The 72,089-nt window shown below is 33.4% G+C and overlaps 2 protein-coding genes across 3 annotated transcripts; one reads left to right on the plus strand and one right to left on the minus strand.

Moving 5' to 3' along the window:
- The first annotated feature begins 12,040 nt into the window (after positions 1 to 12,040).
- Positions 12,041 to 13,292, plus strand: LOC143258059 (uncharacterized). The gene is made up of 2 exons (XM_076517082.1): positions 12,041 to 12,144; positions 12,378 to 13,292. Exons 1-2 carry the CDS (start codon positions 12,103 to 12,105, stop codon positions 13,080 to 13,082), a joined length of 747 nt encoding a protein of 248 aa, XP_076373197.1. The 5' UTR covers positions 12,041 to 12,102; the 3' UTR covers positions 13,083 to 13,292.
- Positions 13,293 to 26,420: 13,128 nt separating this feature from the next.
- LOC143256178 (uncharacterized) lies at positions 26,421 to 56,259 on the minus strand. Of its 2 annotated transcripts, none has more exons than XM_076513039.1 (17): positions 56,026 to 56,259; positions 53,549 to 53,788; positions 42,135 to 42,227; positions 41,415 to 41,546; positions 41,006 to 41,119; positions 40,653 to 40,735; positions 40,272 to 40,374; positions 39,484 to 39,541; positions 36,200 to 36,294; positions 35,678 to 35,830; positions 35,380 to 35,536; positions 34,181 to 35,045; positions 32,840 to 33,417; positions 32,364 to 32,477; positions 29,849 to 31,486; positions 29,440 to 29,519; positions 26,421 to 28,683 (listed from the first exon to the last, which is right to left on the minus strand). In XM_076513039.1, exons 2-17 carry the CDS (start codon positions 53,744 to 53,746, stop codon positions 27,691 to 27,693), a joined length of 5,454 nt encoding a protein of 1,817 aa, XP_076369154.1. In that variant the 5' UTR covers positions 53,747 to 53,788; positions 56,026 to 56,259; the 3' UTR covers positions 26,421 to 27,690. The 2 variants fall into 2 exon arrangements, with proteins under 2 accessions (XP_076369154.1, XP_076369153.1); XM_076513038.1 differs by lacking the exon at positions 56,026 to 56,259 and adding an exon at positions 53,989 to 54,273.
- Between the last annotated feature and the right edge of the window lie 15,830 nt (positions 56,260 to 72,089).

The raw sequence follows: 72,089 nt of genomic DNA on the forward strand, positions 1-72,089 counted from the left end.
TAGAATAATGTAATGAAATATCTTGTATCAGACAAGTTAGAATAATGTAATGAAATATCTTGTATCAGACAAGTTAGAATAATGTAATGAAATATCTTGTATCAGACAAGTTAGAATAATGTAATGAAATATCTTGTATCAGACAAGTTAGAATAATCTAATGAAATATCTTGTATCAGACAAGTTAGAATAATGTAATGAAATATCTTGTATCAGACAAGATAGAATAATGTAATGAAATATCTTGTATCAGACAAGTTACAGTAATGTAATGAAATATCTTGTATCAGATAAGTTAGAACAATGTAATGAAATATCTTGTATCAGATAAGTTAGAATAATGTAATGAAATATCTTGTATCAGACAAGTTAGAATAATGTAATGAAATATCTTGTATCAGACAAGTTAGAATAATGTAATGAAATATCTTGTATCAGACAAGATAGAATAATGTAATGAAATATCTTGTATCAGACAAGCTACAGTAATGTAATGAAACATCTTGTATTAGACAAGGTACAGAAATGTAATAAAATATCTTGTATGAGACAAGCTACAGTTACGTAATGAAACATCTTGTATTAGACAAGTTACAATAATGTAATGAAACATCTTGTATTAGACAAGCTACAGTAATGTAATGAAACATCTTGTATCAGACAAGTTACAATAATGTAATGAAACATCTTGTATTAGACAAGCTACAATAATGTAATGAAACATCTTGTATCAGACAAGTTACAATAATGTAATGAAACATCTTGTATTAGACAAGTTACAATAATGTAATGAAACATCTTGTATCAGACAAGATAGAATAATGTAATGAAATATCTTGTATCAGACAAGCTACAGTAATGTAATGAAACATCTTGTATCAGACAAGTTACAATAATGTAATGAAACATCTTGTATCAGACAAGATACAATAATGTAATGAAATATCTTGTATCAGACAAGCTACAGTAATGTAATGAAACATCTTGTATTAGACAAGGTACAGAAATGTAATAAAATATCTTGTATGAGACAAGCTACAATAATGTAATGAAATATCTTGTATCAGACAAGCTACAATAATGTAATGAAATATCTTGTATGAGACAAGCTACAATAATGTAATGAAATATCTTGTATCAGACAAGCTACAATAATGTAGTGAAACATCTTGTATCAGACAAGCTACAGTAATGTAATGAAACATCTTGTATCAGACAAGTTACAATAATGTAATGAAACATCTTGTATTAGACAAGCTACAGTAATGTAATGAAACATCTTGTATCAGACAAGTTACAATAATGTAATGAAACATCTTGTATTAGACAAGCTACAATAATGTAATGAAATATCTTGTATCAGACAAGCTACGGTAATGTAATAAAACTTCTTGTATCAGACAAGTTACAATAATGTAATGAAATATCTTGTATCAGACAAGCTACAGTAATGTAATGAAATATCTTGTATCAGACAAGCTACAGTAATGTAATGAAACATCTTGTATCAGACAAGTTACAATAATGTAATGAAATATCTTGTATCAGACAAGTTACAATAATGTAATGAAACATTTTATATCAGACAAGAGACAGTAATGTAGTGAAACATCTTGTATCAGACAAGTTACAGTAATGTAATGAAACATCTTGTATCAGAAAAGATACAATAATGTAATGAAATATCTTGCATTAGACAATTTACAGTAATGTAATGAAACATCTTGTATCAGACAAGCAACAGTAATGGAATGAAATATCTTGTATCAGACAAGAGACAGTAATGTAGTGAAACATCTTGTATCAGACAAGTTACAGTAATGTAATGAAACATCTTGTATCAGAGAAGATACAATAATGTAATGAAATATCTTGCATTAGACAATTTACAGTAATGTAATGAAACGTCTTGTATTAGACAAGCTACAGTAATGTAATGAAATATCTTGTATCAGACAAGCTACAGTAATGTAATGAAACATCTTGTATGAGACAAGTTACAATAATGTAATGACACATCTTGTATCAGACAAGTTACAATAATGTAATGAAACATCTTGCATTAGACAAGTTACAAAAATGTAATGAAACATCTTGTATCAGACAAGCTACAGTAATGTAATGAAACATCTTGTATTAGACAAGTTACAGTAATGTAATGAAATATATTGCATTAGACAAGTTACAATAATGTAACACATCTTGTATCAGACAAGCTACAATAATGTAAATAAAATATCTTGTATCAGACAAGCTACAGTAATGTAATGAAACATTTTGTATTAGACAAGCTACAGTAATGTAATAAAACATCTTGTATCAGATAAGCTACAGTAATGTAATGAAACATCTTGTATCAGATAAGCTACAGTAATGTGAAGAAACAGCTTGTATTAGACAAGTTACAGTAATGTAATGAAACATCTTGTATCAGACAAACTACAATAATGTAATAAAACTTCTTGTATGAGACAAGCTACAGTAATGTAATGAAATATCTTGTATCAGGCAAGAGACAGTAATGTAGTGAAACATCTTGTATCAGACAAATTACAATAACGTAATGAAACATCTTGTATCAGACAAGCAACAATAATGTAATGAAATATCTTGCATTAGACAATTTACAGTAATGTAATGAAACATCTTGTATTAGACAAGCTACAGTAATGTAATGAAACATCTTGTATCAGACAAGTTACAATAATGTAATTACACATCTTGTAGCAGACAAGTTACAATAATGTAATGAAACATCTTGTATCAGACAAGTTACAATAATGTAATGACACATCTTGTATCAGACAAGTTACAATAATGTAATGAAACATCTTGCATTAGACAAGTTACAAAAATGTAATGAAACATCTTGTATCAGACAAACTACAATAATGTAATAAAACTTCTTGTATTAGACAAGCTACAATAATGTAATGAAATATCTTGTATTAGACAAGTTACAGTAATGTAATGAAACATCTTGTATCAGACAAGCTACAATAATGTAATGAAATATCTTGTATTAGACAGTTTACAGTAATGTAATGAAACATCTTGTATCAGACAAGCTACAGTAATGTAATGAAACATCTTGTATCAGATAAGCTACAGTAATGTAATGAAACATCTTGTATCAGATAAGCTACAGTAATGTAATGAAACATCTTGTATCAGACAAGCTACAGTAATGTGATGAAACAGCTTGTATTAGACAAGTTACAATAATGTAATGAAACATCTGGTATGAGACAAGTTACAATAATGTAATATAATATCTTGTATCAGACAAGTTAGAATAATGTAATGAAATATCTTGTATCAGACAAGTTAGAATAATGTAATGAAATATCTTGTATCAGACAAGTTAGAATAATGTAATGAAATATCTTGTATCAGACAAGTTAGAATAATGTAATGAAATATCTTGTATCAGACAAGCTACAATAATGTAATAAAACTTCTTGTATTAGACAAGGTACAGAAATGTAATAAAATATCTTGTATGAGACAAGCTACAGTAACGTAATGAAACATTTTGTATTAGACAAGTTACAATAATGTAATGAAACATCTTGTATCAGACAAGTTACAATAATGTAATGAAATATCTTGTATCAGACAAGCTACAGTAATGTAATGAAATATCTTGTATCAGACAAGCTACAGTAATGTAATGAAACATCTTGTATCAGACAAGTTACAATAATGTAATGAAATATCTTGTATCAGAGAAGTTACAATAATGTAATGAAACATTTTATATCAGGCAAGAGACAGTAATGTAGTGAAACATCTTGTATCAGACAAGTTACAGTAATGTAATGAAACATCTTGTATCAGAAAAGATACAATAATGTAATGAAATATCTTGCATTAGACAATTTACAGTAATGTAATGAAACATCTTGTATCAGACAAGCAACAGTAATGTAATGAAATATCTTGTATCAGACAAGAGACAGTAATGTAGTGAAACATCTTGTATCAGACAAGTTACAGTAATGTAATGAAACATCTTGTATCAGAGAAGATACAATAATGTAATGAAATATCTTGCATTAGACAATTTACAGTAATGTAATGAAACGTCTTGTATTAGACAAGCTACAGTAATGTAATGAAATATCTTGTATCAGACAAGCTACAGTAATGTAATGAAACATCTTGTATGAGAGAAGTTACAATAATGTAATGACACATCTTGTATCAGACAAGTTACAATAATGTAATGAAACATCTTGCATTAGACAAGTTACAAAAATGTAATGAAACATCTTGTATCAGACAAGTTACAATAATGTAATGAAACATCTGGCATTAGACAAGTTACAAAAATGTAATGAAATATCTTGTATCAGACAAGCTACAGTAATGTAATGAAACATCTTGTATTAGACAAGTTACAGTAATGTAATGAAATATATTGCATTAGACAAGTTACAATAATGTAGTGACACATCTTGTATCAGACAAGCTACAATAATGTAAATAAAATATCTTGTATCAGACAAGCTACAGTAATGTAATGAAACATTTTGTATTAGACAAGCTACAGTAATGTAATAAAACATCTTGTATCAGATAAGCTACAGAAATGTAATGAAACATCTTGTATCAGATAAGCTACAGTAATGTGAAGAAACAGCTTGTATTAGACAAGTTACAGTAATGTAATGAAACATCTTGTATCAGACAAACTACAATAATGTAATAAAACTTCTTGTATGAGACAAGCTACAGTAATGTAATGAAATATCTTGTATCAGGCAAGAGACAGTAATGTAGTGAAACATCTTGTATCAGACAAATTACAATAATGTAATGAAACATCTTGTATCAGACAAGCAACAATAATGTAATGAAATATCTTGCATTAGACAATTTACAGTAATGTAATGAAACATCTTGTATTAGACAAGCTACAGTAATGTAATGAAACATCTTGTATCAGACAAGTTACAATAATGTAATGACACATCTTGTATCAGACAAGTTACAATAATGTAATGAAACATCTTGTATCAGACAAGTTACAATAATGTAATGACACATCTTGTATCAGACAAGTTACAATAATGTAATGAAACATCTTGTATCAGACAAACTACAATAATGTAATAAAACTTCTTGTATTAGACAAGCTACAATAATGTAATGAAACATCTGGTATGAGACAAGTTACAATAATGTAATATAATATCTTGTATTAGACAAGTTACAGTAATGTAATGAAATATCTTGCATTAGACAAGTTACAATAATGTAATGAAACATCTTGTATCAGACAAACTACAATAATGTAATAAAACGTCTTGTATTAGACAAGCTACAGTAATTTAATGAAATATCTTGTATCAGACAAGAGACAGTAATGTAGTGAAACATCTTGTATCAGACAAGTTACAGTAATGCAATGAAATTTCTTGTATCAGACAAGTTACAGTAATGTAATGAAACATCTTGTATGAGACAAGCTACAATAATGTAGATAAAATATCTTGTATTAGACAAGTTACAATAATTTAGTGAAACATCTTGTATCAGACAAGCTACAATAATGTAAATAAAATATCTTGTATCAGACAAGCTACAGTAATGTAATGAAACATCTTGTATCAGATAAGCTACAGTAATGTAATGAAACATCTTGTATGAGACAAGTTACAATAATGTAATGAAACATTTTGTATTAGACAAGCTATAGTAATGTAATGAAACATCTTGTATCAGACAAGCTACAGTAATGTAATGAAACAGCTTGTATTAGACAAGTTACAGTAATGTAATGAAATATCTTGTATCAGACAAGCTACAGTAATGTAATGAAACATCTTGTATCAGACAAGCTACAATAATGTAGTGAAACATCTTGTATTAGACAAGTTTCAGCAATAATCAGAGATGTCGAGAAAACCCACTCTTATGGAGAAATATATATGTAAAAATGGCTCGTATGGGTTGAGAAAATATTTTACTTAGAGGAGCGAACAACGGTCATCGTCAGGTTCTCAAATAAAGAAAGAGGTAACTGACCGGAAGCTCGCCACATGTTTGAAAGGGGTCGTGTAACTGAGTGTAGGAATGTAGAGGGCGTGTTTAGATGTTTGAATATACGATAATGTAATTAAACATATTGTATTAGACAAGCTACAGTAATGTAGTGAAACATCTTGTATGCATTGCAGTGTAATGGGGCATAAACTACAACATATTTATTGAAGAAGCGGAAATACTTAGCATGGTGTTAACTTGAAACATTTGTAATCATGGAAATAGAATCTTAACACAGTGTTAATTGGGACACATATATAATCAGAGCGATAGGTATTTAACACAGTGTTAATTGAGATGTATTTATATTCAGGGGATAGACACTTAACACCATATTAACTTGAGACATATTTTAAATCTTGGGTTAGGCACTTAACACGGTATTAGTTGAGACCTGTTTGAATTCTGGGGTTAGATACTTAACACCGTATTAATTTAGACATATTTGTAATCTGAGGTTAGATACTTAACACGGTATTAACTGAGATATTTGTTAGAAAGATTGGTTTCTAAATAAACATATTTATTCATTAAGTCTTATATCATTGTAAATTAACAATAAAGGTGAAATATTGTATATTTTAACCTACATGACTTGTCAGAAGATAAAGTGTCATCTAGTTTTGTCTAAATACCCAGGAATAACTTACTAAAAATGTTATCCTACTAACTGTTTTGACTTTTGATCCAAAGAAAATCGCAAATATGTCTATATATGTGTATTTGAGCTTTGAAGAATCGACCAATCATTCAGTGGAAGCTTTAAAGTAGTGAATTTCTAAAAAAATTGATATTTGACCCACGTAAAAAGAAAAAAAGACATTCGTCCCAGAGACGTCTTTCTGCTTCAGTCTATGGAAGTTGTTGTATGCAATGTATAAGTGGTGATACGAAGGGACTTCAGATAATATTATGCGTTCTTGCGGTATTGTGATCATATCATATTAAGTCCAGACAGGAATCTAATAAAAACGGTTTCTCAGCTTGGTTTGTGTTCTCTAAGTTTCAAGACGCTTGGTAATCGATGAGAAATAATTGTAATTAGCGTTACAACAGATGAGAGATATTAAATGACCACATATATCTCTCGTGATATGATGTATTATCGTTTTATATTTTAATTCTGTCATAAACAGTGACGTATAGTTTTCTTACTGTATCAAACAGGTCTTTATAACCACGATATAGTCACAGCTAAACATTCTTAAAATTTTCCAAGTGTAATTGAATAAAAGTTTGAGATAGAACATAATTAATAATATTATTTTAAAAAAAAATGTTTCAGGTTAACCATGAATAATTTATTTCACGTGGATTATAAGCGATAGATGACTGGACATTGTTCCAACCACTTACTATTTTTAATTGCTTGCTTAGTTATCTGTGGTAATGTAGCTGAATGGTATTCTGTAACACTGAAACATCCGGAACTGTCAAACATTCTTGTAGAGAATGTTCTTCACGATTCCAAGTTATTTCGCGTACACGTGTTGTTCTTTTTTTTTGTTGTTCATTAAAGTGTGTGTTGACCCCAAGCTAACTGATATCTGAAGACATTTCAATCTACGTTTCATGTTGGCTTACCGGATCCGGTTTAAAAAAATCAGACAATGATGTGTGTGGACCTGTTTAAAGTAGGCTTAACGTTCTCGCCAATAACCTATATCTTAAAGGAAAGGAGTTGTTTTGGACGACTTTGATAATATTGTTGTTTTTTTATATTCTTCCAAATTATTTGTTATCGAGATCATTAAACCCACGTCGTCATCATTCCATTGACGTTTCAAGAGAAAACAGAAAATAGCTCGTTTTATAGGTCACCTTTTTACTAAGGATATGTGTAATTTTAGAAAACCAAAAAGGCAGTCACGAGTTACACAGACGATCGCCCAATGAAAGTAATGGTGTTGACATTACTGGTTTCCTAGGGAGATATTACACTGCGAAGCTAAGCAGAAAATACATTAAAAACGCGACACTTCAATGCATGTTGGGCCTGGCATGGCCTAGCGCGTTAAGGCGTGAGCTTCGTAATCTGAGGGTCGCGGGTTCGCGCCCGAGTCGCGTCAAACATGCTCGCCCTCCCAGCCGTGGGGGCGTTATAATGTAACGGTCAATCCCACTATTCGTTGGTAAAAGAGTAGCCCAAGAGTTGGCGATGGGTGGTGATGACTAGCTGCCTTCCCTCTAGTCTTACACTGCTAAATTAGGGACGGCTAGCACAGATAGCCCTCGAGTAGCTTTGTGCGAAATTCCAAAACAAACAAACAAACAATCAATACATGTACTCCTTACGCATGCGCAAGGTACCACAAGCCTTACTGATTTTGAAACGAATTACAAACGCCACATTGTTTTGTCTTTCGCTCCTAAATCGTACGATTTTACTTAAACTCAGAAAACAAGACATTTTCTTTGTTTAATTCTTTTATCGCACACGCATTTCCTTCCAATTCATGGAGATGACAGAGTATTGGAACATTTGCACCAATAAACAAAAAATATCTTTATAATCTTTGTTTTTGAATTTCGACCAAAGCTACACGAGGGTTATCTGCGCTAGCTGTCCCTAATTTAGCAGGTAAGACTAGAGGGAAGGCAACTAGTCATCACCACCCACCGCCAACTCTTGGGCTACTCTTTTACCAACGTATAGTGGGATTGACCGTCCCATAATAACGCCCCAACGGCTGAAGGGAGAGCATGTTTGGTGTGATGGGGATTCGAACCCTCGACCCTCGAATTACGAGTCGAGTGTCTTAACCACCTCACCGTGCCGGGAAATTTTTATAATAATAACGATAAAAATGCACGAGCAACTACAGCTCTTTACATGAATTAAAATGGTGTCAGTGAGATTCCTTAGACAGTATTGTATATCTTCTTAGTAGTAAATTGTAACGTTTATTAAACACAAAGTATCATGTGTGACTCAACGGAGAGTATTTCTACATACACAGAAACATTACTACAGTGACTTTGAACGTCATTTCCTATGAATAACAAATGACCAAATAGGTGACTGTCTCTACTTTACAATAATTTTGTTGACTACACCACACATTTTCTGGAAAAATGATATAAAACAAAAGCATGGCCCGATTCCTTAGCCTAACACTCACCTACAATGACAGAAATCAGGTCACGACGAAATTCATAAAATATTCAATCCATTACAGGCATGACTTAAAATCTTTAAAATTGTCATAGTAAAATAAGTTGGCTATGTTGGACTTACCTTTAACACTGTCAGTAGTAAAATAAGTTGGTTATGTTGTACTTATCTTTAACACTGTGAATACTAAAATACGTTGGTTATGTTGTACTTATCTTTAACACTGTACTTATCAGCATAATAATGTTAAGCTATTCTTAACCTTGGAACTGTAATTACTACGACCAAAACCTTAAAAGATAACAAGGTTATTTCCTGTCTTAACTTTAAATTTGTATTACTAAAATAATAAGGTTATACATTTTGTAATAATAAGGTTATACATTTTGTTCACGTGCAAACGAAATTGCTAGAATAACAATGTTGTGTTGAGCAGACAAACTAAGTTAACAATGTTTTTTTCCAAACATACTGTTGATGTGAACGTGTTTTATAGTCACTGTGCGTTTCTGATTAGAAGTCGAATTCTCTGAAACTAGTATAACCCAATAACACGTGTTGATCAAAGCCTTGACTGAATTGGACCTCATTAAAGTTGGACTTCAAAATGAAAGTATTTTCGGAATACTAAATGTATTCATTAAGTGTCAAGAACATTGGGAAACAAGATTATTTGTTTTAACCACAGTTCTGTATTTCCAACTTAGGTGATACACTTTGTGGTCGAGACTGTCTGATCTGTTAGTAACATAATTCATTTTTGATATGCTTGTGTTTAATTTTTCTTCTAGACGTAGAAATCAGGTTTAATTGTGAAAAATCTGTTTATATGCTAAAATATAACGAACATATAAATCTGCATCAGAAATGTTACATTAAGAATGTTGTTTGTTTTGTAGAAACGTTTAGAAGGTACAATAAAGAAACAACCTTTCTTGTCATCACAGATAGTTAAGTGATTTAGTGTTTTATGGCACAAAGCAGCGAGGCTATCTGCGCCACAGATAGTTAAGAACACATTTTATTAGGTATAACAGTTTCTGAAACTTTTCTAAACCACTAATTCATTAACGTGTTAAGGTGCTATAATACAGATGACTAACTGTATCAATGAAACTAAACATTGCTTAACACTTCTTTCGATTAATATAAACTCTGCAACAATTACCTAAGTATAGTGTACACACTGAGTTAATATAAACTATGTGACAATTACCTAAGTATAGTCTACACACTGAGTTAATATAAACTATGTGACAATTACCTAAGTATAGTCTACACACTGAGTTAATATAAACTATGTGGCAATTATCTCAGTATAGTCTACACACTGAGTTAATATAAACTATGTGGCAATTATCACAGTATAGTGTACACTTTGAGTTAATATAAACTATGTGACAATTATCTCAGTATAGTCTACACACTGAGTTAATATAAACTATGTGGAAATTATCTCAGTATAGTGTACACTTTGGGTTAATATAAACTATGTGACAATTATCTCAGTATAGTCTACACACTGAGTTAATATAAAATCTGCCAGAATTCTCTAAGTATAGCCAACACATTGGATAAATATAAACTCTTTCACAGTTCTCTAAGTATAGTTTATACATTGAATTGATGTCAGCTCTAACTCATCTCTTCATGTGCAATCCGATATAGAACAATACTTCAACACTAAGTTTTGTAATCCCTAAATAAGTGAAAATCTCGAGGTATCAAAGGACGTCATTAACTTAACTGACTCCAGTAGCAACATCCCTCTCATGAAATGAAAGTGTTGTCACTTCCTTGTTTACATAAAAAGTATAAAGAAATATTTATATGACGTATTTATACATCTCAGCAATATTCAAAAATATTTATGTTTCGTGTTTACTACCAGTAACAGTGTTAGAAATATTTGTTACATGTTTACTACCATTAACAGTGTTATAAATATTTATGTTACGTGTTTACTACCATTAACAGTGTTATGAATATTTATGTTACGTGTTTACTACCATTAACAGTGTTAGACATATTTATGTTACGTGTTTGCTACCATTAACAGTGTTAGACATATTTATGTTACGTGTTTACTACCATTAACAGTGTTAGACATATTTATGTTACGTGTTTACTACCATTAACAGTGTTAGACATATTTATGTTACGTGTTTACTACCATTAACAATGTTAGAAATATTTGTTACATGTTTACTACCATTAACAGTGTTAGAAATATTTATGTTACGTGTTTACTACCATTAACAGTGTTAGAAATATTTGTTACATGTTTACTACCATTAACAGTGTTCGAGATATTTATGTTACGTGTTTACTACCATTAACAGTGTTAGACATATTTATGTTACGTGTTTACTACCATTAACAGTGTTAGACATATTTATGTTACGTGTTTACTACCATTAACAGTGTTAGACATATTTATGTTACGTGTTTACTACCATTAACAGTGTTAGACATATTTATGTTACGTGTTTACTACCATTAACAGTGTTAGACATATTTATGTTACGTGTTTACTACCTTTAACAGTGTTAGACATATTTCACGTCTCAAGACCAAAGCTGTCTTTAGTGTTATTTCCTTTCAACGTGAGTAAATAAGGGCGTGTGTGAAATAATAAAAATAATCCCGTTAGCTTCTCGTGAAGTGTTTTTAAAGAGACCAATAAACTTCCATAAACCCACGGAGAGGTAAAAACCAGTTTCATGTTTTTTCTGTGGATAATTATCTCACATCGTTGGTGAGATGTGACATTTTGTAGAAAGTAGACCAATGCCAAAGCATAAATCATGTCACGTGACCACGTCTGAACAAACTATAAAATCTTCTGGTCTATACCAACCAAGACAGTCTGGAAGAAAATACTTCTCGTACAAACAACCTTCCATCTGCAGTTAAAAGAAGTCTAAAGGGCTTGTATGAACATTTCATTCATTATGAAATCGATTAGTTGTAAACCGGTAAGTGTCTATCTTTTTCGGTGTTAACCGTTTTGCGTCTTTCTTTGTTTCTCAATTGTATCGCTATTGTCCCAATGATAACTAATATTTCCATGAACTTTCATGCCAAACAATAACACCGTATTACTTACTTAATGTTACAGTATTTGTATATCTCTCCAGCATCAACTTGCTTTATATCTATATGTTCTATTCTGACGTGATCTCTAATTTCATCTTTGATTTACTCCCAGAAAAAACTGTGGTACCTGACACTGCTTTTAGTTGCCTGTACCATAGTCAATGGTGAAGATTCAGATGAGAACACAGCCACCTCTGACGAGAAAGAAAACCTAGAAACAGCAGAGACTGGCTATGGATACGGCGGAAGTATAATTCACAGCGGTGGAGGATATGGTGGATACGGTGGTGGAGGATATGGTGGATACGGTGGTGGAGGATATGGTGGATACGGTGGTGGAGGATATGGTGGATACGGTGGTGGAGGATATGGTGGTCACGGTGGTGGAGGATATGGTGGTCACGGTGGTGGAGGATATGGTGGTTATGGTAGTAGAGGATATGGCAGCTATGGTGGTTACGGTGGTGGAGGATATGGTGGTTATGGTAGTAGAGGATATGGCAGCTATGGTGGTTACGGTGGTGGAGGATATGGTGGTTATGGTAGTAGAGGATATGGTGGTTATGGTAGTAGAGGATATGGCGGCTATGGTGGCTACGGTGGTGGAGGATATGGTGGCTACGGTGGTCACGGTGGTGGAGGATATGGTGGCGGAAGGTATGGTGGCTACGGTGGTGGAGGATATGGTGGTGGAAGGTATGGTGGCTACGGTGGTGGAGGATATGGTGGCTACGGTGGTGGAGGATATGGTGGCTACGGTGGTAGAGGATATGGTGGCTATGGTGGTGGAAGATATGGTGGTTATAGCAGGTGGTGATAAACTCTGTTACACCAGAAATAGGTGTTTATTGCTCTTTGGTTTTCCTAAACGTTTAAAAACCGATTTAAACAAATGTATTTCATGTATATATATCTATGATTGTGTGTGTACCAATTTGTGATATCAGTTCACGGTGTAAAAGATATTTCTCTCACATTGAGAATCAAATTAACCCATTTCAAAATGTAACAAAAGAAAATAAATAGATTCAGCAAACAACTATTGTAGCAAGTGTTTCTGTAAACGAACGATATTACACAGAACCTTTGTAGAAAGTTCATGTAATGATGAACAGTGAATGTAATCCTAACTCTTTCAGTCCCAATTAATGTAAGATCTTCAGAAACACTGGTGGGCAGAATCGGGGTAATGTATAAAATAATGTTCTGTTTTAACTAAACTTTACTTCTTTAGAGTAAAGTACAACATAAGCTTTCGTAGAGTTACACATTAACTAAGCTTTACCTGTTAAGAGCGAAAACATAAGAACCACATAAGTTTTTGTAGAGTTACACTTTACCTGCTTAGAATGTTTTTCTTACATACGATGACTGAATTATCAACTATAATAAAAACAGAACGTTTCTTTAATTTACGATGGCTGAATTATCAATTATAATTAAAACGGAATATTTCTGTTACTTACGATGACTGAATTATTAACTATAATTCAAACAGAACGTTTCTTTACTTACGATGACTGAATTATCAATTATAATTCAAACAGAACGTTTCTTTACTTACGATGGCTGAATTATTAACTATAGTGACAACATATTTTATCACTTGTTGTGAAAGGATAATTTGATAATAACCTCAGCTCTTCCGTGTGTCTGTTTCTGAATAAAAGATGTTACATAAATCAGAAAGGATATAACAGAAAGAACTGAAAATAGGAGAGAGTATAGAAAATGTTTGGCTTATTTTGAGTTTCGCGTAAAGTTACTTAGAGCTTTCTGTGTAAGACAAGAGGGAATAAGTTGTGATTTCCATAATAAATCAAGTATCTGATTGTTTTTAGACCACAATAATTCAATTATTAGCATTATGTTATTGTATTTATTAATGACAGTTTTAAGTCTGTTTCTATTACCCAAGAAACAATTATTAATCAGATAACTGATTAATTTTATACATATTTTAAATATCTCATTATTTAATAAAGTATTGTTGGCATATAAGGATTCCCAACCTAGAACTTTGATCGTGATGTCATCAATATCTTTACATATATAAATTGTCCACTTTAGTTTGTTTTTTATCTGAAAAAGTTTCTTCTTTCTATCAACACTAATGAAGATAGAAGAACAAATATTTCACTTTGAGTGTTATGTGTATGTAAAAATAAACAAAATTCTGGAAACTAGAAATACAAACCTGTAGAAAACGTTACGCACCAGACAGTATGTCCCAAGCACCATGTTTTACAAAAGGTGATTAAATATGACCTATCTTTAATACGATACTAGTTTATAGTATGAAACTGGATTCTATCAGTGTATCATGTTAAAATACTATACAACTGATTTTCATGTTTATATCCAACTAGACAACTTACTTATAGTATGAAACTGGATTCTATCAGTGTATCATGTTAAAATACTATACAACTGATTTTCATGTTTATATCCAACTAGACAACTTACTTATAGTATGAAACTGGATTCTATCAGTGTATCATGTTAAAATACTATACAATTGATTTTCTTGTTTATATCCAACTAGACAACTTACTTATAGTATGAAACTGGATTCTATCAGTGTATCATGTTAAAATACTATACAACTGGTTTTCATGTTTATATCCAACTAGACAACTTACTTATAGTATGAAACTGGATTCTATCAGTGTATCATGTTAAAATACTATACAACTGATTTTCATGTTTATATCCAACTAGACAACTTACTTATAGTATGAAACTGGATTCTATCAGTGTATCATGTTAAAATACTATACAACTGGTTTTCATGTTTATATCCAACTAGACAACTTACCTATAGTATGAAACTGGATTCTATCAGTGTATCATGTTAAAATACTATACAACTGATTTTCATGTTTATATCCAACTAGACAACTTACTTATAGCATGAAACTGGATTCTATCAGTGTATCATGTTAAAATACTATACAACTGATTTTCATGTTTATATCCAACTAGACAACTTACTTATAGTATGAAACTGGATTCTATCAGTGTATCATGTTAAAATACTACACAATTGATTTTCTTGTTTATATCCAACTAGACAACTTACTTATAGTATGAAACTGGATTCTATCAGTGTATAATGTTAAAATACTATACAACTGATTTTCATGTTTATATCCAACTAACTTACATACAAATGTTTTATTTCTAATTCGTTGTTTCCCTGGTGTGAAGATTACACATAATAATGTTGAAGAATCAACTACAATTACATCGTCAGACTATTTGTACTGTAATAGCCGTTTTAACAGATTCTGTATTTTGTTCGTATTAAATATGAATCTCTACCACTTATGGATAAAAAATAGCTCTTAAAGCCAGGTGAGAAATATAGAAAAGCACACAAAATATCTAAGTTGTTGGAACTTTTTTATTTGCTATTATTGTATGAATAGAGTTATAAGTAACGTATAAGTAACATTCAGAACATCAGATTTTTACAAACAGTTTGTTGTATTGTTACTCTAAATAAAATAGTTCCGGTAATATATTGTTAACATGTGAAAGTTATCTATATACATCCAATATATGTTATATCTAAACCATTAAGATTAGAACATAGTACAACTAACTGTAATTGTCGTTTAGCACCACCAGCCACAACCACCACGATTTCCATAACCGTTCCAATATCCTTTATTACCGTATCCTCCACGCCAGCCACTGTGTCCACCACCACCGTATCCTACAGGCCAGCCACCGTATCCACCACCACCATATCCACCAAGCCAACCACCGTGTCCACCACCGCCATATCCTATAGGCCAGCCACCGTATCCACCACCACCATATCCACCAAGCCAACCACCGTATCCACCTCCACCATATCCTCCAAGCCCACCACGACCATACCTTCCATGCCAGCCACCGTATCCACCTCCACCATATCCTCCAAGCCCACCACCGTGTCCACCACCGCCATATCCTCCAAGCCAACCACCGTATCCACCACCACCATATCCTCCAAGCCCACCACCGTATCCACCACCACCATATCCTCCATGCCAACCACCGTATCCGGACTCCGCTGTCTTCAGTTCGTTTTGGTCATCAGGAGTGGCTGTATCTTTCTCTGGATTCCCAGTTCTCATTGCAGAACAGACAGCCAAGAGGAAAAGGAAGTAATACAGCTTCCACTAGATATATAAACCAATCATGAGACTAACAGTCAACTGTAGTTACCACAGTAACAAGTAAGACTAAATGATATTCATTAACACTAAGAGACTGAGTGTATTAAAATATACCAAAATAAAAAAATCACACTTTGTTGTACTATGTAAGATTACAAACGTTTCAAAATATTAGTTAAATTAGAACGATACAGTGATATGTACATACCATGCCTTGTCTTAGAGATTTCATGTTGGAGAAACTGTCTGAAGAATCTAAATAACTTTCTGTTGTCTCTATTGATTTTACTTGAGAAAGTTAGAAGCTTATATAGTTGATATTGACATGGTCACGTGGTTTTATGACAGGTAAGACATCACACTGTCCAATTATTTTTAGCTATTAGTAGGCGCTGTAAACCACATTCTCCAAAGGTGGAAATAACCTCTAATTATTTTGTGAAAATAAAGACAGGGAACAAAAGCTATGGTTGTTAAAAACTTACATAATTTTAGTTACTAGCTTTCTTTATTTGTAACCATGATCATCGTACGCGGTCTCCAGTTTTTATTGGAACTTCCAATACCAGCAACTTCAAGACGTAGAAATTCCATTATTAACTATTGTTCATATATAAAAATAAAACATTCCATTTATTTGTAAAAAGTGAAGTAATGAGTCAAAATGTTAAAAATGTGTATTAAAAACTCCAGTACCAGGCGAATACCCTAATAATATCTTCCATCAAAACAATACCCCAAAACGGGTTTAAATGACTATTCCTGTAACGGGTGGGTACTAATGTTCTTTTAAAACAATGAGCTTACAATGATACAGCTATGTATCTCACAGAATGGTAAGTTTTATTTGAGTTTTTCATATATGGCGCTATAAATATCTATATTTTCATTAATATGTTATCAGTAAAAGACGTGCCACTCAGTGGTCCATCGCGGCATGTGTGAAAACTGACGAAGCTAGAATCCACGTTTCGCTACCCGTAGTGGGCAGAGCAAAGAGAGCTATTATTTGACTCTGACTTAAGATTTCATAAAGTTAATATATTTCAAAGTGGTTTAGTTGTTCTACTGCAGAGAAATGTTCCATAAGTGGTTATTTCAATTCTGTTAGGGTATTTCTTTGGAAGTAATTTAGTTTTAAAAGAGAAAACGAAACTTTGTTTGAGGAAAAGCAGTTTGCGTAGTTTCTAAGACTGGGAATGTAAAGCGAGGACGGATTACAGTGTGTTATTAATAATGTGTGTGACGTCAGTGAGGGTTGAAAGTATGGAATGTATAGGAAATATTCGATACAAAAAGTATGGTGTTAACAGTGGTACAGTAAGTGTTGGACGTAATAGTAAACAGATACTGTAGGTGTGAAAATGTGACTCACAAATGTGGCATAAATACAGTGAAATATATGATATTTTCTAGAAAGTGTTTGTTATAGGAAAATCTGAGATATAGACAGTAGAGGTACATGAACAGTGAGATACACATTAATAGGAAACAGAAAGTAAGAATACATAAGACAGGTTTTACACATTGTGTTTATCATAAAAAATGTGGGACATAATATTCAAAAGTGAGGAATATAAAGACGTGTAATAACGGATATATGAGACAATAAACACATATGTAGTAAAGGATATATGAGACAATAAACACATATGTAATAAAGGATATATGAGACGATAAACACATATGTAATAAAGAATATATGAGACGATAAACACGTATGTAATAAAGGATATATGACACGATAAACACATATGTAATAAAGGATATATGAGATAATAAACACATATGTAATAAAGGATATAAGAGAGAATAAACACATGTATAATAAAGGATATATGACACGATAAACACATATGTAATAAAGGATATATGAGATAATAAACACATATGTAATAAAGGATATAAGAGAGAATAAACACATGTATAATAAAGGATATAGGAGACGATAAACACATGTATAATAAAAGATATATGAGACGATAAACACGTATGTAATAAAGGATATATGAGACAATACACACATATGTAATAAATAAAGGACATAGGAGACAATAAACACATATGTAATAAAGGATATATGAGACAATAAACACATATGTAATAAAGGATATATGAGACAATAAACACATATGTAATAAAGGATATATGAGACGATAAACACATATGTAATAAAGAATATATGAGACGATAAACACGTATGTAATAAAGGATATATGAGACAATAAACACATGTATAATAAAGGATATATGAGAGGATAAACACATGTAATACAGGATATATGAGACAATAAACACATATGTAGTAAAGGATATATGAGACAATAAACACATGTATAATAAAGGATATATGAGAGGATAAACACATGTAATACAGGATATATGAGACAATAAACACATATGTAATAAAGGATATATGAGACAATAAACACATATGTAATAAAGGATATATGACACGATAAACACATATGTAATAAAGGATATATGAGATAATAAACACATATGTAATAAAGGATATAAGAGAGAATAAACACATGTATAATAAAGGATATAGGAGACGATAAACACATGTATAATAAAAGATATATGAGACGATAAACACGTATGTAATAAAGGATATATGAGACAATACACACATATGTAATAAATAAAGGACATAGGAGACAATAAACACATATGTAATAAAGGATATATGAGACAATAAACACATATGTAATAAAGGATATATGAGACAATAAACACATATATAATAAAGGATATATGAGACAATAAACACATATGTAATAAAGGATATATGAGACGATAAACACATATGTAATAAAGGATATATAAGACGATAAACACGTATGTAATAAAGGATATATTAGACAATAAACACATATGTAATAAAGGATATAAGAGACGATAAACACTCATGTAATAAAGGATATATGACACGATAAACACATATGTAATAAAGGATATATGACACGATAAACACATGTATAATAAAAGATATATGAGACGATAAACACGTATGTAATAAAGGATATATGAGACAATACACACATATGTAATAAATAAAGGACATAGGAGACAATAAACACATATGTAATAAAGGATATATGAGACGATAAACAGATATGTAATAAAGGATATATGAGACAATAAACACATGTATAATAAAGGATATATGAGAGGATAAACACATGTAATACAGGATATGTGAGACAATAAACACATGTAATACAGGATATATGAGACAATAAACACATATGTAATAAAGGATATATGAGACAATAAACACATATGTAATAAAGGATATATGAGACAATAAACACATAAGTAATAAAGGATATATGAGACAATAAACACATATGTAATAAAGGATATATGAGACGATAAACACATATGTAATAAAGGATATATGAGACAATAAACACATATGTAATAAAGGATATATGAGAAGATAAACCCATATGTAATAAAGGATATATGAGACGATAAACACATATGTAATAAAGGATATATGAGACAATACACACATATGTAATAAATAAAGGACATAGGAGACAATAAACACATATGTAATAAAGGATATATGAGACGATAAACAGATATGTAATAAAGGATATATGAGACAATAAACACATGTATAATAAAGGATATATGAGAGGATAAACACATGTAATACAGGATATGTGAGACAATAAACACATGTAATACAGGATATATGAGACAATAAACACATATGTAATAAAGGATATATGAGACAATAAACACATATGTAATAAATGATATATGAGACAATAAACACATATGTAAGAAAGTATATATGAGACAATAAACACATGTATAATAAAGGATATATAAGACAATTGATGCATATGTATTATAAATAATATATGAAACGATAAACACATGCGATATAAAAGATATATCAAACGATAAACATTTGTATTATAAAATATACATGAGACAGTAATCATGTTTGTTATAATAGATATATTGAAGAATAAACACGTGTGTTATAAGGGATATATGAAAGAAAAACACGTGTGTTATAAAGGATCTATAAAACAATAAGCACGTGCATTTTAAAGGATATATGAGCGATAAAGACGTGTTATAAAGAATACATGAGACAGTAAACACGTGTCTTACTTAAAATATGTGAGATAAAGTCATGTCACATAGAGAGTGATAGACAAAATGTGGAATTAAAAAAACTTCTAGCAACAAATAAAGTGTTTAACACGAATACACTCAATATATGTGGCCTTGATTATAACATAGAGGTATAATTGGTAGTAGTTAACCAGTGGAATAAAGTAAAACATGGTGTTGTATCTGCTAATAGATAACGTGTAGAATAGATTAGAATATGGTGTTATAGTTGACAGTAGCTAATGTGTGGGATATTGTAGGATATAGTGTTGTGCTTTGTAGTAATTAACGTGTAGAATAGATTAGAATATGGTGTTATAGTTGACAGTAGCTAATGTGTGGGATATTGTAGGATATAGTGTTGTGCTTTGTAGTAATTAACGTGTAGAATAGATTAGAATATAATAAGTATTATAGTAATATAATAAAATAATATAATAAATATCAACTTATTTCACTTTTAAGTTTAAACATTAAAGGTATTAACTTTAAAAAATACAATTTTTTACTAGAATTGTGAAAGTCTTGTCATTACGGCATAAACGTGCATTTATATGGTGTTAAACCTATATTTGTGTGGTATTAAACCTGTGTTTGTGTGGTATGAAACAGGTGTTTGTACGGGTTTAAACTTGTACTTTTATAATGTTAAACCTATAATTTTGTGTTATGAAACATGTATTTATATGGTATGAAACGTGTATGGTGTTAAACAAGTGTGTCACGTCGGTATATATATTTTTGCAACTGTCTTAGATACATTTCTAGACACAAATAAGTGTGTCACATTGTTGTCAAAGTATTTTAAACTGTTTTAGATATATTTCTAGACACAAATAAGTGTGTCACATTGTTGTCAAAGTATTTTAAACTGTTTTAGATATATTTTTAGACACAAATAAGTGTGTTACATTGTTGTCAAAGTATTTTAACTGTTTTAGATATATTTCTAGGTACAAATGAGTGTGAGACTATCTAGTTAAATATTTCTAGGTTCAAAGAAGTATGTCACATTGTTGTTAAATATTTTTAACTGTTTTAGATATATTCCTAGGTAAAAAAAAATGTGCCTTATTGTTCTTAAAATATTTTAACTGTCTTAGATACATTCCTAGGTACAAATAACTGTGTCACATTGTTGTTAACGTCTTTTTAACTTTCTTAGATATATTTCTAGGTACAAATAACTGTGTCACATTGTTGTTAACGTCTTTTTAACTGTCTTAGATACATTCCTAGGTACAAATAACTGTGTCACATTGTTGTTAACGTCTTTTTAACTTTCTTAGATATATTTCTAGGTACAATAATATTCAACAAATCCACTCTTGAGATTAACTTCACAGACGACCAAATCGGGGTAAAATACAATGTGTCATTGAAAGAACGTTTCGTCTGTGATAACGTATTTTAATAATACAGAAACATTTGATTTTGTTCATCATTTTAAAGCTACTTTGGCTTTTCGAGAGAAATGTTTAAATTATTCCAAATAACGATTCATTATTTACAAAATTACCAACGGTAATATTTGAGTATTTTACAACAAGTTGGAGATTATGAGGGACGCGTGAATTTCATTTTCTTTTGTTGAACGAGTATCAGTAGATATGTTGACACCGTCACCACCAACCTACGTGCCAACATTCTACCAGAGTAATGGCATCCAATCACATGATTTCTTTTCTTTTGTATAAAAACTTTGAGATAATAAAGTTTAGAGTTCAAGGACCCACTTTTTACCTAAAGTATCTACTAGAAGATAAGGCCTAGCCCTCTACTTGATAACCATATGGAAACTGTAAAGAACAGATATTTGTCAGGGCAAATGTAAACGTCATTAATTAAAGGGACAGAAGACACCAAGATCTACGTAGTTTTTCACGTTGAACACTTAACTGTACAACCAGTGTTTAGGTTACACTGTTTATTTATTACATGCATGTAAATCATCTGTTGAAACTATCACTGTAAAAAATATATAAAAGTGTGTACTCTAACACTGAGTACAGATTATATATAGAAGGGATCCTGTACTGAAGATGATTTCTTTACGGATACGGTCCTTTATTAAAGATTTGTTTCTTTATAGACATAGTCCTCTAGTGAGATTGTTTCTTTATGGACAAGGTCCTATAGTGAGATTGTTTCTTTATGGACAAGGTCCTTTAGTGAGATTGTTTCTTTATAGACAAGGTCCTCTAGTAAGAATGTTTCTCTATGGACAAGGTCCTCTAGTGAGAATGTTTCTCTATGGACAAGGTCCTCTAGTGAAATTGTTTCTTTATGGACAAAATCCTCTAGTGAAATTGTTTCTTTATGGACAAGGTCCTTTAGTGAGATTGTTTCTTTATGGACAAGGTCCTCTAGTGAGATTGTTTCTTCATGGACAAGGTCCTATAGTGAGATTGTTTCTTTATGGACAAGGTCCTCTAGTGAGAATGTTTCTTTATGGACAAGGTCCTCTAGTGAAATTGTTTCTTTATGGACAAGGTCCTATAGTGAGATTGTTTCTTTATGGACAAGGTCCTATAGTGAGATTGTTTCTTTATAGACACGGTCCTCTAGTGAAAATGTTTCTTATGGACAAGGTCCTCTAGTGAGATTGTTTCTTTATGGACACGGTCCTCTAGTGAGATTGTTTCTTTATGGACAAGATCCTATAGTGAGATTGTTTCTTTATGGACAAGGTCCTCTAGTGAGAATGTTTCTTTATGGACAAGGTCCTATAGTGAAATTGTTTCTTTATGGACAAGGTCCTCTAGTGAGATTGTTTCTTTATGGACAAGGTCCTCTAGTGAGAATGTTTCTTTATGGACAAGGTCCTATAGTGAAATTGTTTCTTTATGGACAAGGTCCTCTAGTGAGATTGTTTCTTTATGGACAAGGTCCTATAGTTAAATTGTTTCTTTATGGACAAGGTCCTCTAGTGAGATTGTTTCTTTATGGACAAGGTCCTCTAGTGAGAATGTTTCTTTATGGACACGGTCCTCTAGTGAGATTGTTTCTTTATGGACACGGTCCTCTAGTGAGATTGTTTCTTTATAGACACGGTCCTCTAGTGAGAATGTTTCTTTACGGACAAGGTCCTCTAGTGATATTGTTTCTTTATGGACACGGTCCTCCAGTGAGATTGTTTCTTTATGGACAAGGTCCTATAGTGATATTGTTTCTTTATAGACACGGTCCTCTAGTGAGAATGTTTCTTTATGTACAAGGTCCTCTAGTGAGATTTTCTTTATGGACACGGTCCTCTAGTGAGAATGTTTCTTTATGGACACAGTCCTCTAGTGAGATTGTTTCTTTATGGACAAGGTCCTCTAGTGACATTGTTTTTTTATGGATAAGGTCCTCTAGTGAGAATGTTTCTTTATGGACAAGTTCCTCTAGTGAGATTGTTTCTTTATGGACAAGGTCCTATAATGAGAATGTTTCTTTATGGACACGGTCCTCTAGTGAGATTGTTTCTTTATGGACACGGTCCTCTAGTGAGATTGTTTCTTTATGGATAAGGTCCTCTAGTGAGAATGTTTCTTTATTGACACGGTCCTCTAGTGAGAATGTTTCTTTATGGACAAGGTCCTCTAGTGAGATCGTTTCTTTATGGACACGGTCCTCTAGTGAGAATGTTTCTTTATGGACACGGTCCTCTAGTGAGATTGTTTCTTTATGGACAAGGTCCTCTAGTGAGAATGTTTCTTTATGGACACGGTCCTCTAGTGAGATTGTTTCTTTATGGACAAGGTCCTCTAGTGAGATTGTTTCTCCATAGACACTATAGTAGTATAGAAGTTCCAATCCATCTGAATTTCATACAGTATCACTGTCTTATAAACTACATAAAACACCCAGACCATCATAGAATCAGTGTATAATATTTAATATAATGTATAATATTTGATGTAATGTATAATATTTTATGTCTAAGAGTTATTTACGATTTTATTACTTGTAGAAGTGATTGTTCATGAAAGGTACTATCCGCTTCTATTTTCGCACCTGTGAACAAAATTATAAATAGTTTACTGTGAGCAAATAGACGAGTTTCATAAAGTGTGGTTATAGTTTTGAGCACACTTTAACACCTTATGCTAAAGCCTATAATTGAACCATGAATTTCATTATATGATTTAGGCAATGATATTATTGGTAATTAATTGGTTTATTCGTTATTAAACACGACATTAAAAACTTGACTATCTGTCCTCTAGATAATCTCCACATATATCAAGATCTGATTCTAGGGTTAATAAGGTTTCAGGCTTGCGTTGTAACATGTGGGCGGATTTATTTATAATCATATAAAAATATTTATGGGTTTAAACAAAATGGAATTTAATAACTTTAAAATCCTGGCAAAATACAAACGTTTGAGGATCATGTTATTTAATAGAAACATCAAGTTCGTAACGACAACAGACACACGGGTAACATAGCACTAAAACAAAGATGTCATTGAACTTGGAGGAAGGTTTTTCGTCCGCTTATGTCAGTGACGACTGTACCTTACACGATTTTACTGCCTTGACCAATGTTGTACCAGGCTTTAAAAAAAATATAGTTCAAAGTCTGAAGGGTGAAAAAGTAAAAATTGATTTATTGCACGCGGTGATGTTCCTTCAAGACAGAAGAAATGTTAAATAGAATCAGGATGTTAAAACAACAGCAGGTAAAACACCTTGTGTTCTGTAGTTAATATTAGTATGTAATTTAAAACAACAGTAGGTAAAGCACTTTGTGTTCCATAGTTAATATTAGTATGTAATTTAAAACAACAGTAGGTAAAGCACCTTGTGTTCCGTAGTTAATGTTATTATGTAATTTAAAACAACAGTAGGTAAAGCACCCTGCATTCTGTAGTTAATATTAGTAAGTTAAAACAACAGTAGGTAAACAGCATCCCAGAACAAATCTATTTGTTAACATTGGATAAAAAAAAGTTCACATAACACATACAAGGCTTTTGTGTTTATTCAACGATTTTCTAGATATAAAGCTGTACATGCAACTTGACAATATTTACCCTTATGTTTCTCAATATATATTCTTAATTCAATAATATTTACATGTTACAAACTAAAATAATCTGAATACACATCAGGACGGATTGTGATCGGGCTTTTGGTCGACAAAACCAAATATATTTAACAAAGTAAAAACAAGTAAACTTTACAGTAGTACTACAAAAGAAAAACATTTGGCACTGACTTACAGAACATGTAAAACATATATACAGAAGTGGAATGTTGTGTATGGAATATAGAGACTTAACAGGTCTCTCTTTTTATTTAAAAAACAAACATAACACTAGACAAAAATAAAGTCTAAATGCATACTATAGAATACACACTTTCAAAAATGATACATGGTACACTTACAGGTAAAATGAAAACAACTTTAAATACACTTGATGAGCAAGAGTGAATGGTAACTCGACTACACATTCCCACTAATGACGTGGTTTAAATCGCGACATATAAAACGAGCAATCTGAACAATACACATCAGGAGACCAAATAGTTTTCTGGTAGCATAAGTCACAGAGACTGGTGACAACAGAACCAGATGAACTGTTTGGTTGGACATGTAAAGAGTTTATGTTCGTGGACTCTTCCTGTAGATGTTGTTGGTAAACTCGTTCCAACAAAGGGTTAGGAGTAAACTCTTTATCTTGACCACATGCCACTAGGACCACTTGTTCTGAGAATGTTACACTTTTCTTTTTCTTAGGAGTTTTTGGGTCTAGTGAAGAAACCAACTTAAAATATGCATCATACTGTTGGTCACTTGATGACAAAGATGGGATGTTCTGTGTAGTGTGTATATTGAATGTGTTATACTGTTGGTCACTTGGTGATAAAGATGGGATGTTCTGTGTAGTGTGTATACTGAATGTGTTATACTGTTGGTCACTTGGTGACAAAGATGGGATGTTCTGTGTAGTGTGTGTATTGAATGTGTTATACTGTTGGTCACTTGGTGATAAAGATGGGATATTCTGTGTAGTGTGTATACTGAATGTGTTATACTGTTGGTCGCTGGGTAACAAAGACGGGATGTTCTGTGTAGTGTGTGTATTGAATGTGTTATACTGTTGGTCACTTGGTGATAAAGATGGGATGTTCTGTGTAGTGTGTATACTGAATGTGTTATACTGTTGGTCGCTGGGTAACAAAGACGGGATGTTCTGTGTAGTGTGTGTATTGAATGTGTTATACTGTTGGTCACTTGGTGATAAAGATGGGATGTTCTGTGTAGTGTGTGTATTGAATGTGTTATACTGTTGGTCACTTGGTGATAAAGACGGGATGTTCTGTGTAGTGTGTGTATTGAATGTGTTATACTGTTGGTCACTTGGTGATAAAGATGGGATATTCTGTGTAGTGTGTGTATTGAATGTGTTGTACTGTTGGTCGCTGGGTAACAAAGACGGGATGTTCTGTGTAGTGTGTGTATTGAATGTGTTATACTGTTGGTCACTTGGTGATAAAGATGGGATGTTCTGTGTAGTGTGTGTATTGAATGTGTTATACTGTTGGTCACTTGGTGATAAAGATGGGATATTCTGTGTAGTGTGTGTATTGAATGTGTTATACTGTTGGTCACTTGGTGATAAAGATGGGATATTCTGTGTAGTGTGTGTATTGAATGTGTTATACTGTTGGTCACTTGGTGATAAAGATGGGATATTCTTTGTAGTGTGTATACTGAATGTGTTGTACTGTTGGTCGCTGGGTAACAAAGACGGGATGTTCTGTGTAGTGTGTGTATTGAATGTGTTATACTGTTGGTCACTTGGTGATAAAGATGGGATGTTCTGTGTAGTGTGTATACTGAATGTGTTATAATGTTGGTCACTTGGTGACAAAGGTGGGATGTTCTGTGTAGTGTGTGTATTGAATGTGTTATACTGTTGGTCACTTGGTGATAAAGATGGGATGTTCTTTGTAGTGTGTGTATTGAATGTGTTATAATGTTGGTCACTTGGTGACAAAGGTGGGATGTTCTGTGTAGTGTGTGTATTGAATGTGTTATAATGTTCGTTACTTGGTGACAAAGGTGGGATGTTCTGAGTAGTGTGTGTATTGAATGTGTTATACTGTTGGTCACTTAGTGATAAAGATGGGATATTCTGTGTAGTGTGTATACTGAATGTGTTATACTGTTGGTCGCTGGGTAACAAAGACGGGATGTTCTGTGTAGTGTGTGTATTGAATGTGTTATACTGTTGGTCACTTGGTGATAAAGATGGGATGTTCTGTGTAGTGTGTGTATTGAATGTGTTATACTGTTGGTCACTTGGTGATAAAGACGGGATGTTCTGTGTAGTGTGTGTATTGAATGTGTTATACTGTTGGTCACTTGGTGATAAAGATGGGATGTTCTGTGTAGTGTTATACTGTTGGTCGTGGGTAACAAAGACGAGATGTTCTGTGTAGTGTGTATACTGAATGTGTTATACTGTTGGTCACTGGGTGACAAAGATGGGATGTTCTGTGTAGAGCAATCTTTCAATATTTTGATTCTTTGTATAGCAGTGTGGTAATCAGGGGGACATTCTGGATGTTTCAGTTCGAAAGACTGATGGCAGTTTGTTTGTGGATTATCCCCTATAGTGTGGTAAGAAGTACCATGGTTGACAAGAGAGTGGCTTCTTTCACTGGACACCAACTGAATGTTACATGGAGTAGATGCTGTAAACAGGTGGGTGTCGTTTAAAGAATGGGCTTCGACGATAATCTTATTTATGCCGTGAATATTGTTATTGTTATATCTACTGGAATACCTTTGCCCACTAGTTTGATCAGCTGAATTTCTTTCAATTAGACTGGATTTACTCCTAATATTTACTGAGTTCTGGTTTTTCTGAGACTCAAATGTACTTTGAGTTAAAACGTTGTTTGATGTGAAACTGGTGGGACTTTCTTGAGAACTTAAAACAGTTTCAAACCTGGAAGTAAGATCTCTCACTGAACACAATGTTTTTTCAACACTTGCATAACGCTTTCCTTTGTCTTCATCTATTGTATTTCTGCATGTAATCATCAGAGGTGATGCATTCACTGCAGATGTTGTCTGAGGGAGTTTGGAAGCTGGAAGAATCTGGAAGTTAAACATCAAAAAATAATCAGTAAACAAGTACTAATAAAAATAAAAGTACAGATTTTATCCTTTTGTAAGGAGCAACAGACAGTCCATTGAAAACACATTTCAAGTATCCACAATCATGTTCATGACTTCTGGAGCAATTTCTTTCTCTAAAGAAAGAAAAAGTTATATAGAAAAAGTGACAGAAATCATGTTGTTGTGATATCATGTTATATATGTCTCATTCAGATAAAATTTGTATCTTAATTTGGGTTTAAAGAAAATTAACATTAGGAATATATTTAAACTCCAAAAGTAGTTATTGTTGTACATCATACAGTTTCATTGTTCATAGTTACATACTATCATAAACATTGTTGTTTATGGTTGTACATCATTATAAGCCTGGTTGTTCAAAGTTGTACATCATAATAAACCTTGGTTGTTCACAGTTGTACATCATAATAAACATTGCTCCAGTAATTTTCTACTTAACGTGTAATCTTCTATTTATTTTATAGTTTACTTACATTGTTCTGGACATTTTCTAGTTAACCTGTAATCTTGTATTTATTTTATAATTTATTTACATTGTTTTGGTTATTTTCTAGTTAACCTATAACCTCCTGTTTATTTTATAGTTGACTTAAACTGTTCTGGTCATTTTCTAGTTAACCTATAATATTGTATTTATTTTATAATTTATTTACATTGTTTTGGTTATTTTCTAGTCAACCTATAATCTTCTATTTACTTTTATAGTTTACGTACATTGTTCTGGTTACTTCCGAGCTGACCTTCATTTCTCTGTTTATTTACCACCTCGGCTTGTTTCTGGACGAGAGACTGTTCTGTTTAAGAAAACAACAATACTATGATGTAGCCAATTTCTCTTTCTGATAATCATAGTTTGAAAATCAATGAAGGTAGAAACAGTAGTATTGCAAATGTTGAATATTTACTGGAGTTTTAATTTATAATTCGTATACAACCACACTTATCTAATCATGTTTTATTTTATTTGATAAAACAAAACAAAATATCAAATCAGATTCAGGTAGTAAACAGTAACTTTATCTCAAAACTGAAGACTTTTTAAAAATTCTGAAACTAATAACATTAAGAATATGAATTATTTCTTATACAAGATATTTTCCTCTATAAAATTTCGTATGTCTACCTGAGTTTCTGGTCTCAGTTTCCGTTAAGGGTGTTTTGTCATGAAAATTGTCACTCTTTCGCTGTACTTGAAAATGTTTGGTCTTTAGTTCCTGCAGCCAGCTATTTTCTCTTCTAATTTGGTTAGATGTATGTAGATTTGTAAATCCATCAAAAATTGTTACTGATTTGTGATTTTGAGATCCATCAGTTCTTCTCTTTGAAGTATCTTCAGCGTTGTTTTCTCTTTCTTGTAATAATTCTTCCTGTTGGACTAGAATTCCTGCATTGTCTTCAAAAGTATGTGATGATGCAGTAATAAATTCCTTCTCTGACAGTTCTGGTTGAGGATGAACTGGAATCTCTACGTTTTTTAAAAGGTCTTGATGTGGAAATGTGCTATAACTTCGTTCTTCTGTTGGAAATGATACCGAAAGACAGGTTTGATCAGAATGAGTAGGGGACGGAGAATCTCTAACCTGGTTTTCCCAGTTGTAACCAAGGAGAGTTAGAACATCAGGAGAGTGAACAAGAAGCGTGTGGTCAGGTGGAGAAGGAGGGAAGTCATAGTTATATTTAACAAAAGTACCGCTCTTCTCCTTGGAAGGCTCTGACATTAACATTTCAACATGCGGTGGAGTCACTTCTACGAGTGATTGTTGCTGCTCACCGTTTCTTTTAACAAATGCTAGACGGGGCTGATGAAATCCCTTGCTGACACGGGAGATTTCGAAATCGGATGGACTGTTAACATTTTTTGTCAGTTTATAATCAAGAGAATTTGAAGAGAGTGGTGTCTGTAAAACCAAAGAATCATCGGAATAATGTGATACAGACTCACTCTGGTCTTGTCCTTGTCTCAAGTCTGGTAAACTACGATTCTTCCTGTGCGTCAATACTCCCAAAAGTTTTTTTCGAGTTTTATGTTGGTTTTTGTTAGATTGCTTTCTAAACTGTATTAAAATGTCATCTGGTTTTCCTAAAGTTTCTACTTTGGGAAGAGGATGGTTTGAACAGTTCTGTTCACAATAAACTTTTTCTGTCAAGTTCAAATCTTTGGTGCAATAATTTTCATCAGATCTTGTGCTGTTTCCAGATTGGTCCTTCAGCTCAGAACACTTTTCTAAATGGAAAATTTTGTTTCTTTCACAAACTAATTTTTTCGAATATTCCTTACTTCTAATGCGATCTTTCAGTCCTGTCATGGCTTCTTCCTGGTCTGGACCTTGACAACATGTTTCACTTGTACATAACTTTTCCTCTTCATGAGCTTCAGAGGAAGCAGCCAGATGGTTATTTTGATCTCTTTGTTTACTAACTGTTTTAGCTAGTGTAGTATATAGCTCCAATGTCTTTTCATCAACGTCAGGCATAAACTGCTTTCCATTAGGACCGTTTTTGTTACTTTCTCGACTATGAGAACCTGAAGAACAGTCTTTGCAATTACAACGCCCATATGTACTGTCTTGACTACACTGTTGACTAAGACGACCGTCTATATGGGTAAACTCTTTCTGTCTCTTAAGTCCTTCCATTTCTGCCTCCTTCAAACACTTGTGAAGACTGGATGATCTCATTACACAGAAGCTGTGCCTAATCTTGGCCGAGACGAGGGATTGTGGATTATTGTATGGGGAATCCATGGCAGCTCTTGCTTTGGCTAGATAAAGAGTCAATGGATTTGTTAGTATTAAAGATAAGAACGGAACTGTTTGACAATAGTGATAAACAAGTAACGTAGATGAAGTGTAATAGCAGCCAAATACAACAATAAAAAGACGTGATGACGAGAAAACCCACTTGTAGAAAAATATACATATATATATATAAACGGCTGGTATGGGTAGAGAAAGCACTATGTAGAGGAGCGAACAACATTTCGACCTTCTTCAGTCATCGTCAGGTTCACAAAGAAATAAAGAGGTAACTCACCAATAGCTGACCACATGTTTCAAAAGGGTTATGGAATTGACTGTAGGAATGTAGAGGGCGTGATTAGATGCTTGATTATATATTTATTAATATATGTATAAAGGTGTTCCTTTGTATTGGTTTACTTTAGGCTTGGACTTGTTGTATAACTAAAGCTTCTTTAATTTTGTTGTTTATGTTTGTTTCATTGTTTAACATTTGGGCGTTTTTTATGGTTATGTTGTGTTTATTTGATTTGCAGTGTTCAAGAACCGAAGAAGGTCGAAACGTTGTTCGCTCCTCTACGTAAAAAATGTTCTCAACCCAAACCAGCCGTTTTTACATATATAATAAAAAGACGGATTAAACTATGTAATGTCCATAAACAGGCAGATTAAACAATGTAAATAATTAATTGATGTATAGGCGCAAAAGAACGAAGATATCGGTAAAGGCCATTAGGTGGAAAGAACGAAGACCAACCTTTCACACAAACAGCGGGTTTCACCTGTATGTTAGTTTATGAACTTCAAACAAAACCTTCCATTGCACAGTTCAGATGATACAGAAAGGATTTAGTGGCTAATCCATGCGATACTGCGTTGCCATGGTAACAGTCTACTTACCTGCAGCTGATTCAGCCAGTGCAGTAGCCACAAACAGATCCCCTTCATTCTCTTTCTCATGAGACTTCACCAGAAAAAAATCGGCCTCGGCACACAGCTTATCACAGTCTTCGCCTTAAATGTAAAGTTTTTTTACATTTCTATAAGTAAATTCTCACATACTTTTAGGTTACAAAAATAAATATTAAAAATGAAACTGGTATCTAACCAGAAAAAAACACCAACTTATATTATAAAGTAAGAAACTCTAGAATGAGAAAAGCTTTAAAATATAGAGAATATGAATTATTTTAAATATTTTTAAATCTATTAACTGGAACTATTTATTATAACGTAAGAACATTAAATATCGACTAAAGTAAAAACAAATCATTACCATACACGTTTTCTGTTTATATATATTGTTTAGTTTCAGTTTTTAAGACATATGTACATTCACTTGAATATTGTTCTCTACTCCAGTTTAAATGTTTTACCTTTTGTTTTGGAGTTATTATTTTCAATCAAGTTTGAACTTCCTGGAGTGTGTGGTTTCAAGGTACCAGTTTGTTGGGAGACTGTCTCCAAATCTTCTGGTATCTGTGTTAAGCGAGGTTCAATCTTGGCAGATGAACCTATAACAGATGAACAGCTGTCCTGCAACTGTTCCAGTGTCTTTACCAAGTGAGGTTCAATCTTGGCAGGTGAACCTATAATAGATGAATAGCTGTCCTGTAACTGTTCCACTGTCTTTACCAAATGAGGTTCAATCTTGGCAGGTGAAAGTATAACAGATGGACAGCTGTCTTGCAACTGTTCTGGTGTCTTTATGAAGTGAGGTTCAATCTTGGCAGATGAACCTATAACAGATGGATAGCTGTCTTGCAACTGTTCAGGTGTCTTTGCCAAGTGAGGTTCAATCTTGGCAGGTGAACCTATGACAGGTGGATAGCTGTCTGTGCTAGACAAAGACAAAGAGTCATAGCCTCCGTCAGCACCCATATTTATATACTCCTGCTGCCCTGACCTCATCTCACACTCGATATTCCTGAGACTGCCAAAACTTATCTCTGGCCTGTGTGCATTCGAAGAAAACGAGAATGGAATTATAATTCAACAGTAAATCTTTGATGTCAAATAACTGTTACCTTGCTCAAATTATTCATATTTAAGCTTCGATTTGCATCGTTCATTGAGGCTGCTAAACATATGTATTTTACATGGCTTTCCATCAAACTCAATGAATGATAATTATTTATTGGTTTTCTTGGCATAATCACAAGAGATTAGAATGAAATTATTAAATATCTCCATTTTAGTAAACTTGTACTTTTTATTTTAGAAGAATGTTACAAGAATACATCAGTAAACATATTACAATTGTTAATGTAATTTAGTTAAGACATCAAGCACTGTGACATGACAACGGTTTCAACCTAGAACTTAAGAGTTGTACCAAGTGAGCAGTTATAATATACGTAGACAACTCCTGTTTTCTTATTACATAATACCTAAAACTCAAGTAAGGTTTGACCTGAGGCTAGAACACGACCCCAGCACACCACACCATCTGCAAGTTGCTAACCCATAAATTACCTGACCAGTTAGTCACAAATTAAGCCAAACAACAACACAGATTTATTTTATCTACTCACGTGAGTCCAATGGGAGTCAATTCATCGTTCCTAGGACATTAGAAAATCTGCCCTAACTGTTGGTCCATCCTGACACCAGTGTTACAGAAGTGAAACTTTAAAACTGAGCTACCAGTACTCAAGTTATGAGCAGATAACTAAAATTTTTGCTTTAAGAGTAAACAATGCTATGTTAATACTCACTTTTTATTTCCAACAACGTAGAAGAAAGCACTGTCTAAAGATGTGCTACTGGATGAACTTGAACTGTTACGGTCACCGCTCCAGTTCCCAGAGTCTCTTCGTCGAGGAGTAATAGCTGCCTTGCTGACTTCTGTTCTCAGACCAGGTGCATTATTCAACGTCTTATCTATGTTGTCAAAGGATTCCAAACTGATACTGCTGCTGTGGTTTCTTATACTAGGACAGTAACTCCCATTTAATGACCTCTGTCTCTGAAGTTTCTGAGCTGTAAGCACACTCTGTACTGCTTTGCGGCTAATGTAGGTGCCGTGGTCTTCTGAACCTTCAGGATTAGTTTTATGCTGATTGACAGAGTCAGAGTCTAATGAAAACTGTTTTGAGTCCGGTACAATCAGTGATTCATCAAAGAAACTCCGATGGAAACGTTGAGAATGTAAGTTTGGGTTATGACCACAGGATTTATCAATGTGATTAATTGATGGTTGTTTACCAGTATTAAATGATGGCAATGGATGAGCTGTATCCTCCTTAACATAAACAGATGGTGCAACATTAATGTCCAACTGACCACCATACTGCTGACCAAGATTGATGAAACACTGTGCATTAGAATCAAACTTTGGAAGAGAAGTGGAACATTCAAGTAACTGGTGATGTACAATTTCAAATGAACGGTGACCAGACGTCATACAGTTTGAGTTGTAAACTAGGTTTCTCAAAGAATCACACTCGTTAAGGATACGTGATTTTTGTGAACAGTTTATTTTATACACCTGTGGTATTGTTGTTCTTTGGTGATTGTCATCCTCAAAACAAATCATTCCACTGTCCTCAGTATTACCAGCTGAGTTGATGCTACCAGAAGCTGTGACAAACAACAGAACAGACCTCATTGCAAATAAAGGCTTCTAGAAATTTGTTACTTCCTCAAATTACTATCAATAGACACTGCTTTATCACAGCTTTCACAGCGAAAATAAATATAAAATTATACCAGGAAAAAAGCTGTCAAATACAGTTTTTAGAATGACGTATAGCTGTACACTTTATTAAACAACTGAAAATAGGTTTAACCAATCTGGCATACTAGACACATATCTTGTCTACTAACATACGAAAACCTAACGATTTCCGAGCAAACTACCGGTAACTACTTGAGTTTCATTTAACAGAAATAACAGTTTTAATCCGAAACGTACCTGCCACAGGTACTTTATTTGCATCAACCACAGTAATAGATGTAGGAGCTGTCGAACTGGAAATTGGGGAACAATTTGGATTGGCATATAGAAGCAATAATGGCTGAAAATGTCCTCTTCTGCACTTTTCAATCACTTGTTCCCATCTGGGACCGACCTGGAAAATTCCAAAATTTAAGAGAAGACTCTTTGCTGTGTTGTAATAATCTGAATAAGAAGTACACAATAACAGTAATTAACAGTAATTAAAATAGTTCCACTAATGATGGTGTTCAGTTTAAATAAACGTAAATCATACCTCACGAACGGATGCATCATCGAAATATATCCATATTCTGAGTTTTGTATGAAAAAAGAATGTTGAGTAATGTTTTCCATAGTATGTAACAATTCCCACCAAATGGTGCTTCGTAGATGAAGCCCAATGGTAATCTACAACAGAATGAAACATCTGCAAAATAATAAACGTTTATGACACATAAGTAATCATACAGATAAAACAGATGTGATAGGACGTAGATATAGTAGTAAACATACAGATAAAACAGATGTGATAGAACTTAGATATAGTAGTAAACATACAGATAAAACAGGTGTGATAGAACTTAGGTATAGTAGTAAACATACAGATAAAACAGATGTGATAGAACTTAGGTATAGTAGTAAACATACAGATAACACAGATGTGATAGGATTTAGATATAATAGTAAACATATAGATAAAATAGATGTGATAGGACTTAGAAATAATATGAAGTTTAAACTTATATCTTATAGTTTTCCTGATGTGATAAGTAAATTAACGCCAATTTAAACTTACGTCTTGTAGTTTCAGCTCCATTCCAATAGAGTGGAAAACTTCCTTGATTTGATCTGATGTCGGCTTTTCAGAGTCCCAAACAAGCCCAACACTGACTATAAATATGAAGTGTTAAATTAACACCAAAACGTATTTTATAACATATTAAACATGTATACTAAGTTGTTCTCAATTTATCTCCAAAACGTTTTTGAAATTTAATCTTCAGAAATAAAATTAAAATTAGTCCACAATGTCAAGTAACTATAAGATATAATATATAGTTAGTTGTAGTTGAAGTCAATAGATGGCAGCGTAAACTGTATACAAACAGTCGCATATATTCATACATAAATACATTCAATATGACTGTAGTTTTACACTTGCGGATATGATCAAAACACGGGAATATCAGGTTATTCTCTTATTTTTCTAATTTATTGGTTTATTTGACCGCTTTCGTAACTTCAAACGTCACTCTACTGAATATAATTTTGAGATTCTAAAAGAAAATTTGGAAAATACATGTATTTAATAAGATTCTTTCTATTGAGCTTAAAAATGATATTTAAATATTTTTGTTTCAGGTTCTTAGTAAAATTATATTCTGAAGAGTAACATTTGAAGTCCTAAAATTATATATAACATCTACAAATAACAATATATGTTACTGATCCCTCAATTAAACGTACAACGTGTAAATTATATACGTATATACATAAATATACAGTTACAATGTTAGGACAAGAAAATATTTTGTAATTTTTTAGAAATTTTCCATGTCATTGTAGAATACAAATTTCAACACCATGGTAACACTTCATTGATATCTGTTGACAACTGAATAGGTCAGGACGAGAATATTTACCATTCTGTAAAATCCACATATATTGGTAACAAGGGTATGTTATAAGGTTTCTGTTTGAATTAACATACTAATCAAATTTAGAGTTTGAAATAACTGTCCTGGTATTCTATGCAGTGACTTAGCTATATAAAAAGGATCTATCATATGGTACTGGTATATGCTAGAATAAGTCAATTTATCAGCACTATACAAATACACCTTGATAAAAAGAGATTTTAATACTATATATATTAAGTTTTGTTGTCATTTAATGGCCTAAAAGAGTTTATAGAACTATCAGTAGAGTAGATAGTTCACATAAAAGCTTTATGCTGCTATAGAACTATCAGTAGAGTAGATAGTTTAAATAAAAGCTTTATGCTGTTATAGAACTATCAGTAGAGTAGATAGGTCACATAAAAGCTTTATGCTGTTATAGAACTATCAATAGAGTAGATAGGTCACATAAAAGCTTCATGCTGTTATAGAACTATCAGTAGAGTAGATAGTTTACATAAAAGCTTTATGCTGTTATAGAACTATCAGTAAAGTAGATAGTTTACATAAAAGCTGTTATAGAACTATCAGTAGAGTAGATAGGTCACATAAAAGCTTTATGCTGTTATAGAACTATCAATAGAGTAGATAGTTTACATAAAAGCTGTTATAGAACTATCAGTAGAGTAGATAGGTCACATAAAAGCTTTATGCTGTTATAGAACTATCAATAGAGTAGATAGGTCACATAAAAGCTTTATGCTGTTATAGAACTATCAATAGAGTAGATAGTTTACATAAAAGCTGTTATAGAACTATCAGTAGAGTAGATAGTTGACATAAAAGCTTTATGCTGTTATAGAACTATCAATAGAGTAGATAAGTCACATAAAAGCTGTTATAGAACTATCAGTAGAGTAGATAGTTGACATAAAAGCTTTATGCTGTTATAGAACTATCAATAGAGTAGATAGGTCACATAAAAGCTGTTATAGAACTATCAGTAGAGTAGATAGGTCACATAAAAGCTTTATCCTGTTATAGACCTATCAGTAGAGTAGATAGTTCACATAAAAGCTTTATGTTGTTATAGAACTATCAGTAGAGTAGAGTTTACATAAAAGCTTTATGCTGTTATAGAACTATCAGTAGAGTAGATAGTTTACATAAAAGCTTTATGCTGTTATAGAACTATCAGTAGAGTAGATAGTTCACATAAAAGCTTTATTGCTGTTATAGAACTATCAGTAGAGTAGAGAGTTTACATAAAAGCTTTATGCTGTTATAGAACTATCAGTAGAGTAGATAGTTTACATAAAAGCTTTATGTGATGCTGGTTGGACTCTGTGACAAATTGATTTGAAATGTTCCCCAAACACTGTCGAGTGCAAACTTGATCGTGAAACTGAGACAGATAAATTTAAAAATAATAACAGAAGAGACAGAACACCTAAACCTAGTGATACTGGTGTTAAGTATCTGTGTTTATTCAGCCTTCAGGACAGTAGGAAGACTGTCACTGATCTCAGGTATGTATCAAGTGACAGAAAACCGTTCAGATCTACGGTACCAAGAAGATTCAATAAGAATATTTAATAACAGTTAAAAATCTTTACTTTGATTTATAAATACTGTTACCAAAAAAACATAAAACTGGACTGCTGATGATTTGAAAAGGGTGTTATGGGTGGATGATGATGGTTCTGATCTGTCATGGTATACCCAGCAGTTTGTGTATTAATGGTAAAAAATTCTATTACCAAGAAGATAATGACCACAAACACTTATACAACCTAATATATATTACTTAGCTAAGAAGGAATCTGTTGGAGTCATTCTAATGATCTAATGGCCCTCACAGGGTCTCAATTTAAATCCAATTGAGCAGATCTGGGATTTGATAGATCAAAAACTTGACAAATCAAAAGTTACTTTCAAAGAAACTTTACAGGGATTTATTAGAGACATTTGGAGCAAACTTCCGAAGAACACATTGATTAAATATTGTTCGAATAAATCCTAAAAGATTGTCTGTAGTTATGAAAACAAAAGGAGACACAAAATGTTAATTGTTTGTTCAGCTTGAGCACTTCTGCTGAGTTTCTGTTGTACCTGTTCCATTGTTCTTTGAAATTAGCTTGAAATCTAATTTTTTACTTTGTCCTAACACTTTGTCACAGTACTGTATATACATTTGTGTGTGGGTAGAGTATACAAAGGAAGCCCTGCAGACGTCATAAAAACTGCACACAGATATATATATATATTATATATACATTTTAACAGGTTCATCACTACCTGTATCAACACAAAGACTTCTATCATTTCCTACTAGAAGCTCCTAGTGTTACTACAAATAAAGTCCTGAATATATGTAGCAGCCAAAATACAGTTTAATAATTCACACTAAAACAATAGGTAATCACATTACATTATTAAAGTAAAGACCCAGATAACCCACCAACTTCTGGGTGATTCATGAGGGTTTGACAAATCTCAGTTCTGGCACCACATGCACTCTGAAACGTAAAAAAAAAACATAAGATGTAATAACATTGTATATTGTGACCTTCAATACTAATACACTATGAAACAGCAGAAAAACATAAGATGTAATAATGATGTAGAAACTGGCACTTTCAGTATTAATACGCTCTGAAACATACGACACACAAATACGACCTTTAATACTAATACAAAAAAAAAACATTTACTAACATTATAAATGTATACTATTGTTTACAGTAAACACTGATTAAATGTGGTACATAATTGTGAAGGATATGATAATTCTTTGTTGATGGTAAAACCTGATGAATCACAAATCAAGGTCGTTTTCAACTAGAGATACTACATGTTTCCAAAGACATTTTAATACTTGGCATATAGGGACAAGCAACGTTTCTTTTGATAGTTTAAAATGTTTCCACATTTGGAATAGTGGTAGAATCCAGCTTCCAAATACAGAATGAAAGTGTCACTACTTACTGGTACAGAATGGAATGTTTACTACTTACTGGTACAGAATGGAATGGTCACTACTTACTGGTACAGAATGGAATGGTCACTAGTTACTGGTACAGAATGGAATGGTCACTACTTACTGGTACAGAATGGATTGTTTACTACTTACTGGTACAGAATGGAAGGGTCACTACTTACTGGTACAGAATGGAATGTTTACTACTTACTGGTACAGAATAGAAGGGTAACTACTTACTGGTACAAAATGGAAGGGTCACTACTTACTGGACACACTCTGGTATCTCCCATTGCACCAGCTCTCTTCAGTAACTGTCCAAACACGTCTGCTGGATCTCTGTGTTGGTTTCTGACCAGTGTTGCTTGCGAACTAAAAAAACGTTAATTATAATAACTCTTAAACACTATTTTCCATTATATCTAGAAACTTCACCTTTCAGACTCTTCAGAAACTTTATTATAAAGGTATTACAACAAAATACAGTTCAAGTATACATTAGAACATTATTATATAATAGAATATGACTGTAGTAATAAACTCCAATCAAAAACTACATATACCACATATTAATCTGATGACCATACGTACGGTGTTAGAAATCTACAACATAAGAACGTATATATTATAGCCTGAAATTAGAAACATACCGAAGGGCAGAAGTTGTTACATAATGAACCATCTGGGTGAATGACAACGATTCACAGGTGGCGCCACAAGATTGGCAGACGTTCTGATGGAAAAATAAAACATGTTTAAAATATCTGCTAGTATCTTCATTATATTAAAAAAAAGCATTAAAGAAGTCCATATTACACCTTAAACAAATACTGTACTGTAAAACAAGCTGTGAAGTTCATGGTTCATATTAAATATTGTACTGTAAAACATGATGTGAAGGTCATGGTTCTGGTCCTTTTGTGGGAGTTTATGAACAAAGAAAAACAATTACTACATTTTTTTCTTATTTTAACCAAGCTAGTTTCCGGAATTAACTGCTCACCTGTTCTACAAGAGTCATGGCAAACTTTTGATGTGGTATACAGTGAGACAAACTACACATGTCTTCAGACTCCTGATTGGCGATGTGAAAATGAATTTGTTGCAAGATGTTTTCCTACACAAAAGAGAGAAAAAATTAGATAGCTTGTAGTTTATTTTGTTATGACTTAAATCACTATTGTTGTGACATAAATCACTGTTCTAGAATAATATTTAACAAAAAATTACAAACACATTTTGAATATCACATACGACTAGCATATCAGGTTTGTCATATAATTTAATTAAATACAACTTTTATTTTCTAATCACAAGTAGAAAAAAACTCGAGTTCTCAATAGATCATTTTGGGTTTCAGTTAAATCATATACAGGTTTCAACAACATTTGTTTCAATAAACCTCTACTTACGAAACATTCCGCTGCGTCATCCATGACTCCGAGTTTAAATCGCCTCTGTTGAAACGTTTCTGCCAAAGCCCGTCTCAAGGCGTCTGGTGGTAATGCTGACTTGTAGCTATACTGAAGTTGTCCGAACAGTTCCTAATAAAAAGAGATGATACGTTACGTTATAAACGATACACTCCTAATCTTAAAAGTGACTTGTAGTGAAAACTGATCGAACATTAATCAGTTATATAAAGATTATTACAGTTTATTCACCTGCGAAGCTCAAATCAAGATGGTCATACGATATAATTTTTTTTTGTCGAGTATATAGTTATTATTGTTTGTATACTAAACTTGGAAAAAATAATATAAAACGCTGAACCCCAAAACAATTAACAAACATGAACGAACCAGTAAGCTAACGTACCAATTAAACCTACAGTTACCACGATGTAACCAGTAAATTAACGTATCAACAAACCTATAATTACCATGACAGAACCAGTAAACTAACGTATCAACTAACCCTACAATTACCACGATATAACCAGTAAATTAACGTATCAACTAAACCTACAGTGACCATGATCGAGTCAGTAAACTATTAAGCCTAAAAGACAACTTGCCCAGGTAGCGCAGAGTGAACGATATTACTTTGTAACGTTTCAAAACCTAAGTTAATGAAACAGCTCGGGATGACGGACATTTTTCTGTTAGCAAAAAACAAAAGTTTAAACTTACCTTGAGGGCACAAAATATGCACGAATCGGCTGTACAAAAATGACCATTCAAATCTCGGAAATTACGACGAAATGTGTCTAAATGCCAAAGAACCTGGTGAAGGAACATGTAAACATTTATTTAAGAAAGAACATATAAATATTCGTTTAATAAACACTAATAACCTTAATGTATTTGTAGATGTAGGAGAGTTATATATAATTTTAATGTCATTCGTAGATAGCAGAAAGTAGAACACAAAATCATTAATATACATCGAGTGGTATTTAGGATTACTACCAGTTTCCAAAATATTTCACAATATTTAACCCCACTAATCGTATTTCACAAGTTACTACCATAGTAATCGTATTTCACAAGTTACTACCACAGTAATCGTATTTCACAAGTTATTACCCCAGTAATTGTATTTCACAAGTTACTACCCCAGTAACCGTATTTCACAAGTTACTACCCCAGTAATCGTATTTCACAAGTTACTACCCCACTAATCGTATTTCTCAAGTTACTATTCCAGTAACCGTATTTCACAAGTTACTCTCCAAGTAATCATATTTCACAAGTTACTACCATAGTAATCGTATTTCACAAGTTACTACCACAGTAATCGTATTTCACAAGTTATTACCCCACTAATCGTATTTCTCAAGTTACTACCCCAGTAATTGTATTTCACAAGTTACTACCAAGTAATCGTATTTCACAAGTTATTTCACAAGTTACTACCCCACTAATTGTATTTCACAAGTTACTACCCCACTAATCGTATTTCTCAAGTTACTACCCCAGTAATTGTATTTCACAAGTTACTCTCCAAGTAATCGTATTTCACGAGTTACTACCCCACTAATTGTATTTCACAAGTTACTACCCCACTAATTGTATTTCACAAGTTACTCTCCAAGTAATCATATTTCACGAGTTACTACCATAGTAATCGTATTTCACAAGTTACTACCTCAGTAATCGTATTTTTCAAGTTACTACCATGGTAATCGTATTTTTCAAGTTACTACCATGGTAATCGTATTTTACAAGTTACTGTCCCAGTAATCATATTTCAAAAGTTACTAATCATTGTATTCATACCATGATAGTCTGATAATTCTGTCCTTATCAAAGTATTATACAGTTTGAGATGTTATACATGTGAAGTCATTCACTCGTTATTCTTCTGTGATTGCAATGTTCACTTGCATTAGTTTATTATAACTACAGAAATATATAAAAGATGGCGCCACGTAGATTTCACAATGTATTACCGAAAATAAAAACAAAGTTACGTTATTTGTGATTAAAAATCAAATTTTATTTAAGATATAAGTTTAACAATCATAGATACTGCGAAGCTTCTTTTATATTTAAGTGACTTACTTTAGTAAAACTGATTCTTTCACACATTTGGACTCCATTAGTTGACAGCTATGTTTTAGAGTGTGTTGTAACAAAAATGAAATACTGGTACGTAGATGTCCTTCTGAGCACGTGCAAAACCTCTGTTCAGATGCACCGCGGCATGAGTGATTACTGGTGCCATTCTAAAACCTGCTCCGCCAGAGGGCATTCGTTAGCAGTTAGAAATCCCGCGAAATATAAGATAATTAGTATCCAAATTTGCCATTTTCTGACCCATTCTCTAAATGTAACTTCAAAAGTGTTCAGTAACACAAGAAGCAATATTTTCTTAAAAGTCTTTAGGCTATCTCAAATCATGGAGAAGACCAGTAGGACCTTAAACAAGAACTATCAAGCTGTAAAAAGCTCTGACGGAATTAAAAAAAACAACAACTCAGAACTTCGATCACAAGACATATTTGCGATAGCCCTAAAGTTAGTTTAAAGACGACTTAGAAACAACCTTTAAATAGCCCAGAAACAACCCAGAAGCAGCCCTGCAAACCCGCAGAGTTAGATTAGACAGTCCAAAAAGAGCTCTTATACAGCCCAAGGCAGTCCAGCGATAGTGGCAGTACTGAAACACAAACGTGATAAAAAATTCTGCCTGAACAGAATCAAAATAAGATTATTTTTATATATATTTTAATTCGTGACGAAATGTACAGATTTTGACAAATTGTTCGTCATTAAATTATATAGATACAGACTGTGTTCGAATTTGTTAGTGTATATCAGTACATCAAAAAGTTTCTTCTGTCATCGTCAACCTATTCTGTACATACATAGCAGGTAGTTAGGGCGCTTGAGTTGTAATCTGAGGGTCAGGTGTTCGAATCCCTGTTACACCAAGCGTGCTCGGTCTTTCAGCCGTGGAGGCATTATAATGTAACGGTCAATCCCACTATTCATTGATAATAGAGTAGTCCAAGAGTTGGCAGTGGGTGGTGATGACTAGCTGCCTTCCCTCTAGTCTTACACTGCTAAATTAGAGACTGCTAACACAGATAATCCTCGTGTAACTTTGCGTAAAAGTGAAGAAAAAAAAAAAGAAATAAACAAACAAAACCTTTTTATTTGTCCAGATAGGTTTAGTGCTACATTTTATAAGTGGTGATGTGTGAAACAAGTGTTTCATGTTGAATAAGCTTGAGGGTTTAAAGGTTAAACTTTGTCGGCTCGATTCCTGCATGGGCACAGCATTGATGGTCCTTTGTGAACCTTTACATTTAAAAACAAATCTATTGTATAACAAGTCTCAACGATATAGATTCCAGCTGGTTCGACAAAAAACATCAGATTATGATAACATTTCCAGTGTATTGAGGAAGCTTGCTAGAGTTCATGGTTAGATTCCCACTACGAGAATCTTGTCAAGCTAATTCTCCATTGGCTTGTCTCACCGTTTCTCTAAGATAATCCATTCCGTAGTTTGTAGCTTAAAACAAGCTTTTTTTTTACTTCAGATAAGAATTTAGACGTACTAAACGTTATTTTATTATTCCAGAAAAGCTGTTTTGAGTTAGGACTAAATATCCGGTTCATAAAGCATTTTGTGAACGGTATAGCGGTTATTACTTTCAACGCTTGACAACAATAATTCGTCTGCTAGTTACAACAATAATTCGTCTGCTAGTTACAACTATCTTGGAACACACGTAAAACATTTTGGTTTTTATTATGTTAAGTATACAAATGTTTTACGTTTTTAATGAATGGCATAATTATTTTTTTTAAGCATGAGTCACTCAAACGAGGAATTTAAAGCCAAATAAATGCGCAAAAATATTCCGGTAAGGACTGAACGAGAAAACGGAGTGATCGAATTTATTTTTTTCGAAAGTTAAACATGTATTAAACATATTAAACATGTACTCCGGAACGTTTCACCATAGCGGAGCATAACCCAGAAAAAACAGAGCCACCGGTAACACACATCTTACCTGTTTCTAAACCTTTGTGACCTATACAGAGGTCAACCAATTTCACGAAGAGATGAAGGTCAGTGACAAATCAAGACTTAATTATATTAATGTTTTTACCACGACGATTTCTTTAAGAAGTTATTAAGCGAATCCTTATATCGTGAGATGTACTTTATAATCCTCAAGCTAGTGCTAATAGGACTGTTGTCACATCTCCAGTAACTATCACGACAGCGAGAAAACAGGCTTTAAGATTAAAATTACTCTGTTGTTTGTATAACAGCTTATTACTTTGTAGCAGGAAGTGTTTCTTTGTTAACTGGATATCATGTTTCCTTCATTTAACTTATTTTATGTCAGGCTTAAAACTTACTGCATGGTTTAAACGTCTTACATCTGTATGATGAATCACGTCATATAAATATATATGCACCATTTATGTATTTATAACATGCATCATTAATGTTGATAGAATGGTGTCATCTCCTGTATATAAAACCACTGGTATGTAATACATTTATTATTACTGTACATGTGACTCATTCATTGAATGGTGTGTTTGTCTTTTACCTTTTGCAATAATACATCCTGACTATAAGGTTATACGGAAAGGTTAATATAGATTTTAATTTGAAGTCATTTTAATTTGTCTTCTTACTTGTTTCACATACGTAGGAAACGTTACATTTCCACCAATAGAGTGGTTGTATTCAGTTATTTGTAACTTGTGAAACGTTACATTTCCACCAATAGAGTGGTTGTATTCAGTTATTTGTAACTTGTGAAACGTTACATTTCCACCAATAGAGTGGTTGTATTCAGTTATTTAAAACTTGTGAAACGTTACATTTCTACCAATAGAGTGGTTGTATTCAGTTATTTGTAACCTGTGAAACGTTACATTTCCACCAATAGAGTGGTTGTATTCAGTTATTTAAAACCTGTGAAACGTTACATTTCCAATAGAGTGGTTGTATTCAGTTATTTGTAACCTGTGAAACGTTGCATTTTCACATACAGAGATACATGGTTTGTGTTGAGTATGTAAACTTTAGTCTAATGAGTTTGAACTACTATGAAGTGTCAGTATGAGAATATCTTGTTAAACTACATTCACATTTCAACAGTTATTATTGTAACAAATACGAACTTCCTGTTTCTATTGTACGTTACCTTGACTGTACACGTTATGTATCGGTTGACTTTGTTACCAAGTCTGTCACTACTCAGTCACGTGCTAGAAACACGTTCATGGATACTAACACAACCATTTTTATAATAATTATTGGTACATGCGTTTTGTACTGTAAGAATTAATTCATGTGTGTTTTCACGTGCATGAACGTCTCTTTCAGAGGTTCGTGTTACTAGGTATTCAACAGTTTCTGGTTGGTTGACATAATAACACAAGTTTGTGAAAAGACAAAGCAAAAAATTAAAAATAAATCAAACACCATTTTTAATAAAAGTTACTAACCAAACATTTCCTCAATGCTATGATGAAACTGGGGTGGGGTGAATTATTCATTTCAGTAGCATCATAATATAACATTGAGGAAATGTTTCGTCAGTAACATTGGGGTGTTTCATAAATCAAGGTGACTTGAAAACAATGTATGTGTCTACTGTTTGGAGAATTACCTGAGAACTAGGAATAATATAGTTTAAAATGCACGTGCAAAGTGTGAAATAAAAAGATCTGTGTCTACTGTTTGGAGAATTACCTGAGAACTAGGAATAATATAGTTAAAAATGCACGTGCAGAGTGTGAAATAAAAAGATCTGTGTCCACTGTTTGGAGAATTACCTGAGAACTAGGAATAATATAGTTACAAATGCACGTGCAGAGTGTGAAATAAAAAGATTTGTGTCTACTGTTTGGAGAATTACCTGAGAACTAGGAATAATATAATTAAAAATGCACGTGCAAAGTGTGAAATAAAAAGATCTGTGTCCACTGTTTGGAGAATTACCAGAGAATAGGAATAATATAGTTAAAATGCACGTGCAGAGTGTGAAATAAAAAGATCTGTGTCCACTGTTACCTGAGAACTAGGAATAATATAGTTAAAATGCACGTGCAGAGTGTGAAATAAAAAGATCTGTGTTCACTGTTTGTAGAATTACCTGAGAACTAGGAATAATATAGTTAAAAATACACGTGCAGAGTGTGAAATAAAAAGATCTGTGTCCACTGTTTGGAGAATTACCTGAGAACTAGGAATAATATAGTTAAAAATGCACGTGCAGAGTGTGAAATAAAAAGATCTGTGTCCACTGTTTGTAGAATTACCTGAGAACTAGGAATAATATAGTTAAAAATACAAATGTGAAATAAAAGATCTGTGTCCACTGTTTGCAGAATTACCTGTGTGTTAAATGCACGTGCAAAATAAAAAGATCTGTGTCCACTGTTTGGAGAATTATCTGAGAACTAGGAATAATATAGTTAAAAATACACGTGCAGAGTGTGAAATAAAAAGATCTGTGTCCACTGTTTGGATTACCTGAGAACTAGGAATAATATAGTTAAAATGCACAGAAAATAAAAGATCTGTGTCCACTGTTTGGAGAATTATCTGAGAACTAGGAATAATATAGTTACAAATGCACGTGCAGAGTGTGAAATAAAAGATCTGTGTATAATTACCTGAGAACTAGGCACCTCGTTGTCCTCATTTAGTATAATTTATCATAGCCAAAGCAGCACGTGTTTTCACTGGACTTTTAACAGAATATTCGAGAAAGAAACAGACAATTCTGTAGTTAAACTTAACTATACTTGTGTATGTTCTGTACAAAAAAAAAGTGTACTTTGAAAGTAATTTGTTGCAACCAATGACATGATAGCAAAATGATATTACAGTTAAGTGTCACGTTGAAATTACCCAGAAACCTTTCTTTATATTAAAATATCCTTTAGTAAATATTAAATGGACTAGTCTGGCTGATCAATGATAACTTGGAGTCCAATAAAGATAAAAAAAACATTTTTTTTCCATATTCATGGTGGGCAGAGCACAAATAGCCCATTGTATAACAAACAAGCAAATAGAAATTTCGTGTGTTTTTTTTTATATACAGTTCCCTAAAAGCTACGTAGTTTCGAATTAATATACTGTTTTGTGATATGGTTTTTGGTCGAGAAAACAGCATCATTATGTTTCGTGAAGATCATGGAAACGATTGCATTATATAGTCATAGACAGAGTTATGTTTTGTAGTCGTGGAAACTGTCATGTTTAATATGTGAAATATGTTATAATACACAGATATTCTACGTTTCCAAGTTATGCTTAGGTGTCACAATGTTACAGTGTTACAAAACTAGCAACCAGCTATGTATCAGGTTGTTACAGTGCTACAAGAACTAGTAACCAGCAATGTATCAGGTTGTTACAGCGCCACAAGAACTAGTAACCAGCAATGTATCAGGTTGTTACAGCGCCACAAGAACTAGTAACCAGTATTGTATCAGGTTGTTACAGTGCCACAAGAACTAGTAACCAGCAATGTATCAGGTTGTTACAGTGCTAAAAGAACTAATAACCAGAAATGTATCAGGTTGTTACAGTGCCACAAGAACTAGTAACCAGCAATGTATCAGGTTGTTACAGTGCTACAAGAACTAGTAACCAGCAATGTATCAGGTTGTTACAGTGCTACAAGAACTAATAACCAGAAATGTATCAGGTTGTTACAGTGCCACAAGAACTAGTAACCAGCAATGTATCAGGTTGTTACAGTGCTACAAGAACTAGTAACCAGCAATGTATCAGGTTGTTACAGTGCTACAAGAACAAGTAACCAGCAATGTATCAGGTTGTTACAGTGCTACAAGAACTAGTAACCAGCAATGTATCAGGTTGTTACAGCACCACAAGAACTAGTAACCAGCAATGTATCAGGTTGTTACAGCGCCACAAGAACTAGTAACCAGCAATGTATCAGGTTGTTACAGTGCCACAAGAACTAGTAACCAGCAATGTATCAGGTTGTTACAGTGCTACAAGAACTAGTAATCAGAAATGTATCAGGTTGTTACAGTGCCACAAGAACTAGTAACCAGCAATGTATCAGGTTGTTACAGTGCTACAAGAACTAGTAACCAGCAATGTATCAGGTTGTTACAGTGCCATAAGAACTAGTAACCAGCAATGTATCAGGTTGTTACAGTGCCACAAGAACTAGTAACCAGCAATGTATCAGGTTGTTACAGTGCCACAAGAACTAGTAACCAGCAATGTATCAGGTTGTTACAGTGCTACAAGAACTAATAACCAGAAATGTATCAGGTTGTTACAGTGCCACAAGAACTAGTAACCAGCAATGTATCAGGTTGTTACAGTGCTACAAGAACTAGTAAGTAACCAGCAATGTATCAGGTTGTTACAGTGCTACAAGAACTAGTAACCAGCAATGTATCAGGTTGTTACAGTGCCACAAGAACTAGTAACCAGCAATGTATCAGGTTGTTACAGTGCTACAAGAACTAGTAACCAGCAATGTATCAGGTTGTTACAGTGCTACAAGAACTAGTAACCAGCAATGTATCAGGTTGTTACAGTGCTACAAGAACTAGTAACCAGCAATGTATCAGGTTGTTACAGTGCCACAAGAACTAGTAACCAGCAATGTATCAGGTTGTTACAGTGCTACAAGAACTAGTAACCAGCAATGTATCAGGTTGTTACAGTGCTACAAGAACTAGTAAGTAACCAGCAATGTATCAGGTTGTTACAGTGCTACAAGAACTAGTAACCAGCAATGTATCAGGTTGTTACAGCACCACAAGAACTAGTAACCAGCAATGTATCAGGTTGTTACAGCGCCACAAGAACTAGTAACCAGCAATGTATCAGGTTGTTACAGTGCCACAAGAACTAGTAACCAGCAATGTATCAGGTTGTTACAGTGCTACAAGAACTAGTAATCAGAAATGTATCAGGTTGTTACAGTGCCACAAGAAGTAGTAACCAGCAACGTATCAGGTTGTTACAGTGCTACAATAACTAGTAACCAGCAATGTATCAGGTTGTTACAGTGCCATAAGAACTAGTAACCAGCAATGTATCAGGTTGTTACAGTGCTACAATAACTGGTAACCAGCAATGTATCAGGTTATATATATCAAGATATGAGGTTTAGGAAAACTAACAGCGAGTTACTTAGCTTTTAACATTTTTCCTTCTTTGTATCATGTCTTTGCGGACTATCCTTAACCTTTATAAGCCCAAGTCAAAAGTTAGCTTGTCATTCAATTGCCTAAACATTATGTAAAAAGGCCGACAACGAGACGTACTGTACGGAAAGTGTTTCGTAATTATCGTATCAGTGCTAATATAAATATCAGTTACTCATGAAAAGTTGTAGCTCTCGAAAAAAACACACGTGGTTCTCGTCACAGAAGCCTGGAAGTAGTGGCACGTGTAATAAACGATAAAACGTATAGAGTAAACCTGAATATATTGATTGGGTGTTTTGTATTCAGTGTGACGTACCCAATGTAACAGTAAAGCAGACAAATAGGTGTAGCTTGTTAATATTGCAGAAGTTTCTTAATACTGAAACATAGGGTATATATTTATCTGTTTATATGATTTGTTGTTATTGTTATCTTAACTTAACACTGAAACATAGGATTTGTAATATTTATCTGTTTATATGATTTGTTGTTATCTTAACACTGAAACATGGGGTAATATTTATCTGTTTATATGATTTGTTGTTATCTTAACACTGAAACATAAGGTAATATTTATCTGTTTATATGATTTGTTGTTATCTTAACACTAAAACACAAAGTAATCTTTATCTGTTCATATTATTTATTGTTATCTTAGCAAATTTGCGTCAGTTTAAGTAATATAACACGAATGTTTACAACTGTCGCAACAAACAAACGGGTATTTCTACGAGTTAACAATTATATTTATGTTACACAATTATCAACTAATCTATTACAGCCTTTTTTTGCATAACGTGAAATCCAAAACTGTGCTTAATTTTAATTATACAGTTCATATTCTCAATACGCATGCGTTTGATGTAAAACGCGATCAACATATAAAATAATTTGTGTCACGGACAGAAACAGCTTTGAAAATTTAATGGAATGTATCATTCGTAACAGATCAGTTTACAATATTATATTTCAAGAGTTAAGATGTACCAGTCTGTATCGTCTCGCTCTCGGATCGTGGCGTCTCTGGAATGTGGAACGTAAACATTTCAGATTAGAAGTTATTTTACTGTGGGGAGAACTAAGCAATTAATTATATTATTTTAATTTTAGCCTAGCCTCAACCAGGTCGAAGAGATGTCGCTGTTTTCAACCTCACGTCATAGCTTCTTGTCCCACTTATAATATAATAACATCTCCTCTATCCACTTGTAACGTAATAATAACGTAACCTGTAACTGAATATCTCTCTAACCCAACTATAATGTAATAACAATATCTCTCGGACTCACCTGTGATGTAATAACATCTCTCTGATGACTCACCCATAACGTAATACCAGCATCGATTTGACTCGTGTATAATGTAACAACATCTCTCCGACCCACCTGTTTGATATTATTACACAAGTGAACTGTCGATGTTTGTAAATGATAAACCTTACATCAAAAAACCAAGAGCTACTTAGTCCGACAAGAATGATTTATGGAAACCGATGACATATGCAGCTATTAGACCACTGTTAGTTTAGGTCTGTGGTATCCCAGCAGGCCTAATGAGTCGGTGTATTGTACGGAATACCTCTTCGACACTGGGTATGTAGTATAGTTGGCATATTATAATACAATCTTATTTGTCATTGTTCTTGGACTCTTTGAATTACTCCAGATCTAAGATATGCTGTCTGAAAAGAACAAGGTATTGTCTCGGTGACATCGATCTTTAGGAGGTACGGAATGTGTTTCAGTGTATATCTGGAAGCTGAACTAATTGACGTGGATAAACCAACACAGCCTCAACTGACGGAGCACAAAAGTGTTTCATAATGGGCTATCTGTGCGGTGCTTACTACAGGTATCGAAGTCCGGTTTTTAATGTTATAACTTTTGACTCATCGCTGGGCCTTTGGTAAGCCATAATATGCTGGGTAGGCCAGATCACAACATGCAATGGTTTCTTGTGTCTAAATAAGACTAGACGATACAGTTTTACCACCTTTACTGGGTAGCCCAGATCACAAGTGGTGATTTCTCGTACCTCACCATAAGAACTTCAGTGGTACTCAAAGACACACCTTATATTGACTAACTAGCTACCCCAATGTTTTCCCCTCGCTGTATGTTATTTTTACTTAAGAATTCTCAGCAGTTTCTTCAATGAATGGCAGCGCTATCATTAGTGATAGTTTTACAGTCAGAAATTAAATAAAATTTAAGGTTTGGGAAACACTGGGTATATAAAAACAACAAATGTCTGTTTATAAAAGTTATTTTTGTACTGTAATGGTCCCTAAGTAAAGATATTTTGAAACGTCTAGTGAGTCAAACCCCACAATTTAGAACCATGGGCTAACTCGACTTTAGCTCCAAGTGTGTCCTTGAATTGCAGACACAGGTAGTTCGTTGTGAGAATTATTGTAGTTTACAGACACACTCAGTACACTAGGTGAGAATTAGTTATTATATATAACAAATACACACGGTATATAATGTACCATCTTGTAGTTCAATATAATAAATATAACTTTTAACTTGATTTAATAGTTCATATGACACAATTTTTATGTTATGTTGTATTGTTTAAAATATTATTATGAAACTTGAACTAGAAAGGGAACAGCTTTAACTGACATTAAAACTAGGAACAAAAGAATCTGTATTAATGTTAAAACATCCACAAAGAACCAAAGAATCTGTATTAATGTTAAAACATCCACAAAGAACCAAAGAATCTGTATTAATGTCAAAACATCTACAAAGAACCAAATAATCTGTATTAATGTTAAAACATCTACAAATAACAAAACAATCTGTATTAATGTTAGGAACTTCAATTAGAATCAGGACAATCTGTATAAATATTTAAGTCTTGAAATGGACACGATAATGGATAGAATAGCACGTTTGACCAACCTGTACTGCACTGTTTAAAAAACAGTTGTTCTGACCAGGTTTGTTGAGAAGACCCTTGGAGAAGCCAGTGGATATGGAATGACGCGGATTTATTTGAAATTCGGTGCCTTTCTGAGACAAGTCTGATCCAATGGTCAATGTTGGCAGTGGACCCATTGTGAGGAAGTTATTAAAGTAAGTGACCTCAGTTAGGGTCATGGATGATGTCTATGAATCATCGTTTCATTGTTGACTTTAGCGCTACGAAATAAAACAATGAGATATTCGTTTTTAATCTCAAGGACTATTTCTCTTATCCTTATGAAAGAAATAAGTTTTCACACTGTGCAGGTTTCGAATATATATTAAAAATACACCGTATTAAACTGTATTTATTTCAACAAGATTACCTAGATATACTGTATTATAAACATGTTAAAATTAACTAATTATTAACCTACCGTTATTACAGCACTAGAAAACTCCCTATAACTTCGGGCTCTGGTTTTGCATCCCACCATTCTGCTATCAACGAGACATGTGAGACGTGTCATAATTATATTTAGGCTTGCAAAGCCTGCATATCGCTGACTTTGGACTTCTGGACTGATTAACCAATCAGCTTACGGAAGCAAAAGTTAAAGTCCGCAAGAGTAGAAACTTAATTATTTTAAACGTTTTTTTCACTGAAACTAGTAACACGAGGCATACTTTTAATTTGTAGCTGTATTTATTCCTACCAGCACAAATGAACGGTCAAACAACAGTCACGTGCTCTCACGTTTCTCTGTTACGTTCTCATAACGTCAAAGCTATGGACAAGGCTGGACAAAAAGAAATACAAACACCCAATGCAAGCGGTTCAGTGACGTGTGGTTCCACCTTTGGCTGTTATATCTGCTTCAGTTCGTCATAAAGGACATCTTCAAAGTTCCTGCAAGATGAATAATTAGGTTTTCGGACACAGAACTCATTCCCTCGTTATTATCTTATGCTTACCTGATGACCCAACTTTTGACCTCTTGTGTTATTTGGGTTACTGACGTACATATATTAATTGGTTTCTATAATATGACCTATTTGAAAGTCAACTAATTCATCTTTTTTCCTTGTTGTTTGTCAATTAATGTAGAATGTACGTTACACGTGTTTAAATAATATAGGTCACCAGTCACTGAGGTCATTCGAAATACAAATTAATCACTCACCATTCTTGATTCATATGTAGCCACAGCAAACCACCATTGAAATATAAGATGGGTTAAGATCAAATAAATAAGCAACTTTAAAATGGATTTTCTGTGGCATAATGTAACCCACCTGTCGTCATTTTACTTGGAACTGAAAACTTATGACGTTTCTTGCAAATGTACAGACTTATACGTTTAGAACATTCTATAACTTTCTGTACACGAAAGAAAAGTCCAGTTGCATCACCTAGTGGCAAATGTGGAACAGATTTTCTTTTGAAAGTAAACGTAAATATAATTTCCTGATTACAAAACAAATACTGCCCGACATCTCTCACACTTGATGTTTGGCAACTGCGTGAGCTTACAACTGTACAAACAGGGTTTCGATACAAGCAATGAGCACATCAGAGATAACATATTGTGTAGTCTCGTGCTCTACAAGAGACAAACACGTAAACCTTTCATTTTACTTTATTTTTCATAAAAACGTTTTGATTTTTTTTTCAAAGAAACGGTAAAGAATTCCGTGAGCAAATAGCAAATTGGTACTCAATTATTAATTTTAAATGTTTGCACAGTTTTTAACACAATTGGTTCTCGATTAAAGGGCATTAAGAATGATCACTGAGAACTGGAATCCAAGAATAACGTTCGAAATCTCTGGTAATCTCGTTTGTTTATAGAATAAACAAATTTGTCTATATTGAAGTCGGTTTCAAGTACGAACAATATCAATAGAAAAACATATTACAGTCTTACCTCAGTTACTATATTATCAAAAAATCAGTGTCTCAGAAAGCCATATTGTTTCACTCAACGCAGAAATTTTTTAAGTTGTTTGTGACAACCGATAGGAATCGAATCTCGGACTTTATGACGTTATATTTCCGTAGGTTTACTACCTTTCTATGGGGTAACGAACATGTGACTCGCAGTTTTAATATAGTTTTATATGTTCAAATAGTGTACAAAACTTTCGTAACCCTAAAAGTGTTTGAAAGAATAGTTATCTGTATTGTAGTATACTTTGCTTCACTTTCCTTCTTCAAAACGAGTCGCAAGGGGGCGTTCATAAAATTTGTAGTTTGAGCCACAAAATTAAAAATAATTTTAGAGGTAACATAATTACTACATAGACTTTTTTTCTAAATATACTTTAGGAAAATAAATTGTTAAAACGTTAACTTGGAAACGTTTCTTGTTGGTAAACTACGCTATCTTAAGATATAAAAGAAATATTGTTAAGTTTAAATACAGGGTATACCGTAACTGTATTCCCTTGTCGACAAGAGGCGCTTTCCTTACCTTAACATGCTTCGGTAAAGTGGAGACTTGTAGTCTGTTATGAGAATCAAGGACTTGGCGGGGTCTGATAGGGAGGGCACTTTGCTCTCAGGCCCGGTTGAAAGTGCTGGCCATAAACCAAACCCACATAACTGAATGACTGACCAGTTACCTTTCTTTAATCATGCCAAATTGTTTCCCTGGACCTATCCAACGTTTTGACGCACGTGAATACCCAATCCAGTTTCCCAAGATGATAAAATTGTAACATCTTTCTTCCAACATTTTCAACTACACCTGTACTCCAACACGGAGGTAGCGATACACAAATAAGTTTCACCTGCACCGCTGTAGTATCCTGGTAGCGCCCTCGTGCGGAACGGTATACAGTTAATACGTCACTGAGTTAATACATCTGTTCGTCGGACCTATAGCAGTACGATTCAGCAGAGCTTCCCGCCAAATTGGCCCAATCAGAAAAAGAGTGATACTAAACACTAGGTCAGCCAGATCAGGATACCTTGAGAGACTTCAAGATGACTGACTGACCTCAGTTTTCTAATAACTTTTGACCCCAATCTTTCTAAAGGTTAACAAAAGAAAAGCTATTTATATGCAAAAACGGCTCGTTTGGGTTGAGAAAATATACCGCCCTCTACATTTCGACACACAGTTACACAACCCCTTTCAAACATGTGGTCAGCTTCCGGTCAGTTACCTCTTTCTTTGTGAACCTGACGATGACCGAAGAAGGTCGAAACGTTGTTCGCTCTTCTATGTAAAATAATTTCTCAACCCAAACGAGCCGTTTTTGCATATAAATTTCTCAACAAGTGGGTTTCTTGACATCACTGAAAAGAAAAGCTAAGCTCGTCTGCACGCGCTTGACGCGTGACTACTACATGAGGTTTGCTCACCATAAAGTTCTTAACACTTGATGACGAGAAACCCACTTGAAATCAGAAATGTAGCTCAGAACGTCTAGTATGGGTATTAACACTTTTACAGAGAACAACGTTTCGACCTTAACTGTGACAAAATGCTGTTCTAATTGAAAGTACTGAAGAAAAATGATCAAAGTAAAAGACAACTTTCCCGTCTTTAGCAGTTGCTTGCACTTTCTGTAACAACAAGACATGTTTAGTTAACTTATGAAAAGACAACTTGTTCCTCTTGCCGTTATAATCAACAACAACACAGAGGCCCGGCACGGCCAGGTGGTTAAGGCATCGACTCGTAATCCGAGGGTCGCGGATTCGAGTTGACGGTGTGTAATGATGACTAGCTGCCTTCCCTCCTGTCTTACACTGCCAAATTAGAGACGGTTAGCGCAGATAGATCTCGTGTAGCTTTGCATGAAATTCAAAATACACCAAACCAAACAATATGGACGGTCCACTTTGTACCTATCATTATTAGGGTTACAAGATGTCCTACTAAAACTGGAAATGTTCTAGATTTGTTTGTCCATATCAGAAACAAGAAGCTTTATCTTTATGAAAGTGATAATAAAGTTTGTCATTATACATGGATCCTTCAAAATTATATTTGGAGAATCCCGTGATAAAGATAGATCACACATTTTCTTAACCTAATCTATTACTGGGCCAAACATGCTCGCCCTTTCAGCAGTGGGGGCGTTATAAAGTTCGGTCAATCCCACTATTCGTTGGTAAAAGAGTAGCCCAAGAGTTGGCGGTGGGTGGTGATGACTAGTTGCCTTCCCTCTAGTCTTACACTCCAAAATTAGGGACGGCTAGCGCAGATAGCCCTCGAGTAGCTTTGTGCGAAAATTCAAAACAAACAAAGAAAAATGTAAGCGTATTTTCTTTTATTTACTATTTTTAAACAATGTGTGAAAACTTTGCTAATAGCCCATCTAGTTAAAAAAGTCTTGTTTAACAAGACTAAACAAATTTCGGTTTGTTTAGCAAACGACAAAAAGAGTGTTATTGTAATTTAATCTGTTTCAGAACTTGTACAGTGTTACTCAGTATGGAATTAAAACTCCATGCATGGTAACCCTAAACCATTCATGTTGGAATGTGGAAGACACACGTGAAATCTGTTTGATGCAATTACTGTCTGAACGTATTTTTATTTTTATATACATGGGAATAGGCCGAAGAATTGGGTCAGTGTGGCTTGACAAATACTTCCTTAAAGGGATATAAAGTTCGCCTTAATACAATAATAATACAGGATGATAATAATGTTGAAGTTCGTGGTTCGATCCCTTCTTTAAGGTTTTTGCTTAATAGCAAGAAAATACGTGTTAATTTAAACAAAGGAAACTCACAACTGTTAATAAAGCTCATTAACGTGACTTTCGTATATTTGGTTATGTCGGCTTGATGGAAAACGTGACCTCCTCGCGCTCAGGATGTCACGTGATACAAACCTCAGCGTACTGCTTCAGGTGTTATGTCCATATAGGGCGTTTGTGAATACAGTCCTCCACTGATTCATATCTTATGACTTCAATTGTGGCGATAGCAACTATCTTTCCTTTCCTGGGAGATTTCTTCAGGTTTAGCAAATTTCACACTATATTCAACAATAAATAACAGTCTGTTACCTGTTTGTGTGTGTACATATTATATTAAACAACTAAAATTACCATCTTAACAGTCTGTTACCTGTTTGTGTGTGTACATATTATATTAAACAACTAAAATTACCATCTTAACAGTCTGTTACCTGTTTGTGTGTGTACATATTATATTAAACAACTAAAATTACCATCTTAACAGCCTGTTACCTGTTTGTGTGTGTCTTAACAGCTGTAAGCTGTGTGTGTGTATATATTATATTAAACAACTAAAATTACCATCTTAACAGCCTGTTAATTGTTTATGTGTGTATATGTTATATTAAAGAACTAAAATTACCATCTTAACAGCCTGTTAACTGTTTGTATGTGAATATATGTTATATTAAAGAACTAAAATTACCATCTTAACAGCCTGTTAACTGTTTGTGTGTGTATATGTTATATTAAACAACTAAAATTACCATCTTAACAACCTGTTAACTGTTTGTGTGTGTATATATTATATTAAACAACTAAAATTCCCATCTTAACAGCATGTTAACTGTTTGTGTGTGTACATATTATATTAAAAAACTAAAATTACCATTTAATTTTATTAAATTAACAGCCTGTTAATTGTTTATGTGTGTATATGTTATATTAAACAACTAAAATTACCATCTTAACAGCCTGTTAACTGTTTGTGTGAGTATATGTTATATTAAACAACTAAAATTACCATCTTAACAGCCTGTTAACTGTTTGTGTGTGTATATATTATATTAAAGGACTAAAATTACCATCTTAACAGCCTGTTAACTGTTTGTATGTGTATATGTTATATTAAACAACTAAAATTACCATCTTAACAGCCTGTTAACTGTTTGTGTGTGTATATGTTATATTAAACAACTAAAATTACCATCTCAACAGCCTGTTAACTGTTTGTGTGTGTATATGTTATATTAAATAACTAAAATTACCATCTTAACAGCCTGTTAACTGTTTGTGTGTGTACATATTATATTAAACAACTAAAATTACCATCTTAACAGCCTGTTAATTGTTTATATGTGTGTTATATGTTATATTAAACAACTAAAATTACCATCTTAACAGCCTGTTAACTGTTTGTGTGTGTATATGTTTATATTAAACAACTAAAATTACCATCTTAACAGCCTGTTAACTGTTTGTGTGTGTATATGTTATATTAAACAACTAAAATTACCAACTAAAATTACCATCTTAACAGCCTGTTAACTGTTTGTGTGTGTATATGTTATATTAAACAACTAAAATTACCATCTTAACAGCCTGTTAATTGTTTGTGTGTGTATATGTTATATTAAACAACTAAAGTTACCAATTTAACAGCTTATTATCTGTTTGTGTCTTTATGAAGATCTGATTTAGACAATTTTGTTACATCTGTAAAGATCTGATTTTGACAGTTCTGTTACATTTAGAAACATCTGATTCTGACAGTTCTGTTACTTCTGTAAACACCTGATTGTGACTGTTTTGTTACATTTATATACATCTGACTCTGACAGTTCTGTTACTTCTGTAAACAACTGATTGTGACAGTTCTGTTACTTCTGTAAACAACTGATTGTGACAGTTCTGTTACATTTATAAATATCTTTTTGTGACCGTTTTGTTACATTTATAAACATCTAATTCTGGTTGATCTGTTCCATGTGTAAGTATGTGATTCTGACAGTTCTGTTACATCTGTAAATATCTGATTCTGATAGTTTTGTTACATCTACAAACATCTGAATCTGATAGTTCTGTTACATCTAGAAACATCTGATCCAAACAGTTCTGTTACATTTTTAAATATCTCATTTTGACAGTTCTGTTACATGTATATACATTTGATTCTGATAGTTCCATTAGATCTATAAACCTCTGATTCTGAGAGTTCTGTTACTTCTATAAACACCTGATTCTGACAGTTTTGCTACATCTGTTAATATCTGATTCTTATAGTTCTGTTACATTTATAAATACCTGATTAAAATAGTTCTGTTACATCTGTAAATATCTTATTCTGTTACATCTATAAATATGTGATACTGATAGTTCTGTAACAACCATAAACACCTGATTCAAACTGTTCTATTACCTCTGTAAATATCTGACTGAAACATTTTTATTATATCTGTAAATATCGGATTCTTACAGTTCTGTCACATCTGTTAATATTTGATTCTAACAGTTCTCTTGCAACTACAACATCAGATTCTGGTAATTCTGTTACGTCTATAAACGTGTGATTGTGACAGTTCTGTTACATCTTTAAATATCTTATTCTGACAGTTCTGTTACATCTGTAAACATCTTATTCTGGCAGTTCTGTTACACCAGAACATATCTGATTCTAACAGTTATGTTAAATCTATAAACATCTGATTCAAATAGTTCTGTTACATCCATAAATACCTGACTCTAAGAGTTCTGTTACATTTGCACATATCTGATTCTGATAGTTCTGTTAAATTTATAAACATCTAATTCTGATAATTCTGTGACATCTATAAACACCTGATTCTGACAGTTCTGTTACACCTGTAAACATATTATTCTGACAGTTCTCTTACATCTGTAAACATCTGATTCTGGCTGATTTGTAACATCTATAACACCTCATTGTGACTGTTCTGTTATATCAGTAAATATCTGATTCTGACAGTGCTGTTACATCTATAAACATCTGATTCTTATAATCCTGTTCCATCTGTAATCATCTGATTGTGACAGTTCTGTTAGATCTGTAAATATCTTATTCTGACTGTTCTCTTATATCTATAAACATCTGATTCAATCAGTTTTGTTACATCTATGTAGAAGGTCATAGACTTATTTTACTATCTTTTATAAACGTCCGTAGACAACTAACCAAGTATGGCGTGGAACCATGTGGAAACCCACTAACTAAAATTTGGGTGTCTGAGTACTCTGGTTATCCAAGATGGTTCAAAACCATGTGGAAACCTGCTAACTAAAATTTTGGTGTCTAAGTACTCAGGTTATCCAAGATGATTTGGAACCATGTGGAAACCCACTAACTAAAATTTGGGTGTCTGAGTACTCAGGTTATCCAAGATGGTTTGGAACCATGTGGAAACCCACTAACTAAAATTTTTGGTGTCTGAGTACTCTGGTTATCCAAGATGATTTGGAACCATGTGGAAACCCACTAACAAAAAGTTTGGTGTCTAAGTACTCAGGTTATCCAAGATGATTTGGAACCATGTGGAAACCCACTAACTAAAATTTGGGTGTCTGAGTACTCAGGTTATCCAAGATGGTTTGGAACCATGTGGAAACCCACTATCTAAAATTTTGGTGTCTGAGTACTCTGGTTATCCAAGATGATGTGGAACCATGTGGAAACCCACTAACTAAAATTTTGGTGTCTGAGTACTCTGGTTATCCAAGATGGTTTGGAACCATGTGGAAACCCACTAACTAAAATTTTGGTGTCTGAGTACTCTGGTTATCCAAGATGATTTGGAACCATGTGGAAACCCACTAACAAAAAGTTTGGTGTCTAAGTACTCAGGTTATCCAAGATGATTTGGAACCATGTGGAAACCCACTAACAAAACGTTTGGTGGCTAAGTACTCAGGTTATCCAAGATGGTTTGGAACCATGTGGAAACCCACTAACTAAAATTTTGGTGTCTGAGTACTCTGGTTATCCAAGATGATTTGGAACCATGTGGAAACCCACTAACAAAAGTTTGGTGTCTAAGTACTCAGGTTATCCAAGATGATTTGGAACCATGTGGAAACCCACTAACTAAAATTTGGGTGTCTGAGTACTCTGGTTATCCAAGATGGTTTGGAACCATGTGGAAACCCACTAACTAAAATTTTGGTGTCTGAGTACTCTGGTTATCCAAGATGGTTGGAACCAGGTACACATCCACTAACAAAAATTTTGGTGTCTGAGTACTCTGGTTAACCAGGATGGTTTGGAACCAGATAAACATCCACTAACAAGGATTTTGGTGCCTAATGTTTTCGTTACCCTCCTATGGTTTTAAACAGCGTGGATACTCACTAACAAACTTAGTGACAAAAGTTAAAAACGTTTTTATTTTATTTCACATTAAACAATCGAATTTAATCTTCTATATTTTCTTTACATTTTTACAGAAAAGAATATGTAGAGGATGTGGTTCTGTTATTATTGTGGAGAGGTTAAGAACAAACAGAGATCGAATTTTAATCGATAAAACTATCATCTTCAAGACATATTGCAAGATTGTGGTGTAGCCTACAGCTTGGAACACCAAGAAAGAAACTTTTATTTGTTCTACGAGACATACTGTGAGATTGTGGTGTAGCCTACAGCTTAGGACACTAAGAAAGAAACTTTTATTTGTTCTACGAGACATACTGTGAGATTGTGGTGTAGCCTACAGCTTAGAACACTAAGAAAGAAACTTTTATTTGTTCTACGAGACATACTGTGAGATTGTGGTGTAGCCTACAGCTTAGAACACTAAGAAAGAAACTTTTATTTGTTCTACGTAACATACTGTGAGATTGTGGTGTAGCCTACAGCTTAGAACACTAAGAAAGAAACTTTTATTTGTTCTACGAGACATACTGTGAGATTGTGGTGTAGCCTACAGCTTAGAACACTAAGAAATAAACTTTTATTTGTTCTACGAGACATACTGTGAGATTGTGGTGTAGCCTACAGCTTAGAACACTAAGAAAAAAACTTTTATTTGTTGTACGTTACATACTGTGAGATTGTGGTGTGACCTACAGCTTAGAACACTTAGAAAGAAACTTTTATTTGTTCTTCGAGACATACTGTGAGATTGTGGTGTAGCCTACAGCTTAGAACACTAAGAAAGAAACTTTTATTTGTTGTACGTTACATACTGTGAGATTGTGGTGTGGCCTACAGCTTAGAACACTAAGAAAGAAACTTTTATTTGTTCTACGAGACATACTGTGAGATTGTGGTGTAGCCTACAGCTTAGAACACTAAAAAAGAAACTTTTATTTGTTCTACGTAACATACTGTGAGATTGTGGTGTAGCCTACAGCTTAGAACACTAAGAAAGAAACTTTTATTTGTTCTACGAGACATACTGTGAGATTGTGGTGTAGCCTACAGCTTAGAACACTAAGAAAGAAACTTTTATTTGTTCTACGAGACATACTGTAAAATTGTGGTGTAGCCTACAGCTTAGAACACTAAGAAAGAAACTTTTATTTGTTGTACGTTACATACTGTGAGATTGTGGTGTGGCCTACAGCTTAGAACACTTAGAAAGAAACTTTTATTTGTTCTACGAGACATACTGTGAGATTGTGGTGTGGCCTACAGCTTAGAACACTTAGAAAGAAACTTTTATTTGTTCTACGAGACATACTGTGAGATTGTGGTGTAGCCTACAGCTTAGAACACTAAGAAAGAAACTTTTATTTGTTGTACGTTACATACTGTGAGATTGTGGTGTGGCCTACAGCTTAGAACACTAAGAAAGAAACTTTTATTTGTTCTACGTGACATACTGTGAGATTGTGGTGTGGCCTACAGCTTAGAACACTTAGAAAGAAACTTTTATTTGTTCTACAGACATACTGTGAGATTGTGGTGTAGCCTACAGCTTAGAACACTAAGAAAGAAACTTTTATTTGTTGTACGTTACATACTGTGAGATTGTGGTGTGACCTACAGCTTAGAACACTTAGAAAGAAACTTTATTTGTTCTACGAGACATACTGTGAGATTGTGGTGTAGCCTACAGCTTAGAACACTAAGAACGAAACTTTTATTTGTTGTAATGTTACATACTGTGAGATTGTGGTGTGGCCTACAGCTTAGAACACTATGAAAGAAACTTTTATTTGTTCTACAGGACATACTGTGAGATTGTGGTGTAGCCTACAGCTTAGAACACTAAGAAAGAAACTTTTATTTGTTCTACGTAACATACTGTGAGATTGTGGTGTAGCCTACAGCTTAGAACACTAAGAAAGAAACTTTTATTTGTTCTACGAGACATACTGTAAGATTGTGGTGTAGCCTACAGCTTAGAACACTAAGAAAGAAACTTTTATTTGTTGTACGTTACATACTGTGAGATTGTGGTGTGGCCTACAGCTTAGAACACTTAGAAAGAAACTTTTATTTGTTCTACGAGACATACTGTGAGATTGTGGTGTAGCCTACAGCTTAGAACACTTAGAAAGAAACTTTTATTTGTTCTACGAGACATACTGTGAGATTGTGGTGTAGCCTACAGCTTAGAACACTAAGAACGAAACTTTTATTTGTTGTAATGTTACATACTGTGAGATTGTGGTGTGGCCTACAGCTTAGAACACTAAGAAAGAAACTTTTATTTGTTCTACGTGACATACTGTGAGATTGTGGTGTGGCCTACAGCTTAGAACACTTAGAAAGAAACTTTTATTTGTTCTACGAGACATACTGTGAGATTGTGGTGTAGCCTACAGCTTAGAACACTAAGAAAGAAACTTTTATTTGTTGTACGTTACATACTGTGAGATTGTGGTGTGACCTACAGCTTAGAACACTTAGAAAGAAACTTTTATTTGTTCTACGAGACATACTGTGAGATTGTGGTGTAGCCTACAGCTTAGAACACTAAGAACGAAACTTTTATTTGTTGTACGTTACATACTGTGAGATTGTGGTGTGGCCTACAGCTTAGAACACTATGAAAGAAACTTTATTTGTTCTAATGAGACATACTGTGAGATTGTGGTGTAACCTACAGCTTAGAACACTAAGAAAGAAACTTTTATTTGTTGTACGTTACATACTGTGAGATTGTGGTGTGGCCTACAGCTTAGAACACTTAGAAAGAAACTTTTATTTGTTCTACGAGACATACTGTGAGATTGTGGTGTGGCCTACAGCTTAGAACACTTAGAAAGAAACTTTTATTTGTTCTACGAGACATACTGTGAGATTGTGGTGTAGCCTACAGCTTAGAACACTAAGAAAGAAACTTTTATTTGTTGTACGTTACATACTGTGAGATTGTGGTGTAGCCTATTTGTTATACGAGACACACAGTGAGATTTGGGTGCCATGGGACGACCATATACTAGTCACGGTAGAGAGACCACGTACAGTGACGTATCTTCTTTACCTGATTGTGGACGCTGCTTATCTGTGACCTGTACACGATTTGGTATCTGTGGAGGTCGAACCATAACTTATGATATCATTGACTCAAAAGGTATAAACAAATAATTCTGTGGTAATAAACAACGAACAGTTGACGTCCATAACTTGTTTACGTAATGAACGAGCGATTTAGAAAACTCCCAATATATACTTCATTTTGTGTTGAAAAACTGCCATCATTGTTTGTAAAAGAAGCGCGAAACACACTTTTACCGAATTACATAACTAAACCCAAACGGAGTTGTAGCTTTCAAAAGGTGTTTGGTATTAACGGCGAATTTACATTTTTACCAGGAACATTTTTAACTGGGCTATCACAACTACAGACGTTATTACTGTCACATTTTTAATGGAATTATTGGTCACTGTTTAGTTTATTGTATTTTGTTTTGCCTGTTTGGCAAATGAGCTATGATTTATTGACAAGGGCCGGATAACACATCTTCGTTGGTTGTTAGTTCAGTGTCCATCTGTATTCTGTAATTATGGTGAATGAAGTTCAATCATGTAGAAATATCAGTAAGCGTAAAGTTTATTTTTTAAAATAAGAAATTTGTCAGTATAATTTTAGTCTTAAAAATATCATTAAAAACCAATAGTTTAATGTAAACTAATGTGACTGCTGTTATCATAACAGTCACAATTCACGCTGTGACTCTATTAATTTTTTATAGTCACACTTTACAATGTATCTTTTGTCATTCTGATAGTCACAATGCCCACTGTGACTCTTGTGACTATAATAGTCACAATGTTACATTTTCGAGAGAAAATACAGGCTGTTCAGAATAAGTTTCAGTATTTTCGTTTGTTGTTTTTTCACCTTTTGTTTGAGTGTTATTAACCACATTCGAGGCTTACAACTAGGACTAACACTTATCGTCACACTTGTGTGTGCGTGTTTTCGTAAAGCAAAACCACATTGGACTATCTGATGAGTCCACCGAGAGGAGTCGAGCCGCTGAATTTGGCGTTGTAAATCCGTAGACTTACCGCAGCGGCCAAGCGTGTTAAGGCGTGCGACTCGTAATCTGAGGGTCGCGGGTTCGCATCCCCGTCGCGCCAAACATGCTCGCCTTCCCAGCCGTGGGGGCGTTATATTGCTGCAGTCAATCCCACCATTCGTTGGTAAAAGAGTAGCCCAAAAGTTGGCGGTGGGTGGTGATGACTAGCTGTCTTCCCTCTAGTCTTACACTGCTAAATTAGGGACGGCTAGCACAGATAGCCCTCGAGTAGCTTTGTGCGAAATTAAAAAAACACCGCAGTACTAGCGGGGACATACCACCAGTAGTGAAACTAATCTGCCTCGCTACTCCAATGAGAGCCATCTTGAAATAGAGGTTGGAATGTTTATCATTTGAATGTCGAGGTTCAGAAAGCGTGATACTTAATTTTGATGTTTAAGTGTTTCAAACCTCTTGGTTTGTGGAGAAAATTAAGTCAACTTGAGAGTGTACTTGATATGAGAATGAAAAGGAAAGTATTAAAAATAACAAGATAAACGCAGTATATTAACTTGTCTTGTGTATTATTTATTATTATTAGTTTCTGACGGTGTTTTAAAACATGGCTGGAAAGAGATTTTGTTTGCTTGCATTGAATTCTGCTCAAAGCTATACGAGGGCTATCTGCACTAGCCGTCCCTAATTTAGCAGTGTCAGACTAGAGAGAAGGTAGCTGGTCTTCATCTTCCACCGCATACTTTTGGGCTACTTTCTTCCTAAAGAATGGTGTGATTGATCGTAACTTTATAACATCCCATGTCTGAAAGGCCAAGCATGTTTGGTGTGACAGGGATTCGAACCTGCGACCCTCAGATTGCAAATAGAGCGTCCTAACCACTTGGCTATACTAGAACGAAAACTGAAATTATCTGTTCAGTTCACAGATTTCTGTGAAATAGAAACAGAAGGATAGCATAATATTTCACAGGAATATTGTAGATTTTAATAGAAATATTCTCTGACACTTAGAGATTATTCCTTTCTTTGTTACACTAAAAATCCATAACAAGTGGAAATAATTTTATTAATATATTGGAAAACGTCTGTTTATTTCACAGACTTTCCTTAAAAACCACGGAAATTATTATTAGAGTTTTTCTCTTTACTTTAGGAAGAATCTCTCTTCTCATTCCTAGAGAGAAAAAGTTGAGGTCCATTCCTTTAAAAATTGGAGGTACATTCCGCTAAAATTGGAGGTCCATTCTGTTAAAAACTGGAGGTCCATTCCGCTAAACATTGGAGGTCCATTCTGTTAAAAAACTGAGATCAATTCCATTAAAACCTGGAGGTCCATTCCGTTAAAAATTGAAGGTCTATTCCGTTAAAAACTGGAGGTCCATTACGCTAAAAATTGGAGGTGCATTCCGTTAAAACTCGCACGGAAGTTGTTTCAACAGTGCAAAGGACCCCTAATTTTACTCTGCTATACTTCAATAATCAGTAATTCTATTTTGAAGATAATTTATAACTAATATCAATAACTATATGTTCTGAAATAGGGCTAGCTGGTTTAGACTTCAAATGTTCCTCGCTGAGACAGAGGTAAGTCTACGGATTTACAACGCTAAATATCAAAGGTTTGATTCACCTCGGTGGACACAGTAGACGGCCCAGTGGCTTTCTTATAAGAAAAACACACACATAAAAATACGTCAAATATCTGCACAGAATTTGGTTTCACTTAGTAGGACAGAATCATATATTCGACAACCAGTAGGTAACAAACTGCTAATTGTAAAGTTTAAAGAAACTTTATCATTTTGTAAATCGGAATATTTAAGTTCTTGTCAAGAAAGCGAGCTTCAACTTATCAAATATTCAGAACATCCTTTTTGTTGAAGTGCATTTTATACTGGAAATGGAAGATCCACGTTTATTAACCCTACACTCACGCTTATCAGACGGAACGTAACGAAACGTCTTCTGTAGAACCCATATAAACAGACCTATTTCGTACTATAAGCTCGTGAGATCTGTTTGTATTCGAGTTTCTTTAAAGGTTGATGCTCGAGCAACAAGGCGGGAAAATAATGGAAATCCTCCAAGGATGTCCCCTGCACGACTAATGAGATAGTTAAACAGGTTTCCACTCTGATGAGCCAACTTGCTTCAGCCTACATTGTGTTCTGTATGCATCGCACGCACAATCTGCGGAGGGGTTCTCAGGTATAAAAGGTGAGGAGGGAGATATAATGATCAAACAACACTGGCTGAGCGCCCTTTTTCACGATATATCTCAAAAAGGGGTGAGAAAATCAGTGGCCAATCAGAGCGAGCGTTCTAGCAGTACCTTATTGTAAAATTATATTTTATCCGAAAGAGGGAATTGTAAGAGTAAAAGAGAGTGTGTGTGTTTTCTTATAGCAAAGCCACGTGGGCTATCTACTGAGCCCACCGAGGGGAATCGAACCCTTGATTCGAACCGCTGTACTAACGGGGACAAGAGTAAAAGAAGTGCTTTAGTTCGGGAAAAATAAAATGGTTATAAAAATTTATTTCAATATGTCTGATAGCCTGTCTGAAAGGTTTGACTATTTACAGTACTGATTCTGAAAAAAACAACAACAATCAGTAGGTAACGAACTGCTAATTTTGAAGTTTCCAAGGTAAAAAAACAATCAGAGCAAGAAAAGCTGATATATTTTCATAGTTCACTAAATGTCAGATCAAAATTTTAAGTGATTTTTAACACAGATAAATCAGCATACAGAACATCGTACTGAAACATCACATACGTTGAAAAGATGTTGAATGCCATGTGAGCTTAATAAGGGTAGTTAATAATTTTATTTTATGTACATGGCTTTGTTTCATTGGTATTATATATTTATAGTATTTAAAATGTATTTTATTCTGGATCCTTAGGGTCAAATATTTCACTGTGAATAACTTCTACGTTTTACTTTAATTTCAATTATAATTCATGATATGGTTTTTATTCAGAAAAACAATAACAACAGTCTAATTTATTTTTACATCTTTGGGATAAATAAGGTCACTAAGTAAACATGTTTTCTATTATTCATAATCATAGAAAAAATCATAAAATCAGTAAATAATGAGCATAAAGTACAAATTAATTAAATTAATTAATTAAATTGTTCCTCCGAGTGACTTTAAAGACCGAACAAATAGCATATAAGTCTTTTCATGCAGTATGTAACATGTGGCAATAATAGAAGTTATTCCAAACTAGACTATCACATCCACAGCATCAATATCGTTTTGCTTCACTATGCTATGAAGTACGTGATAAAAATATATTAGTTCGGGAAACTGGATATTTGGTTTTACAGCCTTTAACTACTGTACTTATATCAGGAAGTTATTTTACCAGAAACTAGTTTTTAAAGCATGGAACTACTTAGATAGAATCATAACCTAAATAAACTTATTCCATATTATAAGTAGATCAGTCAAAGAGTACAAAATGTATTTTATTAATAATCCTATTTGTCAAAGAATTTAGAATGTATTTTATTAATAATCCTATTTGTCAAAAAAAGTTAGAATGTCTTTTATTAATAATCTTATTTGTCGAAGAATTTATAATGTATTTTATTAATAATCCCATTTGTCAAAGAAGTTAGAATGTCTTTTATTAATAATCTTATTTGTCGAAGAATTTATAATGTATTTTATTAATAATCCTATTTGTCAAAGAATTTATAATGTATTTTATTAATAATCCTATTTGTCAAATTGAAGATAGAATGTATTTTATTAATAATCCTATTTGTCAAAGAAGTTAGAATGTCTTTTATTAATAATCTTATTTGTCAAAGAATTTATAATGTATTTTATTAATAATACTATTTGTCAAAGATGTTAGAATGTCTTTTATTAATAATCTTATTTGTCGAAGAATTTATAATGTATTTTATTAATAATCCTATTTGTCAAAGAAGTTAGAATGTCTTTTATTAATAATCTTATTTGTCGAAGAATTTATAATGTATTTTATTAATAATCCTATTTGTCAAAGAAGCTAGAATGTGTTTTTATTAATAATCCTATTTGAAAAAGAAGTAAGAATGTATTCTATTAATAATCCTATTTGTCAAAGAAGTTAGAATGTCTTTTATTAATAATTCTATTTGTCAAAGAAGTTATAATGTATTTTATTAATAATCCTATTTGTTAAAGAAGTTAGAATGTATTTTATTAATAATCCTATTTGTCAAAGAAGTTAGAATGTATTTTATTAATAATCATATTTGTTAAAGAACTTAGAATGTATTTTATTAATAATCCTATTTATTAAAAGAGATTAGAATGTATTTTATTAATAATCGTATTGGTTTATGCAGAAGTCCTTTTTTCTTCCACACAACAGTACCAAGATATAAACAGCCGCCTTCTTGTTTCTGTTGGCCTCGTTGACATTGTATTAGTGTAAAAAGAAGTCTTTTATTTTTCTGTATCTTCCAATAATAAACTAACCTTAATATTGGCTTTCGATCATTGATGTGACCAGCTCTTGGCAGACGCTATATAAGAGTTCATACAGTGTTGAAAAACTAACCATGACCTCTCTTGCCCTAACATTTCTAGTTGGTTACATTATTAGTATGTGTAATAAAATAAGTCACTGAAACCCCAACACTAAGAGTGTATAATCATATTTAATGGATAGCACATTAACCACTATATATAATATTAAATTCAGGTTAAATAGTAAACACACAGGATCACCTACAAAAAGTTGTAGTATTTTCAAAACAAGACCCAAAACTCGGATACTTTCAGAATAGTCAGCTATATGATATTAAACATGGATAATATACTATATACAGTAATTGTTTATTGATTATTTACGGACATAAGTAAGCACTTCAAGTGATGTGTGGTCACGTTGATCGAAAATGTCTTTATACACACCACAAATTAGAATCATCACGACTCAGCCCACACTAACTTTTACCGCCAACATATGCAGCAATATAACTGTGTGAGTCAGTTCATGTTAAAATAAAAAAATAAACAAGTCTTTCGTCTTTAACTTTCCAAATAGTAAACATTTGGAATTATTAGATATTAACCATGATGTAGATGTGAATAATTAATTGAACTCAGGTATTTTATACGTTTTGTTCAAATGTTCATGTCTCCTTGGTACAGAGTAATCAACAATATTCATGAAGAAATTTCAAGCGTTACTCATTCTGTTATTTCAAAATGTCTTAAGGACGGTTGAAGGCAGATTAATACGTGGCTGCTTGTGTTAAAATAGAGTGATTCATAGGAGAAAACAAAACGTCTTTTATAAGTAAGCTTCACAGTACGGTCTACTTATTAACAGCTCAGCATAAGATCAGGAATGTATTATAAGTTATAACACTATCAT

This window comes from Tachypleus tridentatus, chromosome 7, assembly GCF_004210375.1.
Source record: "Tachypleus tridentatus isolate NWPU-2018 chromosome 7, ASM421037v1, whole genome shotgun sequence".
Classification (NCBI taxonomy): Eukaryota; Metazoa; Arthropoda; class Merostomata; order Xiphosura; family Limulidae; genus Tachypleus; species Tachypleus tridentatus.

What these genes read in the sequence shown, in the direction of transcription:
- LOC143258059 (XM_076517082.1), top strand. Translation starts at nt 12,103, where the DNA reads ATGAACATTTCATTCATTATGAAATCGATTAGTTGTAAACCG. An exon ending in AATCGATTAGTTGTAAACCG is followed by an intron (nt 12,145 to 12,377) that starts GTAAGTGTCTAT and finishes ATTTACTCCCAG; the next exon opens with AAAAAACTGTGGTACCTGAC.
- LOC143256178 (XM_076513039.1), bottom strand. Translation starts at nt 53,746, where the DNA reads ATGACCCTAACTGAGGTCACTTACTTTAATAACTTCCTCACAATGGGT. An exon ending in CATGAATCACCCAGAAGTTG is followed by an intron (nt 36,295 to 39,483) that starts GTGGGTTATCTG and finishes TCATATTTATAG; the next exon opens with TCAGTGTTGGGCTTGTTTGG. An exon ending in TCGGAAGTAACCAGAACAAT is followed by an intron (nt 28,684 to 29,439) that starts GTACGTAAACTA and finishes TTTAACTTCCAG; the next exon opens with ATTCTTCCAGCTTCCAAACT.